Here is a 51,344-nt window from a genome sequence, read left to right on the forward strand (position 1 = left end):
AACCTTCACGGGGAGGCTAACAGCTGAGCCAAAGACCCTCAGCCGACAGCAGTCACTGCAGATTGCTCACATTCTGAAGGCTTAGTCCAGGTCCAACATGTCGGCGTCCATGCTACACAGCAGAAAGCCATACTTTGCATTATTTCCGGATGTGTGTCTATGAATGCACCCACTCCCAGTCGGAAGTCTTCTACTGTTGCCAAGTCCAGTGGAAATATAAGTCACCTGTTTGCAGTAGATAGGGTGACGTGGTGCAGTTGGCAGAACAGGAAAAAGTGTGAAACAAAAACTTTTGTATATTCATGCACGGTTTCCAGGACAGCGTGAAAGGTCTATTTTGAGAATGTTGTGTCTAGAAGGGGAAACAACTGGTGCCAGGATCTCAGTGCCCTCTTATTTGGGCTCCTTGGTCAGTAAAATGAGATCTGAATGGAGAGAAAACACAAAGGCAGTGGCACGACTTTGGTTGGAGAGTTTCTCGCTAAACAGCTCTGCAGTTATTGACAATAACAGCCCTGATGTTATCCATCCAGCTCCTCATTGTGAGGATCAGTGTTACTCCGGGTGACGGAGTCTGGTTTGATTGTCAGACTTAAACAACAGGCCGCAGTAGAAAGACCTCACTTACCTCTAGAAAATGACTGATTGTTTCCAAAAATGAGTCATAAGATTTATAGTTTATCCGAGATCTGAATGGACTTGAAGTCTCTGTAGTCAGTGTTTCAATTACAATATACAGGAACTTTATTTAGATAAACATAGAGACAAAAAGGGGAAGCCAGTTGAAAGTGGTGATGGAGCTTTCACATTCATTATTTCCTACGTTTTCCCGTCAGATGTGTGTGTATAAATACACTTTTTAAAACCTTGCACTATATTTCTACTATTTATGGCTGTACATTTTATAGCAGCTTTTGTTGAGTGAAAAATTTGAAGAATAAAAAGCTAAAGAGAAAGACAGAAAAACAACTGATAGTTAAAGGACAAGATGAAAGCAGAGAGAGTCAGCAAAAATGAACCAACATCGGTACAAATCCGATAAGAAATGGTTGCTTCTCTGCAGGTTTTGCATTAAAAATGTATCTGGAACAAAGATAAGGATTTGACAATGTTCTAAGTAACACTGTTATTATTTAGTATATATGGTTTATCAATGAAGAATTTGTTAGGTATTGATACTGTAACAAATGCATAAGTATGTTGAAAGAGACAGCTTTAGAAATGAGTTACATATTAAATACTGAATATTTAACAGACAGTCACAGCATATAGGCAACAAAATGATTGAAACTAGATCATCTACAAAAAGATATTACATTGCCAAACGCTTTTAATTACAAAGGACTTAGTAGTAATATTTTTGTAGTGTACACAGTAACTAAGCCTGGATAGAAAGATCTTTTTAGCTGTTTCTATGAGACTCAGGTGTATGTTTGAAAGATGATATAAAAGGCAGAGGAATAGCAAAGTAGTTGTGGTTTTCTATAGTCCAATGATCTAAACTGAGGTTTAAGAAGAACCTACAAGAGCTTTTCTGTTCTGTTATATCATCACAGAGGTGTTTCTGTCATTTGGACCATTTATATCCGTGATGATTCATTAAAAGGCACAAACGCCTCTGTCTGACGCAACACACTTCAGCATCACCATGATCTACATCCTCCGAAACGGTCATACAGGGAAATCAACACCTTTGAAAGGTTTTCAGAAAAAAAATACCATTGCCAGCTTCATGACATTAGGAGCATCATGAGCTTATTGTGCCTAATGAAATGACAAAGAGTGGGTAAGAGTTAAAATCTGCTCCACGCAGCTAACTTTAAAATCCTGATTATACATGTAAATGCACACATGATAAACACAAAGGCTCATTCTGCATAATAAGTATTTGTACTTTTAATTATTCAAGTTAGATTTTTCGGATACTTTTACTTCAATAAATTATGTCTCTGTGCAGCAACTCATCAGCTTCATTGAATGTGATCTGCCCAACTACAGTCATGCTCTGTGGTGGTCTCCTTGCTCGGCGAGGGACTGTTGGGGGTTTTCTTTTTTTCTTTTTGTCAGGCGCGATGAGCTGTCGGATTTCCCCCCTTCCAGGCTCAAGGTTCAACACATTCCTGGCTGCACTGGTCAGTATGATTTTAATCTGTTTTCACAGGCAGGGCAGCACACACAGACAAGACACAATCTCGTTTGGAATTCCAGTCCCTCTTTGCCACGAGAGACCTTCAACTACACCACGGAGGGGAATCGAGGGGAGGTGGCATCCATTTCTGTGTCCCACATGTGCTCACCGTCAAAACATCTGGGCCTCTATTTGTCAAACCCAATTTGTGTGAAATCTATTGAAATTATTAACAAGGGGGAAATAAAAACAGTTAATAATGTATAAACAGAGATTATATGTACGGAAATGCTTCTCTTTGTAGAAGAGAGGACAAATGTGATGACAATTTAGTATGTGTCAGATTTATTCTGGTTTGTTTGTTTACACTACATATGATTAATTCAAAAGAAACAAGATAAAGTGGCGTAAGTACTCTTAAATGTACAAACTGAAATAATGCAGAAACTATCTTACTCTTAACTACACTGCTTTTGTTAATGCATTATCATCAATACATAAACAAACTGTCGTCTTTATATTAAAATAACTTTGACAAATTACTTTTCAATGATTACATTTGTCAGTAAAAGTGAAGGGATCTTTCATTAAAGCACAAAATCTGACTTTCAGCTGTTTTATAGATACGAGCTGTGAGCATCCTGCCAGCTAGTCACATCTTTACACTGTCATATCTTTCCTCGGAGGCCCACACTTCTGTGTCACAGCTGAAAAAACAAAACGTGAGGGTCAGGGCGACGTCAGAGCCGCTGTTGATTCAGCAGAGGAGTGTGTTTGTCACTCTCTGCGAGGCTGACTTCACGGGCCAGTCTAAGTGCAGGATTAAGTGTGAAAAACACACCGAAACCACTTTGAAAAGTACGATGAGGAGACAAGTAGTGGCACCGCCAAGGTTGGCCACTCATAATGACGAGGGGTGGGGGGGGGGGTGCTGGAATAGAAGTTCACCGCAGGCCGGGTCTGTGAAATGCAGCAGTGGTCTGCAGCCGAGCTGAGAAACTCGCAGGCCTCGGTTTTAGGTGACTGGCGAGCGCTGGCAACATCTAATTATACGAACCATCCCATCAGCCTGAAATGCGGAGTTTTGATTGCAGAGTAAACTAACAGAATAAGCGAGTGACAAATTTATGGCCTCAGCATCGTAAGAAGTGCTTTCTCAGAAACAGAGAGTAATCGTGCGGTCTACTGGTAGTCGTCCATTACCGAAATCCCACTTTAAATTCAATATCACAGCTGCCGGTGTAGAAAATGGTCACATACACTTGTGAACATGGTTGTACTGTCATTTCCTGTTAAATCAGAGACCAACTTTTCTTAAAAATCAAGTGAATATATGAACAGTTTACCAACCAGGCCCAACAGTCTCCATGTGAACCCTTCCAATTCATTCAAATTCATTAAATCCAGATTCTTATTTGGATCCTCACCCAATTACATAGATGAGATAAAGGCCAATGCATTTCAATGTGCTCCTTCTTATTTGCTCTCCACGTGGACTGTTTACCTCCGGGCGACCAAAGCCTGCTCAAACCAGAAGACTTCCCTCACCCCCAGATTCTACATATTCTGATTAAACCTTAATTCTGCTAATGTTACACCCATCTGTGTGTGTGTGTGTGTGTGTGTGTGAGAGAGAGGAAGAGGAACAGTTAAGATGATGAAGCTTGTGTTTTCTCTCTATGTGAAGTTGAACTGGAGGCATATGATGCATAGAGGCCCAGACAGGGACTGCACCCCGCCTGTGGATTTCCCAAAGAGTGCAACCAGCCCTGCTGAGGTCACTCCTCCTCCACCTTCTCCTCCACCCATCCCTGCTGAGCCACAGTCAACAATCACTCCTCCTCCACCTTCTCCTCCACCCATCCCTGCTGAGCCACAGTCAACAATCACTCCTCCTCCACCTTCTCCTCCACCCATCCCTGCTGAGCCACAGTCAACAATCACTCCTCCTCCACCAGCTCCTCCATCCATCCCTGCTGAACCACAGTCAACAATTACTCCTCCTCCATCCATCCCTGCTGAACCACAGTCAATAATTACTCCTCCTCCATCCATCCCTGCTGAACCACAGTCAGCAGACACTCCTCCTCCAACATCTCCTCCATCCATCCCTGCTGAACCACAGTCAGCAGACACTCCTCCTCCACCTTCTCCTCCATCCATCCCTGCTGAACCACAGTCAGAAGACACTCCTCCTCCACCAGCTCCTCCATCCATCCCTGCTGAACCACAGTCAATAATTACTCCTCCTCCATCCATCCCTGCTGAACCACAGTTAGCAGACACTCCTCCTCCACCAGCTCCTCCATCCATCCCTGTTGAACCACAGTTAGCAGACACTCCTCCACCAGCTCCTCCATCCATCCCTGCTGAAGCTGCAGCTGCTGCTGCTCCAGCCCGTTTGACTCCACCTCCTGTCAGCAGGTGGACACGCACCTCAGCCAGGACGAAGCAAAAAAAAAAAAAGTCAAAAAGTCAAAAAGGCTAAAGCTGCGAATCATCGCCTGTCCCGCTGGTGCAGGACACTCCACTGCTCGTCTCATTTGAGGACAAGTGAGCATTTCCTGAGTTTCCACCATCACACACACCATTTCTATTTTTCATTTTTTTAAATAATAAATTTGTTGTTGCATCGCAATTGGTCTCTAACAGTCCTTTCCGGTTGTTGTGAGCGGCAAAAGTAAATTAACACATTAATTAAAATCTGATTTCTTTTTTTGCATTTAAATACATCCAGAAATAACATTGAATACAGGAGTCCAACTCATTTCATTAAATATTTTGCCCTGGTCGTCCTGTCCTGTCCAAACATAGGAGCAAGACCACAATGTAAAAAAGTAACAAGTCAAGTGCTCTAACTTTAACTGGAACAGAAGTAAAAGAATAATGAAAAAATACCTTAAGAACCAAAAATTGCATTTTCATATTGTGGGTTGTGGTGGAATTTTTCAAAATAAGGAGAGTTGATTTATTTATGTCTTCACTTTAATGTTGCAGCTGATGAAAGTGGATCTAACTTCAACTATTTTATATATCACTAACTTCATCTCTATGGACGCACAGTTGGACAACTTGAAAACATAAGGCCTGCGGCCAATGGCTGTTGCCAGAACTGAGGCATGAAATGAAGATAGGTTTTAAAAATTTAAATAAGTAGCTGGCATCACACAGTAGTGTTGGGTCGGCCATATGGGAGAACTGTTACTACATAAATAATTCAGTGACATACGACATAAAATCTTTACTCATTAATTTAGTAACAAAGTTGATTCTGGGTTTCAGAAATGACAGTTTTACAAGAAAATCCCAGCTAAAGATCAACTTACTGGCTTTTTCCAAGGTTTTCAATCACAGCAGTTAAGATTAATATGTTGAGAAGCGACGAGACCGCTGCAGCTGAAGTCGTAACAGCTCCTGAGCTCACAGGTTTGTTAAATCCTTCTCTGAGACGACTGAGCACAATGAGTCCAATGATGTGGGAAAAGGGATGTTGAGATTAGATTGCTGTGTCAAACTACTCCTTAGTACTTCCTCTATTTAGGAAGAAACAATTTTGGAAATAATGAGCTTTAGATGTGAGGACATATTCACTTTAATGTCCATCTCCAAAAATCTCCTGGCACCTAAAAAGCTCACCAGTTTACATGTTATATCAAATGTCATCACAAATTTTTTTTTAAGCATATAGAAATGATAAATTGTGGTTTTGCGTGCCAAATTATTTCTTGGCTACATGCAGCGACTGATTGTAAATGTTCTTAAGTCCTGTTAAAAACCACAAATAGACAATTTACCCATCAGCTTTTCCAATAATTTTTATAAACAACATAATGCAGCAATTACTGAACTTCAGAAGTGCTTAAAGGCTTTTGTTTTGTATTTTCACACAGTGCCTGGTTAGTTAGTCTGTAAAATTAAATTAACAAATTGCCTCTACAAACAATGCATAATATGCAACTTATTTCGTTTCTTTTTAAAACTAAACTAAGTATAAAATGTAATACAAATAGCAAGCATCAAATAGTAGGAAAGCTCCATCTATTTTCATTTAGGGATGAGAGTGATGTTCCGTCAAGCACAAATGTGAACTATTCCTTTAAGCATCCCTCTCTTTCTGCATGTCTGACATTTGGTTGTGAAAAGGAGCAGCCAGACTCATTACATCCAGCTCAGTTATTTTATCTTCTACTGTACAAAAAGCAAAGAGCAGCTCGGACTAAACCGCGACATTGAAATACAACCCCACCTCCCTGGCTGCAGCAGTGACAGGTCTGACGACTGGGCCAAAACAAAGAAGACACATCTATAAAAGAAACGAGCTTCACCGACACAACGAACCAGCTTATATGTCAAATGGCTTTCAGCTCCAATGTTTTCCCCAGTAACCGCCATTGTTGCTGCCTCGCTGGGCCGCCAATCAACTCCCAGCGGCGGGTTAAGGGTCACAGCCCGCATTAGGACGGGGCCGCCCAGTCTCTGCAGGGAGCATTTCCTGTGGTAGTCTGCACGCTGCTGCCAGTAGGAGGTCAAACACCAAGGGGCCAAAGGTCAAACTGGGAGTATGTATTACGGGGTTAGGGTTAGAAGTTTGTTTCTCCCGCTCTGACTCCAAATATGCTAATTACTCCTTTGGAAGGATTCGATTTTTAGCGTTTAGTTTGTTTATCCTTTGTAACCGTCTAACCTCAGCTGATCAAATGAAATGGAACAAAATCGGTTTCCACAGCAGCAGAGAAAAATCTCCGTCACGTCCATGAGAACAGAAGATTCATGAATGACTGGCATGTGGGAGCCCTCTCTGAAGCCATAACAGAGATACCTGAAGTCCTCATGAGATTCCTCACATTTTCAGTCTCTAAACAGAAACACACAGCGAACTCATTTAGCACCTACTCATTAGAAACTTGAAGGCAACAATGAGGGAAAGAAATGACCTCAAAATAAATCCACTTTATAAAAACAAATTATAAAAATGAATAAAAAAAAAAATCTATTTTAAAGAGTTTAACATTTTATTTAAAAATATGTATGGCACAAACCAATATTTAAAATAAAATTACCGGACATTTCTGAAAATAGCTTTTAATTGTTTGAACTGATGATTGAACTGGGAGAGTGTGATGCCGCTCAAAGCTGAAGAAGTGCTCCAACTGTGAGACATTCAATTTTACTTGTTGAACCAGGGGCACCCAAAATACTTTTAAAAAAAATTCTGCTGTGGACCTCCAATATATATATATATATATATATATATATATATATATGAGGTCCACAGCAGAATTAGGTCGCATTTGTTCCAGTAAAGAACAAGAGCAGAGCTTAATGAGTTTGCAGTAATATTTTAGAATTTTGGGCAAAGAGCAGACATCTATGATATCATGGAGATATCTTTTAAAGATACAACTAACAGTTGGAAAACAAGTGTAAGTTATATTTCCCCCCCCGTGGTTTGAATGGGGAACAATATGTGCTGAGGTCACAAATGCAGTTAAAAGCCTCCATCAACTCAAGGAAAAGTCTGACTTGTCAGCAGTTAGTTACCAACGTGTCGAACTTTAGCCGCTTTCAGACATGAACTCCAGAGGATGTTTGCATAATTGGGTCCAGACTTTCTCCGGAGTTTGTCTTTTGATTCTCCGGCCAGATCCGGTCACAACACAGAAATCTCCAGAACGTTCAGGTGAGGGTTGGTGCAGCAGGCAGAGACGCTGAGCGATAGGACTTCAAATCAATATCAAGATTATTTCAAACTTTTACCTCGAATGTTAATCACTCAGCGTCGATGAACAAGGGACTCTGCTCATTTCTAAAAATCACACTTTGAACTGATCTTTCTAAAAACCTGCTGAATTCATATTTATGTTCCTGGATAAACAGAGCGTCGCTTCTTCGGCAACAATGGAGTTAACATCGCTCTTTTCATTGAATCCTGCGCAAGTTCTCCTGCTGTTCTCACCCCCCCATTCGGTGTTCAGCGAGGGTCTGAAAGCAGCTTTTGTCTTTTTGCTTACTGGTGCTGAGGAGAGTACAGTGGATCCATCAGAGCTTTTCTGCTGATGCAGCTTCCTGCTGCATAGTCAAAAAGTATGCTGATGAGTGAGCCAATATTAAAGTCACATGGCCAGAGTGTTGTAGAGCAGAGGGATCGTGCAGGATGCAGTGACAGCTCTCTGTGGGTTCATCACGTCATCGATTTCGAGGACAAAAATTCTGGTTTAGTGCAGCTTTAAATTTCAAAATGTGGCCAAAATCAACATTATGTGCTCCTACTCACTGTGTGTGGGTTACTCTCCATACTATCATAAAAGATAAAGGTCAGAAAAATACCTTGGAGAGGCCCCACAGTTTGGATGGTGACATGTTTCTCTCAGGTTAAATACTGCCTGCCATTTCCGTGGGGGCTTTGTGTTTGACAAAAACAAGGAGCCTGCAGCTTCTCAACAGTAGATAAACGAAGTGCAAATACCTGAAACAGCAGGGAGAGGGTCTTTACAAATCAGCAACATGTGTCTCTAACACGGTTTACGCAATCGCTTTAATTTAACCTCTGACAGCATCTATCAGTCAATTAATTGATGGACGACATGTCACGTTGAGTTTCTGCAAAGCACAGGAATAACATATTTTCGCCTTTAAAAATCTGCGTTATCAAATTTTTATTGGTTGTCATTGTAAATAGTCAATCATAGATTAAAAAAAATATGTCTTTCTCCACAGAAGAAAACAAAGATATACGTCCTTCACAATGTTCATCATCTCCACCTAAACCCAGGGTCCCCAGGCTCCGTCGGGGCCTGGGTCACATTTGGGGTCATCGTCTGGGAAGTTTATCGGCAAGGCACTCTTCTGGTGTTGGTGGAGCCTAGAGATGAGATAATCCACCACTGCGGGGAAGTGAGCAGATACCTCGACCCTCTCCTCTGGATCCTTGTCAATGTTGAACAGCATGACGGGCTTCAGTGGATCCAGTTTGGAGGGGCTCGACTTGGAGCTGTTGTGGCCGGGCCGCGGGAACCACACGCTACAGCCTGGAGGAAGAAAGATGAAGGACATTAGCAGCAGTGGTGGAAAGTACATTTCCTCAAGTGCTGTAGTTTAAGGTGTAGCTTATACTTAAAATTTTGTAAAAAAATGACTTTAAAAAAAAGGAAGCAATTATTAAAGAGCGGTCAATAAATGTCTTTGTGTGATCAAATTAGTTGTTCCATTTATTGAGAAAACAAATACACAAGATTTGTTTTACTTGATTGGTATTATCATTGTAGCTTTACTTCCACTGGAAACTTCTAATGGTTCCATTAAAATAAAGAAATTAATGAGACAAAGACGTAAAACTCATCTACTTTGACCTAATATGGACAAAGATTCTCTAAAAACAAATACAGATTTAGATTCTTTCCTCTTCAATTAATCATCTCAACCCCTTAGACCTGAGTCATGATTAATGGAGGAGATGAGCTCTTTTAATACTTTAAGTACTTTCAATGGAACAGGACATTTCATGCATGACTTATTTTTACAACAATGTTCGAGTCTTCCACTGATTAGCAGAGATAAGAAGTGAATGTGTGCCTGTGCGTATTTACACAAGTTCTTGATTTGTTCACTCTCCACTTAGACTAAACATGTGATTATGGGCGACAGGAGATACTGACCTGGGTAGCCCGTCAGCAGCTTCCAGTTTGAGGATCGAATGGCGGCGTGAATGGACACATTGAAGCCGGACTTGGCCCACAAGTGTCCTCCGGCCATCTCGGCCAAAGTTAACTGATGCTCGCTGAAAGGACCTGCACAGAGCAGAGGACAGAGCTGATCATCGGGGTCATCGATCTTTTTAAAACAAAGATAGAAACTGCTGATTAAGATGATATTAGAGTACCACTGCATACAAGACGTGCTGTGTTGGTAGACTGGCACCGAACCTTGCATACCTGGAAATCAGTCTGTATTAAGTGAAGGTGTGAAAATAAACAGTCTGCGAGAAAGACTTCTTTTGTGCAGAAAAATCTGCAGTGAAACAGCAGAAATCTGAGTGGTGCAAAAACAAAACAAATTCAGCACTATCTTTTTCTTTAAGAGCAGAAATGATTTGACGTATTAATTTCTTTAAACACACGGTACTTTGGGGTTGGAAGAATGTGACAAATTTGGTGGTAGTGCGGTCGACTCAGCACCAGTCTTTCACGTCTGCCAAGCACAATGAATAATTTGACTGCTGCTGTCGGGGCAGATTGGAAATCGGTAAGAAAAGAATGAACAAGGGTCTTAGATACCCACTGGCTTCATTTTTAAAAGTTTCACAAGGCAAAAAGTAAATAATTGATCCTTATTTTGCTGTGTCCAGAATTATCTGTAGCCTCCTGCCATTTCTGTTCTTATGGAAAATGTCTCCCAGAAATAAGCACACATGTCGAGGTTATCTGGCCTTGGGAGTATTCTCAGGTTCATGCTGTGGTTGACCCCCACAATATGGTCCTGATTAGACAGATTTGCAAGTAATTTTTGCCTCCTCACGCTGTCAAAAGCAACTATTTCCCAACATTCTTTGCAGATGGACAGAGCCCCACCCACACAGAGCCCACGTTCCCATTGAAACGCGTTTTATAGAGCCGATGCGACCACAGCGACATGACGAGAGAATTAAAACATTTCTGATCTCAGCGTTTTTTTTGCAACCACATGTTAAAGCTGCGGCATTGAATTCTTCACTGCTCGCAAATGACATGCGGGTGTCTTAATTGCTCTCACATGAGACACGGAACCATACTTGCATATCCAGGTTGTGAAGCTCAAATCCTCTTGCCGTATATTCTGGTGTTGACGCTCTTATGCAAGACAAATGGTTCGGACTATGCAAACGTCTGAGTTGGAGGAAAGGGGCTTCGGTCCCCAACAGTAACTCAGCCACCTTTATTATGTTCATTCTTCCCACGGGACAAGAGAACGTCATAGCAGGCCCTGCTCATCTGGATCCACAGCAGGAGGATCCACAAAGAGGCTCAAGAAAAAGCAGGGAGGAGAGGGGGAGAAATGGTGGGAAGAGACCCTTAGAGAGCAAAGACATTGCTAGAAGGAGAGCGGGGGGGAAATTAGAGTCCAGGCTCTTTCTCTCTCTCTCTCCCTTGAGAAGTGAGAAGTTCAGGGTCCCCTCTGTGGCCCATTTCAATCGGGATCCCTCTTGTCACACAGTGCAAGAGCAAAGAAGAAGGTTTTTGAGCAGCGACTTGAAAGGAGAAAGGTATGCAAGAAAAAAGGGCCACGGCCTTTTTATCAGCTAAATAGACAAAACCCAAAGAAGCATGAAGAGGGAGCCGAGAAGAAATGTGGAGAGCGCGGTTCCAAACAGAGGCCGGGTTAATAGGAAAGAGAGGGGGTGAAAGAAAAAGAGGAATCTCAGGGTGGAATGCACCGAGGGAGGCTGGTTGTCACTGTGGAGGCTGACAATAAAGACTCAAACATAAAACATGGGGGCGAAAGCTTGTAAAGCGTCAGGGTTTTTCTCTGATCATCCGAGTGATTTAAATGGTAACAACCAGTAGTAAACTTGGAGGATAATTTGAAGATGGTTGGCTTAAGCTTTATAAACAGTCAGTTCTCAGAAACGGAACTTTCCATAGACATTATTCATCACACAGAGGCCACTCGTCTCTATTCCCAGTAGGTCTTTGCTACTTCTTAGCCATTAGAGGAAAGAGAAAGTAAATTTGCATTAATTTCCTTTCCTTTTTAATTTAAAGAGCCGCAGTTTTTCTATTTGCATATTGACAATTAATAAATATTAGTTTAATGTGAAATGTGACTTTGCAGATCCCCCTCAGATCTGTGGAATGTTTTAGTGTCACTCAGCTAATGGTTTTGGTTTTACGGCCTGAACCATTAACGATTTGGTCTCCACACTCCATCAACCTTGTTTATGGTTGCGACAGGAAGCCGCTTTCAGATAATGTCATGGTACACAACCTGCCCGGCACCACACAGCCCACAGAGAAAGTTAGCAACAAGCTGAACAACAGAGAGGAGTCAGATTTGTGCCCTGGGAGTTGAAAATTTGTCTCATAGGGCTTAACAAGGTGCGACATCCTCTGTCCTTAACCCTCAAGAGAAAAGAAAAACTACCTAAAAAAAAAAAAAACGTATTAACAGGGGGAGAACCTCTGTGGGCCACATGTGAGGGATCCATGTCCGAATAGGATATAAAAAAAAATAAAAAAAGCAGATCAACCAGAAACTCTGCAATACCTTCATGCTGGATCAAAAGCTACGCATCTGCTCTCTTGTGGAATCATTATGCGCCTATTATGGTCCATCTGTGAAACATTTCAGGACAAAAATGTACTCCTGCTATACCTCTTCCATTTCTGAATGTTCAACAAAAAAAAAAGAAAGTGCAGCGTCCTCCACAAAGTCAGAAATGGTGGCCTCTCACCGGGACCCCGCTTCCTCCTCAGAAATGGCAGTGGTTTGGTTCACCTAATAGTAAGTGGTTCAGGCAATAATGAGACCACTCCACTGTGTCTCAAAGCAAAAATAAAGGGCAGTCGCGAGACCCATTTCCTGGAAACCTCCCTACAATCACAGAGTTTAAACTGTACGCACCCTGCCCTCAAACGTCAACCCTCTTCGATGACTGATTACAGTTTCCACAGTGACTGATTACATTTTCAGACCTCTGTCCTCGGCACCCCGCACATGAAAACACAAGGCAACTGTGTGCGGTACAGTGATCGGTCCACTGTTAAAATATTTTCGTAAGAGAATTCAGATCACCTTCGCACACAAGTGGAGAAGGTTTCATTTTAATAAGTTGCAGCCAGAATTTATAAATAAGTGGCTAAATGGGAGACCCACTGATGATAATCCAGACAACACGTGAGATCAGCCACAAACAACATCCACCCAGAGACTCGGAATCCAAAAAAAACTTCGTAATGAGCATAATAGGCTAATAGGCTGAGTTTAGTCAAATGTTATGTAATACGCTTCCCCCGTCTGTTTTAACTTGCGTCAATTGGATTTTACAATGTCTGGTGTTTGGGAGTTTTGGTCCAAACAATCAGGCCTTGATACTTGTGGCCATGTTTGGGAAAAGAGTGGGAGAGAAAACAGCAGAATTACAACATTAGAAAAGAAATAACACGCTTCCCACACAAGCGTTAAAAAAAAAAAAAAAGGGATCACACGTTTTCCATCACCTCAACATCCTTTGTCAAATTGATACCTTCAGTGGCAAATGAGTTACGGCTCCGAGGGTTTCCACCAGCCGGGGCTGTGCACGTGTCTGCACGGGTTTCCTGCCACAGTCCAGAAACATGCAGCTTAGGTTAACGGGTGACTCTAAACTGCCTGCAGGGGTGAATAGTTGTGTGTCTGTTTGTCAACCCTGTGACAGACCGGTGACCTGCCCAGCGTGCACCCCTCCTCTCTCGCCCTGTGTGAGCGGGGAGACGCCAGCATCCATCCATGCATAGATAATGGTTGGATGGATGGGGTTTAAACTAGTGGTTCCCAACCTGGAGAGAGGTCAGCAGATAATTAAAGGGATATAGTTTACAGACAGTGGGATCACAAACGTCACTGAGCTCAATCTTCTGGGAACTATGAAAGTCTCTACACATTCTTGGCAATCTATTTTAAGCATCAAATAACATCCAGAAGTTTGAAATGAAGACTACAGGTCCAAAAAGAGATATTTAACTTTCCAATCTGCTGGGGCTGCTGAAGGACAAAATCAGGAGATCACCAAAATCATTAGGATGTATCCTCTCAGGAACATGAATGCATGTACAATATATGGTGGTAATCCCTCAGGTAAATTTTGAGATAATTCTCAGGATATGATAAAAAGTCTGAGGATCACCATCATTATTAGGATCCAGTCAACACAAATGTCTGCACAAAGCTCCAGGGCAATATCTCAGCCTGGATGAAAGTAGTGAATCAAGTGACAGTGACACTGCCATCCATAGAACTATATGCAAGGATTAGAAAATGAAAAAATCTTATCACACAAAATGAATATTACTTTTTCTGACTGTTTTTGTGTGCGAAAAAGGAAGAGCTCTATATAAATACAGATCATTTACTATTCATATCCATAGTAAAGCTTCAACCTGGAATGAAAGACCACAAGCAGACCGTCGTATTTTAAGACGTCTAAAGACTGAAATGTTGGAAACCAATGGGTTAAAATTCTTTCAATACGATTCTCTTCAAGGCTGAGAATACAATTTTATATGTATTAAATATAATGTTATGCTTAAGTATCATATGTACACTGAAAAATGCTCCGTTACCTCATTTCCAATGACGTTCAGTATAATAGGTGTTAAATCTGTTCAACAGGACAAGGTGCAGGAGATCAGCAAGAGTAAAGTCAGGTAAAGAAAAGTAGGTGCTAGTTAGGTGTTATGATATATAATGTAGATTGACAACCCTGCTCTGGTAGGATTTGGTAGTTCGTTCCACCATAGAAGTACTACAGACAAGAAGAGTATGGACGCGCAGTGATGCCGATGCCAGACGACGTTCCTTGGAGAAACGCGGCGGTCAAGAAGGATGATTTACATATAGAAGTCAAATGATATCAGCCTATTGGCAGGATTTGCTGGGATCTGTTTAGCTTATGTCAGTCAATGTTTCTATTTCACCACTGTGTGTTTCAACATTCATGTCAAAATTCTCTCTTCACCAACTGTGGAAAAGAGCATATTCAGTATATGGTACATACATTAAGCTGTGGCTCAGAGCACAGGGGAGGCAGAGCGGGAACGTCCAATAACTGCTAACCAGAAGGTCAGTGGTTCAATCCCCAGCTCCTCAGCTCCGCATGTTGAAATGTCCTTGGACAAGACTCTGAACCCCCAAATTTCCCCTTACGGCTCTGCCATCTGAGTGTTAAGGATGTGATAGAGAAGCGCTGAATATCGAGCCGCAGTATGAATGCGTGTGAGAATGTTTATATATAAAGTCCATTTACTGTGTAATATTATGTGCACAGCCAAGTCAACGATTCTCTCGCTGCAGCGTCTCCAATAGAAAAATGTACTACTTTTCATGGTTTTTATATGCGTGTAACCTGAGCTTTGTCATGATGGGCATTCTTCAGAATTGTTTGACATTTTATAGATTAAACCATTAACTGAATAATTGAGAAAACAATCTGAAAGTGACATGATCAAAATCATTAGTTGCATATGTATGTGTTCGGATATACAGTGAAAATGTGAACTTACATGGAGCAATATCATTATAGAGAGGGTCGATGTTGTGCAGCAGCTCCAGTCTGGGTGAGGCAAACCCATTGCTGTAACATAAAAGCAATGTTACTCCTAAAACATATGAATACACAACCAACATACACAAACTCAAAACACACACAGTCTAACTCAAGCACTGCAAAATTTACTGGGATGTGTAAATCTGAACCAGCTGGCCGATGTTCACCAGGCAGTCATATGCTCTGACCGCACTCCACCACAGAGAGAACGCACCGCTCTCACTGACCACAGTGTCTGATAACACAACTAAAATAACTCGCACTCTCTGCTGCCTGCCTACTGTTTTGGTTTCAGTCGTTTTTTATTTCAGGACCGGAGCCGTCAGGCTGCTGTTTTCTGTAACCAGCGAGCCAATTAAAAGACAAAATGAAACTGTAAAGCAGTGCAAACAAACAGCAGTTTGTTCCCCGTGTTGTTGTATGGCTCACACGGCAACGCCAGCGGTCAGCTGATGTGCGCCAGCCAATCGAGTCAAGTGGAAGCTGTGAGTAGTAGTTTGTGGTCATGGCTAAGCCTTGATTTTCTGCTGGGGCTCTGCAGTAGCCCTCAATTTCACCTCTTTCACTGCGTCCACATTTAGTTTACAAATATAATTTGTCAGTCAAACGGGACTCGGGGACAGCTTGTTCGATGACCTGAGCACAAACTAACATGGAAAATTGACTTAATCGGATTTATCAAATCACCAATTTCTTTGCAAAGTTCTCCAAACCATGGAACTTCAAGAACACATGATTTAATATATTAAGCATAAAATAATTACATCTCCAGTTTGTTCCACTTCCAACTTAAAAAGATTTGCAGAAAATACGAATTAGCTGACATAAAAGTAGGCTTTAATAGTTCTGAGAGGCAGAGGTGGGGATGGAGAGCATATAATGGCAAAAAAACAGAGGGATGGGGGGGACTACACATTGGTGTGAGAGTGACTGATGGAATTTCCTTCTCTCTGAGCTCCCATTGCCACAGTAACAAAGGGCTTATTGAAGGAGCAGGAGCTCCTACAAGAAAAAGATGCTGGGTCAGGGAGACAGACGGAGAGAGTTGGAGCGAGAGTGCACTGGGGGAAGGATCAGGAAGGGGCACAAAGAGAGGGCAGGCTGTCAGAAGTGAAGAGCTGCTAACTGCAGGCCACAGGCCGACCTGCCACCTTCACATTCTCAGCAGTGAATTCAAACCTTCATCCCTGCTCACCTGATTGCTTTCCACACGTTGAATCCATCTAGAGGCTTTGGGGTTTTGGGGATCCTTCCTGCTAGGCCTACAAGTGTAGGCAGCCAATCGGAGATGTGGATCAGTTCGTGGCTGACGGTTCCGGGTTGGTTCAGTAGCGGACTGGCGACAAATGCGACTCCTCGGATGCCACCTTCCCACAGTGACCACTTCCTGCCTCGCAGTGGCCAATTGCTGCCGCCGCACAAAGTCTGCCCTCCATTATCTGCCGGAGGGACAAAATGTAAAGACACAAGCAGGAAAATACACAATTTCAAGATCAGTGAATATAAAGATGGCCGAGAGGTCAATGTACAACAGCCACACTAACCCCACATAGAACTCAAACCTTAGGGTTAAAGGCAGAATTTCCATCAAATGTGAATTTCATCTGTGTTCCCATGAAAAACAATTCAAATTCACACACATCTCTTCACATCTGCTGTAATGATTTGGGGCTTTATGAACACAATTGAGTTAGCTTTTATAGCCCTTTTCAAGACAAAGTTACAAAGAGACAATAAAAAATTTTTTTTTTAGTACAGACGTTAAAATAATGACATTAAATAAATGATATGAAAATATACACATTACATGACGGATGCAAGAGATGCTACAGAATTTCTTAGATGAAGAAGAAGATGAGTAGTGTGGTGCAGTCTGTCAACATAATATTTTTCGAAGTTGGCAAACATTTTATCTTTCCAGACATAAAGTAGATATCTGTGAGATCATAAATCGATGCAAATACGTGTTTCTGTACCAAAGTTCAAGAAAATCCACAAGAGTCAATTCACTCAATAGTACAGATTTCAACCTCATGGTTGTGCTTCATGAAAAGTCACAGGCTAACCAATCAATCATTAGGATTTTTCCTCTGGGAACAAGGACTATCCGTAAGATTATGTGCTAATAATCAAAAATAATAAAAACCTGATAGAACCAGGAGAAAAGTCAGGGGCTCAACAAAGTCTTCATCTTCTGGGGACCATGAATGATCGCAAAAACATGTATAACACTCCCTTCCAATAGTCGGTGGGGTATTCTAACAAAAGCCAGATATCTGGTTTATGCGCAAGAGATCGACAAATTCAGAAAGTTTCATCTTCTGGGGACCAACAAATCCTGCAAAAAGATTTATGGCAATCCATCCAATAGCTACGTCTGGACCAAAGTGGCAGGGTGACTAACATAGTTAGTGTTGATAAAAACAAGTTATCTAAGACATTAAACAAACAGAAATATTCATCCCTTTGTCCGCCAGGGCTAAACAAATATTCCTGCACCCCGTCCAACCATTACACAAGTGCACACACAGGCAGCGAGGCCGACTGTCATCCTCCCAACAAGCCAGTCCAGTATAAACACACATGGCCAAATCGCATCCAGCCAGGGCTCCCCTTTCAGCGGCGCAATGTCGTGCAAGTCCAGGAAGTAGTCTGTGCCGATTCCCGAACTGTTCTGGAAAAGACCGTCTCGCTCCTTAATGCCTTTTCAAGCTGCCTTGGCTCTCTGCTGCTGGCCACCCCTCCCACCCCCCACTTTCACTGCGGCTTATTTGCTTACAGTCAAGTCCCAGAGAGGCGGTCAGTTTGCAGTCAATTTCATCACAAAGGAACAAGTTCAGGGCTCATTGGTTTCCGGCGAGGCCTGACACATGTGGGTCAATAATAACAGCTTGATCATGAGAGAAATTCAAATCATCAAGATGGAAATTTCATTAATGAAACCTTTGATCAGATAACTTTTCAGCAAAGGATGATTATTTGTTTAAAAACTATATTCTGGTCACATCAGAGATTACATAACCAGTGCATAACATTTACGGACACAGAAAACAGGGAGTTTTCTAAGGGTTTTTTCCCCCCCCCTCAGCCTCAAATCAGCAGAGTCAGTGTCTGCACAGCACATGGCTGACTGAATCCTCTGAGTCAGAGCCAACCAAATGTGTGGAAGAACAATGAAACAGGCCACCTACCGCAGCCCACCACACACATTAAAACCTCACACTTTACTTTCACAGCATTGTTCCTGTCTCCTAATTACCCCTTTAAACCCCTAAAAATAACCCTTCAAGGAGTTACCTACTTCAGATGCAATCCATTATAAGTTCCACATGTGGAAACCAGTGAGTAGGCACATGTTTAGATGATGGCTCTAGCCTCGTCTTGGCCTTATTATGTTCCTCAAAAAGGTTTATGGGATGGATATTTTTCAAGATTCAACAGAACTGAGACTCCAGTGGTCTATTTGAAGACATGAGCCAAGTGAAGTCTTCCTTCTGTCGGTCTAAATCTCTGTGTCCTGCTCGACCCTGATAAACAAGAATCCCCGTTACAACAATTAATAGAAAACACTGGTCTCTGGTGGACAAACTGGGTATTACAATGGCATTTTCCCACTGTAACCAGTCCTGTATTTGTGGAAAATGACTCAAAATCACTCAACTACTGCAAACATCCAACATGCAAAGCAGCGGTAGGGGCTCAGAATCAGGAACAGTTTTAAAGACGGGGAGTGGGGCATGTTTGTCAAATGTGTAAAAATAGTTTAAAGCTCTGGTTCTTGGTGTCTAATAAACTGTATTATTATTATTAAATAATACATGGATATCTTATAGGCAAGTTTAAATACTCTGATGTGAAATTTAAGGAAATGAAATGCATCAAAAGAGACACAAATGAATAAAGTCTTCTAGAATCACTTTGAAGTTGTTTTGCACTATGTTTTGTTGGTTTGGCATCATTTCATGTCTTTTCAATAATTTTCCGTTTCTATTGTCTTTTTGTGTTTGGGCTGTGTCACTTTGTTTTGCTTTTAATTTTGTTCCTCTTTGGTTGATTTGCGCTTTAAAAAAGTTGTTTTTAATCTTTTCCTTGTGTCTTTTCGTTCCTTTATTTGTGATTCATTTTCCAACCAGCGTCACTTACAGAGCTGACGGTGTCCAGTCAGCCTGTTCTGTAAACAACCTACTCCCTGTCACCCTCTGGTCACCATGAGCGCTCAATCCAATTTCTGACGCAAAGAGATCCACTTCAATCTTAATCAAGTTGTGTATTAAAATGTGCCATCGAACCGTCTGATGCATTAATTCAATAAACCTGGAACTAAGCCTTCACCTGAACTCCTCTTCAACCTGGAAAACTTTGACGCTCAAAGGAAATCAGATTTTCTGTCTGCAAACATAAAATGTGACTACTCTTTTACTTCATCAGCATCCACTGATCTGGTTTCCATTCTGGCACAATATAAAAAAAATCCACTAGATAAAAGCATTCCCAGTGCTGTTCATGTGATTATCCCATTTGTGGGTAAACTTTGTTTGTACTGTAGCCAGCCACCAGGGGGCAGTCAAGACACTTTGGCTTCCCTTTTTGGAGCTGTCCTGTTGTCCATCTTTATACACAGTCTATGATACTGACCAGTGGTTCAAATCACAACCATGACAGTGAGAGTGTGACTTATCCAGTGGCTCAGTACAGACACATACCTGTCGAGAACACGAGCACCGTGTTGTCCCAAAGTCCTGTCTTCTTCAGAGCCGCGGTGATGTTGCCCACTGCCTCGTCCATGGCCGACACCATGCCGGCGTAGAGCTTGCGGTTGCGGTCTTTGATAAAACTGTAAGGGGCCAGGTAGCGCTCTGGCACCTGCATGGGAGAGTGGACTGCCTGCAGCGCCACATAGAGGAAGAGCGGCTGAAAGATAGAGGACAACATGTGACGACTCGTCTCTGTGGGTGAGGCTAACTTTATAAATCCTGATCGGCATGCGTGTGTCACCTCGGTGGAGTTCTGTTTTTCAATGGTGCTGATGGCCCTCTGGCTGAATAGCTCAGTCGAATAAACTCCTTTGTATCCGGTGGCGACTTCTTCTCCGTCCCTCAGGTCCAACGCACAGCGAGTGATGTTCAGAGCAGCGATGCGATTACAGCGCTCATGTGTGAAGTAATCCTCGCTGCCCGTCAGGTAGCCTGCAATATAAAACAGTTAACTTCATGAATAATGCTGTAGAAACAATCCTATTTCAGTCCGACTCAATTTTAAAGATTCATTGACTAAAAGACCCATGAACATTTTCCTCTTCTTGTCCAAACACCCAACTCCAGAGGGAAGTTCTGAGTTCGTCAAAATGCTCATGATTCTCAGCGATTAAATTCTAACTTGTGATTGCTCCTAACCTGTAGCTTTTAGCTGCATTGGAAATCCCTTAGTTTTTTCCCCACAAACTGATGACCAACAAATAAAATACACTACAGATACAAAACATTTTTTACACTCAGCATATACGAATATAATTCCACCTGATTTCCACAACTCAGATAATGATCTTACTTATAATAATAATATTTAGGAGAAAGTATCAGGCCTCTAGAGGGTTTAATATGTGACTGGACTAATGAATTATAATGCAGAAATGTGCTTGTATTTTTAGATGTACTAATGTTATGACAGCATGAAAACCAATTTAATAAGGATTTAAATATTTGCCAAATGTATGTAAATGATTTTTTAAAAAACACATTAGTCACAGCATTAAGTCAAACTGTGCCCTCCGAGATGATTATACAACAACAGACAAACCAAAGTAGGAGTCAAAGCCGCGGCGGGTGGGCAGGCATCCCTTCTTGTACATGCCCAGGTGCCACTTGCCGACCATGTGTGTGGCGTAGCCCTCCTTCTTCAGCAGCTCGGGCAGCAGCTTCTCGTCCAGAGGCACACAGTATGGCTGACAGGGCCAGATGATCTGGTGCTGCATGCCGGTGTGGATCTGTGCAGGAGGACAAACGTGTTGATAATGGCTCCAAGCCAAGAGGGAACTAACCGACTCTGAGGTTACAATGGTGCAAAGAGAAGTTTCAAAACATACATCCTGAAGGGAGGACAATGTAGTTCGTCTTCATCATTAAAATGTTTTTACACGGCTTTTGAAATGATCTGTTTTAGTATCAGATGTGTTTAATAATATGTACATTGTGTAAAACCTTAGTTGTTAGAGTTTTAGCATCTGTAGTTGTTTTGTGTCTTTTTGCAGGGACAGCAAGCCAATATCCAGCCAATATCAAATCAGATGAAATTGCATAACTTCGTCTATTCATCACCTTCAGAATGATCTTGGTTCAGCTGACTAAATACCCAATGTATGGTTTATTCAACTCAAAGCATTGATAGCTAACTAACTTTTTGAATTTCATTACCTTGACATTTTGAGTTCAGTTTTTTTGTTGGTTTTACTTTTAATGGGGCATTAATACATGACTTTTATCTACAACTATCAGAGTCCACAGGAGCTGTTGTCTGGTACTCAGGTCAAATTCTAAAAGCAGCTTTAAGTCACTAAGCAGCGCAGCGCTGGAACCAACTGCCTGATGGGATCAGGAATGCTCCAGCTATTGCAGCTTTTGAATCCAAGTTGAAACTAATTAACTAAACTAATTTGCAATTTCTAAGGTCATACCATCATTGTATTGTATTCTGGTGTCATTCAATTATTTGACACATTTCTATCTACGTAGCATTCACCACAGCTGGTCCAGACTCTTTCACGCCTGTCACATGTGCTCAGTGTGAACCAGCTCTCATCTGTGAAGAGAACGAGGCGCCAATGGTGGACCTGCCAATTCTGGCGTTCTCTGGCAAATGCCAATCGAGCTGTGAGCACAGGTCCCACTAGAGGTCGTCGGGCCCTCATGGAGTCTGTTTCTGACATTTTGGTCAGAAACATGTACACCAGTAGCCTGCTGGAGGTCATTTTGTAGGGCTCTGGCAGTGCTCATCCTGTTCCTCCTCGCTCAAAGGAGCAGATACCGGTCCTGCTGCAGGGTTGATGCCCTTCTACGGCCCTGTCCAGCTCTCCTTGTGTAACAGCCGGTCTCCTGGTACCTCCTCCATGCTCTTGAGATTGTGCTGGGAGACACAGCAAACCTCACGTATGGAAGTGCCTTCCTGGAGGAGCTGGACTACCTGTGCAACCTGATCGGGCTGCAGGTACCGCCTCATGCTACCAGTAGTGACAAGGACACGAGCAGAACACAAAACTAAAGAGGAATTAGTCAGGAAAGATGAGGAGCACATGCAAAACTGTTCCCTTTTGTGAGTTGTCTTGCTTCTGCATTGCACCTGTTGTCACTTTCAGTTGCACCAAAGCAGGTGAAACTGATTCACAAATCACTTGTGCTTTCTAAATGGACAGATTGATCCCTGAAGTTTAACTGACTTGCTGCTACACTGACGATTAAGTGTTTTGAGCAGTGCATTTCATTTGTATAATTGTACTTGTTTTGATATGGATTTCATCCCTTTAATTTGGCTCATTTCTCTTGCTTAAGTTACGTTTTTTTATTTTGTTTGTGTTAACTTTGTTCTATTATTTCACACAATTCCATTAATTTTATTTGTATTATTTTACCCTTTAAATTATTACATTTTTATACAGATTTATCCTCTCATTTCTTGTACCTCTTTTTGTTGCTTGACAATAGTTTTAAGCTGTGCTCTTTGATATTAAATTGATTCTTTAATGTTGTCTCTGTTATGTTTGATGTCCCTGTGAAGAATCGACCTGTGTGGATGAACTTTAGAAATCAAGCTGCCTCTCCCGTGGACCGGCCCGCAGCCCAGCCGCTGTGGCCGGGCAGCGGGCTGCAGGCAGCGGGTCTCACCCCGTGGTCTCCCCCCGTGGTCTCACCTGGTACCTCCCGGTCATGAGCTGGTTGCGGGACGGGCTGCACAGAGGCTGCACGTAGTAGTTCTCCAGGCGGACTCCTCCGGCCGACAAGCGGTCCAGGTTGGGCGTCAGGACCTCCGAGCTGTGATACCCGACATCGTTCCAGCCGAAGTCATCGGCCAAGATGAACACGATGTGAGGCCGCTGGGCAGCAGCCAGAGCCCGGCAGCTGAGCAGCAACACCACGGTCAGGAATCGTTCCTCCATCGTTAGTGTGTTTGTCATGTGCGCAGCGGCTTCAGACTTAGTCACCCACCGCTCGGTTTAAAGGCAGAGGCACAAGGCGGAAGTGGAGCAACTGTAACCGGACGCATCAAACTGACGCTTTTATGTGTTTTTTAACGGAAACACAAGCAAGTGTTTTCGAATTTAAAACGCGTCTGCTCTTCACTTCCCTGTTCAGCAGGTCAAAAACCCTGCCTCAGCGGCAGCGACCAATAAGACTGGAAAAACAACCAATCAGCTGAAGGTACGGAAGCCCAGTGTCGTCAAGTGTGGAAACGGTTTCGGGTTTCGCCATCTCTGTTTGTACCGGATGAAGACGTAAAGACAGTTTGTTGTGAGGACAGCCGACACCGGTGTCGATGGGGTGTCAACAAAACCATGTGATCTCTGCAGCGGAGTTATTACGTGATGTACAGCCTCTGTATATTTTGATGCAGAATAATAAGCAGAAAAACTAAGTAAACATACCTTAGTTAAGTAGATACATAGTCTGTCAGTGTCTTTCAAAATAATATAATTAAATCTAATAAAAGGATAGTGCTGCGGGGAATGTGTGTTTTCCAGCTAAAATACAAAGGAATAAAATATAAATAGATATTTAGTTTTTTTTACATATAAATGTTTGGTTTTCATCATTTTGATTGTGGACCAAACATCAGCCACAGCGCTGGTTGTCTGTTTATTCAAAGTTTATTAAAAAATAAATCACAACAGTCACAAAAACTGCTCTTCAATCGGCCTTTGAATAAACATGTGTGTAGCTGATAAGAAGAACAGTTCTTGAGATGTACAAGTCACATACTGACAGAGCTTTCTAGAATCACTAGACAGAGGAAAGGTCACTGTTATTGATAGATTGTTCTTTTTCATTTTCTAACACATACAGGTAGATGGAGGGTGAGGAGGGGAGGGGAGGGAAGAGGGTAAGGAGGGTAGGGGGTTAAGGTGTAAGGTAGTGGGGGGAGCTGGGATGAGGGGATGATTGACAGGGCAGAGGGAGAGAAAGGATGGGAGAGGAGATTAGGAGGGTTTGAAGTTGAAGAGAAAACAGGGGAACCTCCTCCTCGTCGTCCCCTCATTCTCCTCCTTCTCTCTCTTCTTCCTTTCTTTCTTTTTCATCTTCTCCTCCTTCTTCCTTTCTTTCTTCTCCATCTTCTCCTCCTTCTCGCTCTTCTTCCTTTCTTTCTTCTCCACTTTCTCCTTCTTGACCCTCTCCTTGTAGCTGTCAGTCTTCAAGGCCTGTTCCTGAAAAGACAGAGACAACATAAGTTTCACTCTTTTCTTTTTCAAAGTCTGAATCGGAAACAAATCAACAATCCAATATTATTCAATCAGAATGAGTTGGTGTAACGTACCTGAAGCACAATGTTCTGCTGGATCGGGAGTTTTATGGTATCCTCCAGCTTGACTTCCTTTTCTAGGGACTCCTTGTGCTCGGTGGACCTCCTTTCATCTAAGTCTCTAATTTTGTTTTGCAGCTCCTCTATTTCCTCAGACCTGCCGTCATTTTTGAGGATGTAGTGCTGCAGCTTGTCCTGCTGGAGCTTCAGGTCTGCATTCAGGGAGACGACCTCTTCCTCTTTTACTTTAAAGAGGGAGACGACCTCTTCCTCTTTTACTTTAAAGCTCATGTTCATGTTTCTGAGCTCCTTCTCCAGCTCCTTCCTTTTGGCTTTTTCAGACTCCGCGAGCTGAATCAAGCTGGTCAGGTCGTCTTTGGACTTCAACAGAAGTGAGGCAGAAGACTCCAACTTCTCGACCATCTTCTTCCTCTCTTCTCCCCAGAAAATATTTTCCATGGTGATCTGCTTTTTGAGAGCAGCATTTTCAGCCCTCAGCTTCTCCAGCCGTTGGTTATCAGCCTCCAGGTCTTTCACCCGGGCATTTTCAGCCTTCAGCAAGGCATTTTCAGCCTCCAGTCGGCCGTTTAGTACCTCCAGCTCCTTCAGCCAGGCGCTTTCAGCCTCCAGCTCCTTCAGATGGGCGCTTTCAGCCTCCAGCTCCTTCAGCCAGGCGTTTTCAGCCTCTAGCTCCTCCAGACGGGCGTTTTCAGCCTTCAGCAAGGCATTTTCAGCCTCCAGTCGGCCGTTTAGTACCTCCAGCTCCTTCAGCCAGGCGCTTTCAGCCTCCAGCTCCTTCAGACGGGCGCTTTCAGCCTCCAGCTCCTTCAGACGGGCGTTTTCAGCCGCCAGCTCCTGGTTCTCCCTCTGCGAGTCCTGGAGGGCTCGGCGGAGCCTTTTCTTCATGCTGCACTTGTGTTGCTCATCTCCTGAGCTTTTGATCCTCTCCATGTCGATTAACAGGTGCTGCAGTGTAGCAAGAAGGTTTCTGTAGAGTACTTTCTTCTGTAGCTGTGTACAAAGGTTTTTGTAGAGTATTCTCTTGTCTTGTGATGGTTGAAAGTCACTGGAGAGAAGTTTCTCGTGTGTCTGACATTGGCTCACAGTCGTCGTGTCTGGTTCCACTGACAAATGTTTCTCTTAAATAGGTGAGCTAATTTGCTATGATCTGTTTCATTCTACAACACTAGTATGACTTTGAAGTTGATCAAAGGAGGATTCCTATCAATGGAGGATTCCTTTGATCAACTTCAAAGTCATACTTTAATCACCGATGAAGACCATAGACTGGTTTGTACCCGTGTGCGTGTGCGTGTGCGTGTGCGCGTGCGCGTGTGTGTTGCCTCTTTCGCACCTTTTCCTTGTTAGGAACAGTGTAAACCTCATGGGGTTAAAAGAATGGTCCTATTGAGGCTAAACTAGGTTAAAGTTAACGTTAGGCATGAACTGGTTATGGTTAATTTAAGGGATAAGGTTTTGGTTAGGTACATAAAGAAAATAAGTCAACGCAAAGTCCTAATAAGGATCGCTACGCAATATGCTTGTGTGTGTACAAAATAACTCAACAAGGCACAGACAGATATTTTCCAAACTTGATAGGATTATAACTCAGGCTCACCCTTCGCAAAATAATATAAATTACATCTGTTTTTCTTCATAGCTTTCTGCAAAAGTGTCCCATTTAAACATCCATAAACATTTTACTTTATGCGTGTTTAGGCAGAGTCTGTGCATGAATGTTCACAAGGCATTATCACAATATTACAAAGTTAGCACTGCCTGATTGTGGCATATACAACACACCCACTGGGATGGTTTTCATTTGGTTTTGTTAATTGGTTGTTTGTTCTTTTTTTGCTATTTGGTTTTTGAGTTGCTTTTGTTTGGGGTTTGAGTTTTCTTCATGTGGTTTTGCTTTTAATTGATTTTTGCTGTCGTTTCTGTTTTATTTGATTGCTTGGCGATTTCAAACAAGGAAAAACCTCATTACAAGACAGAGTAAATTGCTTTTTTAATTATCACGGTATTGATGTACACCAATTTAATTACATACAAGTAATAAAAAAAACAGATTTATAAAACAATCTTTGTACAAGTTTGCAAACATTCTGTTTCTTTTTGTTATTGGTGTTTAAAACAGCTTTTCTCTACATGTAGTTATTCTTTGTCAGAGTGTTCTCATGACCGTGAAAACTGCAGCGGCATCATTTGGAACTTTGAAATAAACAAAACAAGTTGATTTCATTTGACCCTTTCTGTTCGTTTTTCTTTGCAAAAATCAAGCGTTTTTCACAAAAAACATTAACAACTCATCATTCAATTACAAAAAGTAATTTACTCCTCCCACATTTTAAGACACGGTGGTGCTATTGCATTAGTCGACAGTTGTTCTCTCTCAGATACACACTCTGAAGATGACTAATCAGTCTCACTTGATCAACAGGAAAGAGCACAGGAAGAGGAACTGGTCAATGATGTGACTGTGCTTCCTGAAGCGACCGCTGAACATATCAGTACATGGATTGCACATGATTTCTCCCAATGAAAGCTTTACACATCATCATGTCAGACCCTCATATATAATTCACAGTAGGATCGTTCATCTGTAGCTGCTGACAAACTGTTTTTAGGACAGTCCGTGCTTATGCTTTGCCCTTTGCTTTCTTCTGCAGCCGGGTCCGTGTGGGCTCGGTGAGGACTAGCGGCTCCTGGATGACCATGGCGGGGTATTTCCTCCCCAGGAGTTCCACCTCCACCTTCTGACCCACAGAGCACAGCTCCGGAGGCAGGTAGGCAAACGCCAGGCTCTGCTGGCTGCTGTAGCTGTAGGCTCCGGACGTCGTGTTGCCGACCACCTGATGAGAAACACGAGGGACACGGTCAGCAACCTCAAACTAACCACGTGAAACAGGAAGTGTTCAGCAGCAGACTTCAAGAGGCTGGTCGCTGTTGCTTACCTTGCCATTGTGCCAGACGGTCTCGTTGCCCTCGGGGTCGATGTTATCCGTGTCCAGTGTGATGTAGGACAACTTCCTCTTCAGGCCTTTGGCTTTGATTTCCTGAAGAGCTGCTTTGCCGATGAAGTCGGCAGGCTGGACACACACAGAGACAAACAGTTCACATTAAATTGAAATAAGAATAATAATATATAAGTATAATAACTTTATTTATATAGCATCTTTCAAAACAGTCATTACAAAGTGCTCAACATGAAGAATTCTAAACATTAAAGACAACGAAATACAATAGCTTTTAAAATCACAGAAAGCTAATATATATATATATATATCCCTCCTATATATGCTAATAAACACATTCGTTCATAAAGACTAAATTATGTTTGTCCACTTGTGATCGGATCACTCAGGATGGATCTTAATACCAGGTGTGGACAGGGTCAAAGAGTCTACAGCCATGCTCAAACCCCAAAAAGTCGAATCTTGAAACATTTCTGATGCTCCAGTGAACCTTTGTGGAGCATGTCCCCCTTTTTGTCTCTCTGAAGAGAATAAATCTAGGACAACCCCCTCACATGGCAATTAGACAAATAATGAAGTAAATGATAAAGAAACAGGCCTAACTTTATCAATATATATAGTGAGCTTTTAATTTTTTTCCTATGATATTTGCTCATATTTGTTTCCCTTCCAAACGTGGCCTAATATTATGACAATCTATTATAGTTCTGTATTATCTATATCCCTGGCAGATTCTGGAGCAATTCCTCCACAAGTAGATGTACAGTATTTTAGTCTGGACCATAGGGTCGGGGAGGACAGAGCAACCGACATCTCTATCCCTGACGTCACACACAACTGAAACCAAGACAGATGGTTACCTTTTTCAGTTTGATGAAATAATCTAGCCCAGCCTCCAGAGGATTGGTATCACAGTTCATCTGAAAAGATCGACAAGTTAGCAAAAATGTGGTAAATGCTCTGTATTTATGTCGCACTTTTCTAGTCTTGATGATCACTTCAAGCGCTTTACAGTGCAGTTATGCCATTCACCCAGTCACACACACATTCATAGAGTGCATCTATGGGCAGCACTTTTCTTCTATGAGGGGCCATTCAGGGTTCAGTATCTTGCCCAAGGACACTTCAGCATGCATATGGGGAAGACTGGGATTGAGCCGCCGACCTTCTGGTTGGAGGATGACCGCTCTACCCCTCAGCCACAGCCACCCAAACCGAAGAACCAGCTCTGTGTGTGTGTGCGCGCGTGCGCGTGCGTGTGCGTGTGCGTGTGTGTGTGCCTGCCTCAGCTCCCCAGCCCCTGAAGCCTTTCTCCAGTCTGAGGGAGGCCATGGCGTAGGTGCCGAAGTTGTCGATGCCATCGTCTTTCCCTGCTTCCATCATGGCCTGGTACACAGCTGCCATGCTCTTCTGGTCAATGTACAGCTCCCAGCCGAGTTCACCTAAACACACACACAGGGACATACAGTATCACCATATGCAGTAGGTGATTTGTGGGGGGATGAGAGGGGACGACATCCTCAGTTAACCACAATGACAGAAAATGTGTCCCCCTTGAAAACCTGACAATACTGTCATCCTCTCTCAGCCACTCCCCATCACCTCTGAGAGAAAGGGCTGCGTGTGCACATAGATAATTTGTGTGTCCAAATGAGAATCCTAGAGATAGTGCTGCTAACTAAATCACAGGTTTTTTTTTAAAAGTTAAAACTGGCTGCGTCTGCAAAATTTGAATTAGTGGGACGCAGAGCAAAACAGGGGGATGTGAGAGTAGATACACACAGTAACAACCAGAATGACAAAAAAATTAAAACCAAGGAGACATGTTTTTTCTCCCAAACAAACACACGGACCATCTCCGACAGTCAGATTGACCTTCAGCAGCACCAACTGCAGTCATCCCTTCTGGTAAAAATGTATAAATCGCAAACAAATGAAACTCAAGCATCCTGGATGGTGAGTATTAGCGGCTGTTGGTCAAACTACTCCCTGACTAAATCTGTAGCTGAGTTTTTCGTGTGTTACAGCTCTCTTTTTTTACTTTACATTCGATTGTCACTCATTTCAACGTGAATTTGTAGAAACACATCACACCTAAAACCAAGTTTTTTGAGAGCCAAAAGAGCAAATTATACTTTTTGAATTCTCACAGCTTTTATTGTCTGCCCACATTTATGGCTATGTGGATACATCCGTGGAAGCGAATATCTGAAGGGGCTCGTACACTCTGTCAGAAGTGCTTGCTGGATGGTCGGAATATGAACCACTTCTTCTCTAGCATGAGAAAATAAGAAAAGAGGGGACTTGATCTGGAGCCAAAGCTCAGTCCTGTAAATGTTAAGTAGTGGCTGGTGAGCCGTCTAAAGTGTACAGGACACTGCTGTGCTGTTTGAGTCATTGAGTGTCATCTATATCCGCTATATTATGCTGGAGTACATTACCCCACTGTTTGTGTTTGTACAACATATTTTCTTTGTGTGTTTTCGTATGCTGCTGTTCTTGTGTTGCTTTTTTTTGGGACTCAACTAAACTGGTCTGAGGAGCTGATTAACTGAAATTTTTCAATTTTGTTTCGAACTGGGCTGACAAAAGAATGATTTAGAAGAAACAGGGAGTGCTCTGTACCGGTGTAGGAGATCCTGATGGCCCGGACAGGGATGCCAGCCAGCGTGATTAACTTGCATTGGAGAAATTTAAATCCTGCGTCGCTCATATCCTCATCCGTCAGTTTCTGAAGAACTTTGCGCGAGCTTGGTCCCGCAATGCCCAGCACGCCAATATCGTCTGTTACGTTGCTGATGTCCACGTTGAATCCACCATCTGTAGCTTCTGTCTCTATCCACCTTAAAAGCATAGCATAGCAAAGATATTATTAATATTAAGCATCTTTATAGCATACCGTTTTTGCAGATTACACACATTTTTCATGTGGTCAAAAATGTTTTGGTCTTGTTAGTCATGATAGACCCGCCCCCAGCCCCTGACGTAAGCGTCTCTTTCTTCTGGACCAGCAAAGTGTTGGTGTCAGAGTCAAACCGTTAAACTGCCTCTCGTGGAAAAGGAACTGTAGTGACTTCCCTGTACTCCTCATTTGTAGTCTTGTCGCATCACCACTAGAGGACGCTACACAGCATGAAACTGTCCTTGCCTCCCTCATGCTGGGGAGTGTTGGTTACAGAGAAGGAAAGGAGATGAATGATTTAATATGCTCCCTACCGATTGGAGCAAATGGAGAGGCGTTGTGTTAACAGCTGCTGAGTGGTCTAAAGTTTCCGCAGCGAAACACAGACTGTGAGAGAGTTTCATTCTGCACAGATTGAGGCTCAAATATGGTCTGTGTGTGTCTGTGTGTGTGTTGGTATGAGAGTCTGAGAACTGAGGAGCATTTGCTGCCAGCAGCATGTACTCTTTTTTTTTTGTGCAGGGACACTGACTACTGAAATGTTGTGTCTACTATTGTGCGTGTGCAGCTTTGCTAAGATGCATCAAAATGGAAGAAACAATGATTTTATGCACGAAGTAAGTTCATCCAATTTAAAAAATCTTTTACAAACTTCAACTTTTTTTCAAGGGGCTTAGCACAGGAGAATATGTGTAAGGGAATGTACGAAGGAAGTGGACACATTTCTGCAACAATTGTGTGTGTTGGGATTGAATCAGTCAATGCCAACAGGGTTTCTTAAAGCAGAGGTTAGGTCATAATAACGGGTTTCATTGTAGAAACTCTGCTTATTTTATATAACTGGAAGAGCCCACATAAACCAAAATGTACAGAGTGGCTTAAACTCCTGTGTTCCAGAGGGCACAGGGTAGTAGTTAACAGACTATCAGGGAATACTGGGAATGTTCTTTTAATTGCTTCCTTTGTTTACATTACTGTCTCTAACTTTCTATAGTATTATTACTTGAGAAAGAATCTTACTCAAGATTATTTCACTGTGTCAGATCTGTATTTTCATATATAAATCAAAAAATGTTTAAGAAATAAATAATTAAATTGACAAAAAAGAGCCATAACACATTAACTTACAGAGTTAATGTGTTATGGCTCATGCAAATTGAGAGGAAAAACTTTAATTACAGTTTAAAGGGAATTTTTCAGAAGATTGTTGTCCTTTGTTTAAACTGTACTGTATGTAACTGTACTCCTGTACACTGGTTGTGCCAAATGACGTGACTGTACACTGTGTACATGTTGAGCAGCAAGCTTTTTTTCATTGTATGAAAAACGAACCTGTGGCATTTTAATGCATAAGACGATAAATCAGGGGAGGGGAAAATGTCCGGCCTCCAGGCTGTGCATGACCCACAAGACAATTTGATCCAGCCCGCAAGACAATTCATAAATACAAAAAAAAAGCAACTACGAAGGACAAACTAATTCTCATGACAGATGTTAACTTTCTGAGAGTCATGGACAAACTTGAGCCTGTGTCCCTAGTTCATGGGAACACAGTCGCAGTGATGAAAAAGGTCAATTTGAAGTTTCATTACAGGTGGAAACATGCAGATATGCTGAATGAGTTGCTTGGATAAAGTTAATGTCCAACAAACAGCTATCAAAGGACATGACAGGGACAATGCTTCATTCAAAGTCAAATGAAAAAGGCTGTCTACATTAAAATCCATGATAATAACGATGATTCCCAAGGTGCATTTTGATAAAAAAAACATCCAATCAGAGGCCGGAAAAAACTAAAGACAACAATGTTGATTGGTTTCTCCTTGCTGTCATGCTGAACTAATGCAAAGCAAATTAAAACCGGTGGTCAAAACATATAACTATTGTATTGTTAAATTTGTATTTTACCTATCATGAACGTCTCACCAAACTGCAGCTTATTTCCACCTCTACCAGTTGCATCACCATTCACTTGGAGTCGTCCACTTGACAATTCTAAGCCCAGTATTATAGCTCAATTTTGGTCTCTACCGATTCCTGAGGGAAATATCTGGCTCTTAAGCTGCTAAATCCTATGCTACAGTTACCAGCTGGTTTCTGATTCGCTGACGTAAACCGCTTCTTGCTCTGGCCCCCGGAAAAAAGAAAACTTGAGCATTATTGTGCATGTGTCGTGATGCATTTCACCTGAGGTCGTGGAGCTCTGACCCCGAGCCAGTGATGAGCAAGAACTCTCCTGGTGCCAGCTGCGTGATGGTGACCTCAGCAAAGACCCGCCCAGTGGGTGTCAACATGTGGCTCACATTAGTCTGGCCCACCTGAAAACACACAGGTCAAAACACACAGAGTCAGAGAGAAGCAAGTCGAGAGTTTTTTAATAATGCATCCCCAAATCTGTCAACCTCTCACCCAACATTCACAGCTACAGCAAGTTAACAACTGCCACTTTTTAAACTGGCTCTACCTTGGGCATGGTGTTAGCAAAGAGGCGGTCCAGCAGCTTGTGCGAGTCCTTCCCCTTCACGATGAACTTGGCAAAAGGAGTCAGGTCGATCACTCCCACCTTCTCCATCACCAGCTTGCACTCTCGGCCAACTGGTCCGAACCAGTTGGTGCGACGGAAACTGGGCCTGAGCACAAGCACAATGTGAAGAGCTGCCTTACATCTGGAGCCATTATTTAATACACGAATAGCAACTCTTTGTTCCCACAACTGTAATTGGCAGATTTATATTAGACTGCACAATACAAAACTAGCATATGGGTGTAATAATGAATGAACATTGTTCTAACATTGTTCTTTGATCATCATGATGCAAAGTGTTGGACAAATTGAACTTTTTACCCGAGCTTTGCACTTGATGCTTTGTTAAGGGCTCAACAAAGTTATGATTCATTCTCTGTGGAGCCTGAATCTCTGACCCACATTTCATGGCAATCAGTTGTTTAGATGATTCAACTCAACCACACCATAAATACCACAAGTGTGCCTTATAATACAATATAGTCAAAACTGGGGAAAGTGCATTGCATGGCAGGATTATGACTGTTGCCTTCATGTCTGTACAAAGACACATCTCTGTGTCACAGATGAGCCAAGTATGCAGCCACCGAGAAGGCCGTCTGAATTCGACACCCGAGGTTTGGTAGACTAGATCTCACACGATCTTTGACCGTGTGTTTTTTCAAAGAATTTCATGGTTCATATTTACAGACTCAGATCTGACGATGTTGAATGTTGATCAGCTGCTCTGTTCTTTCAAAGTGGTATTTCTGTATATGAATGGTTCTCTTGTCTCGCAGTTTGGAGTCGGTGTAGTCTGTTGGATGATTTGTGTCCAACTGAAAGAGCTGGGAGGGAACTCTGTGCGAGAGCATGTGTTTTTGTTCTCCTGCATAACTCCTATCTTCACCGAGAACATTGTGTCCCCTAACGTTTATTCTGGCATGCCTTCCTTCACGCCACCATCATTTACACACAATTGTTGCTTCTTTATGCGTTGGTATGCAAGCGCCATCAGTATATCATCCTTCTTTCAAAACAGTTATGATAGGGTATTTTGAAATGCAGAGGTGGATGTGGTGTGGATCTAGAGCAGGGACTGGCGATGAGGACAGCCACAGCAGTCAGCAATTAAAATGAAATCAGTTATGCAACAAAAGCTAAAAAATCCTGTTCAAATGTTTACTTATGGAAATGTTGGTCAGGTCTGAGATACTGTAGATGCAGCAGGTCAATCAAAGAGAGATTTGACAAAGAAGCATTACTTGTATGCGGTGTCGTCTCCAGGTTTGTAGAACCAGTGAGGTTGTTCCCAGCCAGCGTGAAAGCCCATAGATCCATTGTCCTTCAGCAGATCGTAAACGCCGCTTTTTCGGCTGGTTGGCCGGCCAGCGAAGCGCTCCTCCTTGGGGTAACCAACTGGAGGCATCGACAGAGTGCAAGGAGTTCATTGGAAGTCAAAAGGAGAAGTGTTTCCCCAGAAACCTCTCCATTATATTCGACTTACCAACATTGTTGAAGCCATAGGACTCTCGGGCTTTGGCACACATGAAAGGCACATCTGCCCAATTGCCGTAGCGGTTAGGGTCGCATTCAATCAGGTCATAGGGAGGCTCTCCATTCCTGATCCAGTCGCTCAGGAACTTACCTATACCACCAGCATGGATGACTCCATACCTGAACACATGAATTGGTTATCTCTAGTGGTCTTCAACAAAAAACTATGTTGAAAAAGTTTTGGCCCACTTGGTTTTCTACAACTAAATAAAAGTTAACTTTTGACAACAAAAGCTATGACATATGTACAGGTGATCAAATAACACTTTCAATTTAAAGTCTTAGCATGCATCTGCAGAATCACACAATGTAGATTATAAAACTGTTTCCTCCTCTGACCAAATATCTCTATCTCAGATGGTAATTTAGCCTGTTGACCTGAAGCAATGCTGCTGTTAAGAAGCATGGTATGTTTAGGAACTTTCTGTTTCTGTCAGTTATCTGATATTGGAATAAACTGATTAACTAAATTAATTGACAATTGACCAAAGATCTGACAAGCGTCAACAAAACAGCAGATAAAGTGTACAAACATGCAGGTATTTATAAAACGGCGAGCTAGTATAACATTTATATACATTAATATCACTTTCAGTAAGGTGTCTTTCAGAAAGTACAGGACTTGAAGTTGACATCGCTGTAGGTGTTTGCTAAAGTGGACGAGTATGACAAAACACTGCACTCCACATAAATACTGGTGTTTACCAGCTGCTATCATCCACACATACCCAAAGCCAATGGCAGTCCAGTAGTTGGGAACTCCGTGGTGTGGTCCCACCATGGGCAGCAGGTCAGGAGTGTATGTGATTGGTCCCGACACGATGTTGATAATGTCAGCTTTCTGCAGCACTGGGACCATCTCCATGGCCATCTCCACGTGCTCCATTATCCTGTCAAGGTCCGACTCAAACAACTCCTTACCGAAGCCTGTGGCAGCCAGAGGGGACACATGGTGGAAAGAAACATTACATGTAATCTCCAAGAAATATTCTTGTAGTTCTTGAATGTACGGACAAAGCTTTGCGGAGGACAGACCTGGAGGCACACCATCTCTGACCCAGGAGTCCTGCAGCACCATCTTCTCCATCTTTTCATAGGGGCCAAACAGCAGGCCGTCTCTTTCCTGACGCAGGTAGTAAGAGCCCTCCAGGTCCCTGATGACAGGCAGCTCCTTCTTTAGAGCCTTCACCTCCGGTACTGTTGCTGTCACTATGTACTGGTGATGCACTGGGATGGTTGGGTGATCAAAACCAATCAACTGTCCCACTTCCCTGGCCCAGAAACCTGGTGACCAACAGAGATTAAACAATTTAACACGATGCATACATTACTTGATGTAGTTTTAACTGAACGTAGGTTTTCTTTCAATTTACCAAATTAGTTCACTCTTGGTGATGCGTAGGCTTATGTTCAAGAGTGTACACGAGTTGCTCAAATCTGAGCCTTTTCATTCGACTGTTGCATCAACACGTAGCTAATCAGCAACAAAAGCCTCATGTTTATTCTGTGGCAATTAAAGGAATAGTTAGAAATTTGGGAAAATACACTTGTTCTCCATCTTGGTAAGAGTTAGATAAGAAGATCAATATGTGCCCTTTGAGTGTGAAGCTGGAGCCAGATAACAGCTGAGCTTAGCAAAGAGACCAGATCTGGCCTGGTCATATACAAAGACCAAACCTGCCTGCAGCACATCTAAAGCTCACAAGTCTGTTTCATGCCTTGCTGGTTGGTCCGTACTGAAAACATAGTGTCATATTATAGCAATTCTTTGCTTCAAACAGAACCGTGCTAGCTTTTTTCTAGATCTGATACTTTTAGCTGTTCGCATTATCTTTTAAAATGGGGCCAGTATCAGACAATGTGAACTGGTCATGGCCCTGATGTGACCACGCAGCACGCCGTGTATGGAAGTAAACAAGGAGAAGAAGATGGTGATAAACATGGAGCGTTTACGTTATAATTTTTCTCTTGATATGCTTTCAAAACGTTTACGATACGACCCCTCAAGTTTTGCTTGTACAGACGTGTCACGAGAAGTACTTCAAATGTGAAAGTGGCATTGAATTCTGTTATTGGTCACATGGCTGTTCAGAGTGAGGTCGCATTAAAAAAACAAAACTGATCTGTATCTGATTCATAACCACATATGAAAGTGGCTCAAATCTGATTTGAAAAGATCAGATTCGTTTTTCGATTTGTTCTGTTCACACTGTAATTAAACAATCAGATCTGTGGTCACGTATGGGGTGAAACTTGGGCCTGCATATGTGACACCCCTCTTATACCATTTGGTATTAATGTGAATTCAGGCACTGTTCCTTGTGAACCCAGTGCACTTATTGTAGCATTTTCCTCCGACCCAGAGGACACGACAAAATACTATAGACTGCTTAATTTCAGCCATGTACACACAGTCGTCTGCTGAGACTTTCCATCAGGCCTTCATTGTCTTTTTAGATATCATGCGAACAGTTGAAAGTGCAGGTCATTTGCAAAAATCCCCAATAACCCTGCACTACAACAAATGCTGCAAAAATATGGTGTCAACATTTTGCATTGAAATTATTTGAGCAGCATTTCTGTCACTGGGACTTTGGTGGAGTATCCAGACTTCACAAAAATACCATTTCTGCTCCATTGATTCCCAATGAGACTGCAAACTCGCAACCTTAAACCAAAAACCATCTGCATGGCTTGATATGATCAGGGGTTGTTAAATGTCCAGGTTTTTAATAACCAGATAAAAAAAATTGTACAGGACAGAGCATGTTACCATCACGTTAAAATAAATATCAACACATTTCAGACACATTCCAGGAACAAAAATAGACACCGAGAGCAGAGACAGATGCGCAAACACTCACAGAAAAGTGTGGACACGTGTGAATGAGGGAAAAAAGCAATGATTTAGTGTCACCCCCAGGAGGATTCAAAGTATTTTAAGGGAAAAACTTTTTTATTTCTAATCACCACAGGAATCTGCTGTATTAACCTGCTTGTCCTTACAGGATGGGACACAGAAGGTAAAGAGGTACACATGGGCGGAAAAAGTCTAGATAAATTGCAACCAAATGTCCAGGTTCGTCACAGGAGCTCAAGCGGATCTGATAAACTGCCCAAAGCCACAGCATCAAGGAGAACTGCCAAGATTTTATTTACTTCCAGAGGGCTGTTTGTGAGCAAACAGGATATTGTTGAGTTACACAGCATTTAACCCCTGGGTTTTTACATTATGTAACAATAGCAAGTTTTCATTTCGCAGAGTTCCTCTTTAATATTGTTGCAGCATTTCAATATCAGGCTGAAATAAAAGTCAGCTGACTGAAATATGGACCAGAATATCAGAACAATACATTTACTTTTTGTTGTTATTATTTATTAATTTATACTTTACTTTTTAAACACAATTCATTGTCAAACAAAACATTTGGATCATGTTATTTACTACCATCTTTGCTCTGTTTTGGTCTCCACTATGTTCCTCTGTGTTCAGTTGCTGAGTTTGTCTTGTCTGCTGTTTGATACAGGGCAGGAAGCCTGTGTGGGTTTATTAGAGATGTTCTGTGTTTTTTTTTCCTGAAAAAACAGCTACATCAATCTAGAACAAAGCTACTGAGAAAAACAGTAAAAGTTTGGGACTTAAAACTTATGTTATTAATGAACCGTAGAATCTAATGTTTTGCCATTGGAAAAAGGTTTTATGCAACCTGGTTCATAGACTCAAACAGCCACAAAACAAATACCCTGTGTGTGTTTTGAAGCGGGAGTTGTGACCTCAACAAAAATCAATGTGGACCTTGTGCCAACTCAGCTTCTGTGACCAGGGACAGCTGGGGCATGTGGACCTGTCCGTCTCAGCTGCTATCTTCAGCTGTGTGTTGCAAGAGGGACACTTATCAACGGTGCTCCACAAATCCAGCTTCGTTTTTAAAGTTTACACTGCGACTTGTGTTAATCTTTGTAAGTGCATGCAAGTCTGCAAACAAAAACAATGCAGCTTCTATTTTAAATTCTGTACTGGCTCCATATGTGAACTTTATCTGGAGGTAAATGATGGGGCGGGGGTGCATAAACACAACATGCTGATAAATGCAGGCAGTTTAGGTAGGAGCGGGGCCTGTTTACCAGGCGCCTGCACACTGGGCCGATTCACTGCAGGTTCCACACACGGAGTCAACAAGCTCAACAACACACAACAAACTTTGAAGCTCTGCTGTGTCTACATCAGCCGTCCATGCTCTTAAACTCTATTTATGAATCTATATTTATGATAAACAATCAGAATTTGGTGACCAGTAGTTAGTAAGCAAGCAGAGAACTTGAAATAGTTTGCTTAACATAATGCAGACATGATCCAGATTGTTTAAAGTAATGAATAAACAGTTAAAACTATTCAAAAGGGATGAATATGTTTAACAAATTTGGATAAAAGGAACAAATATACAAATATAAAGAAGAAAAAGTTGCCAAAATTAATGCATATACTTAGAAATTATATAATTGGAAAAAGTGCAGGCTCCTGTTTATACAATGCTCAAAGCACTGCTCTCCTCTTGTTGGTCCCAAAGCTGATCTGAGGAAACTGATCTTATTGGAGTGGGGGGGTTCACATTCCAAGGAACATGACCTTTGAATTTGATTTAGGCTCACTGGTCAGGGGGAGAACAGCCCATAGTATGAGGTTGTGGTAATATTATATGGGGGAAGGAGATTCATTGACTGGAATAAAAAAATGGGTGAGTCTCTGGTTGAAACTGAGAGCATTTTGAATGAATAAAAAAGGAGAAGAAAAAGGAGGGGAGGAAAAGTTTAACGAAAGATGCTTGGTGTTATGCAAGCTCAGCAAAAAAGCTGCCTGTGGGTTTTCAACAGTATGTGAGCACAATACATTTAAATAAAGACTGAGGCCACAGTTGTTTCTCGGGAAATGTCTGCTTTGTTATGTGGGATGATTAAGGCTTAATTTTTTAACTAGCTGATTTACGGCTGCAGCTCACAATGCATCTGTTGTTGCATCGGAGTCGGCACTCCCAAACTCCACACGGCGACCCTGAGTTTGGAGCGCAACTTGCAAAAGCCATTTAACACACACAACTTAGCTTACAGTGAGACTAGAGCATGCCGACAAACTTAAAGAACTGAAATCTAACTGCAAACCCATGGCCATTAGTTTGACGTGTCCGTCGCTGCATATAAAGCCTCAGCGCAGCGGCAAAAGAGATAAACCCGGCCTTCGGGAGGAGTGCATGTGCTGCTGCCTAAAGATTGGATGAAATCTGAACTGCTGGTCTACTTGGATTGGCCGACGGTCACAACGAAGGCAAAGGGCCAGCTGGGCCCCACAACATAAACTGGCTCCAACCAGAGAACAGAATGTGCACATTCGGGAGAAAATACGGAGCGAGAAGATATGCATGAGATGTTTGATGCCATTTACAGTATAGTGCTTGTGAGTGTAGCAACATTTACTTCCACCAAGGAGATTCTGTTTTTCTCCCCTGTCCCTTTGGTTTTTCTATTTATATGTTTGTGTGTCAGCAGAATTATGCATAAACTATTGGATGGTTTCCCATTAAACTTGGTGGAAGGATGGGACATGGGCCAAGAAAGAACCCATCACATTTTTGGCACAAATCTGGACAAAGGTTTTTAACATTTTAAGGAGGCTGCTTTTTGACATTTTGTCAAATTTCCCAGGGACTAATTCATGGATCTTAATGAAACAAAATCAGGCAAACGAATCGTAGATAACATAAGTCTGGGACAGTGGTACTGGAGATTTGCCAAGCAAAAAGTCAACACCATACATAACAAAATAAAAAGACTTCAAGACCTACAGACACTGTGCATAGTTGACCCTTTACCTGTTTAAAGTCACTTATAGGTCTGGAACTCTTGCCGTTATCTCTTATCTTACTTATTTAACTGCTGTAAATCTTTCCAGATTCAAGATTTTCGATTGTCTCTGTACTGCTGCAAACAACAACAACACAAGGAAATTGCAATGGCATTAGCGAAAAACTTATATATATATAAAAAAGAGATGAGTGATGCAGTGGTAAGCACTGTCGCTCTATGGAAAGCATGTTTTTTGGTTGGTCTTTCCGTCTGGAGTTTACATGTTCTCCCCATGTCTGCCTGGGTTTTCTTCAGGGACTCAAGAATCATCCCACAGTCCAAAGACCTGAAGATTGAGGTTAGACTAATTTGAGACTTTAAATTGCCTGTGGGCATAAATTTTTGCATGAATGGTTGTTTGTCTCTATATAGTGAAGCGAACCCTACGATACAGTAGCAACCTGTCCAGGCTGTACCCCGTCACTCACACAGTCGGCTATGATTGGCTCCAGCTCCCTGTGACTCTTAAAGGATACGTTGGAGGGATGAAGGGATAAAAATCACACATTATTCAGTGGATTTCATATGAATACTAGCTTATGCTTTGAACTCTGTCTGGTTTTGTTTTGCACTTCAGACCCTCAAGATATACCTGCATTTACATGGTGTAAATTTATTTAAATATTATAGTCAATGCCGTTTAATATTCAAGGATATTTGTAATTTGTAAAGTTTTTAGCAATACTTGACTGGCACTACTTCACAGTGTATCACAGTAAATGAATCATAGTATTTAAAGTAATAAGTTGACTATAGCTTCGGTCTCTCGTCGCAGCTTTTTATTTTATTGTAATTTTGACATTATATTATCGATCTGTCTATCTATATTGTTTGTTGGTTCATATGTAAATGAATGCAGTGCCAAAAGAAAGGTGATGCAGGACACATACAGTACACTGAGATATGTTACACAATAACCTCTACAGACCAGGCCAAGAGACTAAAGTGATTTCCTGAACCTCACCAGATAAACAAGCGACAGCAGGAAAATCCCCCCCTGAACTGGTATGACCCAGTTCAAGCCGAGACTCTTCTCCCTGAACTGTGCCAGCAGTGGTCTGTGTGGGCAAAGGTCTCCTGCTGCAGAGTTTGTATAACAACAGGTCTAACAACAAGATAAGGTGCATAGAGCAGAACCTCCTTTTTTCTTCAAATAATGTACAGTTATGTACAGATAGCGGGGGTGTAATGATTCACCAAATCTACGATTCCGTTCAGATCTTGATTATTGAGCTACAGTTAAGATACCTGGGGGGTCTGCAGCCTCAGGGTTTTTATTTTTCTTGAACTAATTAATATACAGCTTTTCCCAACTTGAACTGGAATAATCATTTATTTATCATTCACACGTGTTATAGTGTTAATTATGAAAAAAAGAGTTTTGTTACATAAGTAAAGTAAAGAGAGTTCAACAGGCTGCACCTGCATCGGTGGGTCGGGGGTACTGAGGCTTTGTGGTTCTGAAAAACCTCAGTACTAACCAAAAGGAAAGCAGGGGTTCATTAGTATGACTGGAAAATCCTGTTTCAAGCTGAAACTGCACCAGAGATGAAGTATAAACATCAACAATATCCATATTTCTGAAAAAAAATATGACTTTTCCAATTTTCTCTGATTTGAGGGAAAAAAAACACACAAGATGCACATTTGGAAAAAAAACATGTTTGAACTCTAACCTGAAGCATTGACAATGCGGTTGGCGCGGATCGTTCCATGAGGAGTCTGGACGTCCCACTTGCCATCAGCGGTTGGAGTGAGGGCAGTTACCGGGGCTGGGTTGTAGATCTGGGCGCCGTACATACGAGCCCCAGCCGCCAGAGCCATAGTCAGAGAGTAAGGGTCAATGTGGCCGTCTCCTGGGGTGTACAAACCTGCCAATACCTGAAAATATACAGAACAGAATCTACATAAAACATCAAACACAAAAACGAGTTCAACGAGTTTTCTGCACTGGAATAAGTTTGCAATTCTTCACCCACCTGTAATCTTTGAGCACTGAGTATAGGTCTATATATCACTGAAGGAGGGCTGCACGATATAAGGAAAACATGCGATATGCGATAACGTTGTTTAATATCGCGATGACGATATGACTTGCGATAAATATATCGTGACTTCCTACACTGAAGTAACAAATGTGTATTAATCCGCTGCTGAAAATAGTCTGAAGGAAAAGTATTATTATTGAAAAAAAAAAAAAGAAAGAGTCAAAGTTAGCTTAAAGTTACAGACGTTGATCCGATCAACGACGAGCTGTGCTCTCATTATTGATCGAGGGCATTTCACTCCCAATCTATCATTAATTTATGGGGATGCATTAGTAATGTTGCTGTGGTCCATACAGACCTTGTCAATGTTGAGCAAAGGGAAAAGTTCGTGGACTTTCTCCGGTCCGATGAAGTACTGTTCCGTCACATGCCAGTGCGTGCGGGTCATCTGGTACCTCATCTCATCCACCCGGGCTGCTGTGGAAGCGATACGGACACTGCCGGGCTGGTGAAAGCCCACCGCCTGCACAGAGACACAATATGAATGACATGCACAAACACACATCTCATCACAGTTACGGAAGACGAGCACAGCAACTCACCTGTCCAGTTTCAGCCTCTAGAGTCTCGTATAACTTAATGCTGTCAGAGTGGACGTTCTTTAGGTTGATGCCAGGGTGGTAATATGTTGTCAAACCAGCCTGGAAAACAAAACCCACAATTATCCCTGATGGATGATACAGGTCTTTTACACATAAAGCAAATACAGGGCATCATTGTTATCACCTTGGAGTCATGTGTGTGTCCACCTGATGAGTGTAAGTCCAATATTCACTGTGCTTTTAGCTCCGTTTTTGATTTCTACCACTAAAGGAAACAATATCTGGCTCTTTAGCTGCTTAATGCTGCACAGTGAAAGTATTAAAAGCTTCCTAAGTAAAAGCAGCAGCACAGCTACAGCCGAGAACAGTAAGGTCGTGGACCAAAAACCAAAACATTGAGCTAAAAGGGGCTAAACATCTTCATAGTGAGAACTCTTACATGCACAAAGTCATTCAATGCAATAACAATAAAGAATAAATATTCATTATAGCAGCGTCCATTCTATGCAGCTATTTACTGACGAAATGCTGTGAATGAAATTATTTTTACTGGATCATCTTCATTGAGATTTTTAATGGAAAGTATCTTTAAATCTTATTCATGTTGTGTTATAGTGTTAATAGTGTTGTTATAGTTATAGTGTCTTATACTATAAAGAGCATGTTTGTGTGTGTTGACTCGTGGTGCGTCTCTCTCCAACAGCCCAAAAAAAAAACCTCGGAGTGAATATCAACCTGGCAACTTGCCTTTCAACCAGTCTATGCTGGGATAGATTTCGCAGAAGTAGAGGGTAACCAAATACTTCTGCGAAGTCAAACATGTTAATGCCGTTACAGTGAAGTGCATGTAAGTGAATGCGTGACAGCGTGGAGGGGTAAGTGTGCCAAGACCTCGAATGCCTTGAAAACCTATAACGTGACAGATGCTATGACTGAATGACACAAACAGAAGTGCTGGTAAACACCCTCACTAAACGAGGCTGCTGAGGAAGAACCATTTTCTAGTTTCTTTAAAAGCTCAGCCGTCACTCGAGATATTATTCTTACTAGTCACATGTCAGACTAACAGACTAATTTATAATTATCAAGAAAAGGCCTCAATACGAAAGAACTTTGTGTTGCCACTTGTGGCTGTGCCATCGTTCCAGCCTCTAACTTGTGAGAAGTTGCTTTTTGCCTGGAGAGCTGCAGCAATTGGTTGATTTATTGATCAGGAGGAAATTAATTATTAAACTGTTTTAATATTCTCTAGTTCCAGCTTTTCTTTGTAATAAATTGTAGTAAATCAAATCTCTTTTGGCTCTGGACATGATTGCATAAAACAAGCAATCTAATAAATGTTCTTCAAATAATTGTGAATAATAAATGAATCGAGGATTAATAGAAAATGAAAAAACTATTAGTTCCGGTCTTTGAATGCCATAAACTTGGGCTTTGGCAAACTGCAATTGCAAGCTGCATTTTTCTCTATTTTCTGATATTTTACGAATCAACATATGGATCAAGAAATCAATTAGGATAAATAATGATTGTAATCATGAGTTGCAGGCCTAACTAGAAATGTATTGGAAGCAGGGAGTGTAGCAACATATGCTGCTGTGAAGTCACTATGGGACAAAGACCTATCTGGGTCTTCCACATTAAAACGGATTATTTTGTCCTTTACAAAGTTTGTCCACCTCCACATTCATGCGTATGCCATAGGATAAAGACACGCAGACTGTGGTAGACCTACAGCGTGCCAGGTGGATCCAGCCGTCAGCTCAGACTTCTCCAGCAGCACCACGTCCTTCACGCCACCTTTGGCCAGGTGATAAGCCAAGCTGACCCCGACACATCCACCACCGATGATGACGGTGTCCGCTGTGTCCTTCCACCGCTTCCCCAACACCAAGGGCTCATCACTGGAGGAAGGAAAGAAAGAGAGGGGGGGGGCAGCGATTAGGAGATTAATGGCTGTTATTGACCCAAAAGTCAAAAACCAATAGATACTCACTCAAGTCTGGAAAAGAAAAGCGTAAAATCATATTTAGGAAACTAGAAACCTGTAAATATTTGGCATTTTTGCTCAAATAAAGTTTAGTTTACCAAATATTTGCCAATCAATTTTCTGTGAGGTGACTAATCAACTAATAGACTAATGGGTGCAGCTTTAAAGGAGATAGGTGAATACACACGAGTGCAAAACATTGTGCAATCCTGCAACCACAGACTGAAGTCACCATGAACATATGAGGTGACTTACATTGACTGTCAGTATCTATAATAACTATATAAACAATAATCTGTCACACAGCTCAGCTGCAGGACTCAACCAGCTGTGCAACTTTACGCATGAAACCACAACACTGGAGAGTTGTATTTCTACTTTAAACCAATATATGAGTTTAATAGTCTTCACTAGAACGTTTTAAATGTAAATTCTACACACGATGTGATTCACTTCCATGTATAAACTGTCTAAGAATCTCACCTTTCAGCGTGTTTTCTTGTCGTGCAGCTGATGGTCCTCAGAGGAACCCGAGCCGTCCCACGACACGCGGACACATCTCTCCGCAGCTGAACCCTCAGCAGGTTTAATATTCGAGACATGATTATAGAAAAAAAAATATTTAAAAAACGATATATGTGCAGCTCAACGCATAAACAACACGGCAGTGCCCTGCAGACACGACTATCCCTCCTCTGCGTCTGCACGCAGCCGCGGTGACACGCCCAGTCGCCCATACGTCGACAACCAAATCGGGACGAAACTTTACCCAGAACAACCCTCAACCAAATTAACACTTGCTGTGCCACCGCCAGCAAATGTAGTTCACACGCACACACACGCACACACACGCACATAGCCCCCTGACAGCTGTAGATGACAAGTTACAGGATCACCAATCTTTGCACCAACTTTCACAACAATCCATCCCAACAAACAGTTTCGGGCCATTGTTTTAATTTGGTTTATTTATTTGTATCAGAATCCATCAGCCCATCAAACCACACATTTCTACAAAGAAAAAACAACCAAAACAAAACAATGAGACCACCATAGACAGTAACATGTACATTTCAAGTCAGTCAATTTAATATTTGTTTATATATATATTCAGTCACATTGATACAAAATATAATAGATACCATCCAAAATACATGCAGTATGTTTCGAAGTGCTTGCACATTAATAAATGAATGCAATAGTGCAGATTGACAGATCTGTTCTGATGTTTGCATTTATTGGTTTGTGAATCGTGTTGTGTGGTCGAGACCTGGAAGCGTCTGTCTGATCCAGTCTGAACTATCCGCACAGAAACATTTATCTCCGATTGGTCCTTGAGCCTTTTATTGCAACACAGCCTCTAACCCTCCTGGATCAACGGCAGCAGGTTTGAACTGGACACTTATCCTGATAAGTGAAGTGCATTTCTAAATGCAAACTGAGAAAGTATAAACAAACAACAACAAGGCTGGCATGTTTGCCAACTGTTACAATGACATTTTACTTAAAAATACAAAAAAGGCCTGAAGAAATCAACACAGTACAAACCTGTAGCAGCGCTGAGATAAAGTGGCTTCAGGTTATTGCCACTTCTGAAAAGTCTGTTGATTCTTTTTACTTTTACACAATTTTATTGGCAAATGACGAATAATCTTGTCGTCACTTTATCATTTTAGATAAGACAAGATAATCCTTTATTAGTTCCAAATTTAGTGTGTTATAACAGCAAAGCTAATAGTTTTAAAAAAGTAATAAATACGTAAAGATCTTTGTTTGGAAACTTTATTCTCCCCGGTGCCCTATTATTTTTTTGTCGTGTTTTCCAAACTCAACAAGTGCAGACAACAACAACGATTGTTTTTCCACACCGCCGGAAAGCGGACTGATGTCTGACTGTGTCGCTCAAAACATCAATACAATTTGCATATATAAGCAACAGTAGAAATAAGAATATATGGGGGTCGAGACCAAGAGAAATCGTTAAATAATGCATGAATTAAATTTAAGTGCATCTTCTGCTTAACAGCCTGACTTTTCATTTTCTTTGCATAAGGTCAGTTCAAATATTACTAGTTGGCAACGCATGTAATATACACAGAAGGAAATGTGAAAATAGTAGTGAAATAAACACATGGTGATGGTGTAACACAGTGGGTGGGACAGGTTTTCCATCAAAGATGATATTTAAACCATGATTCTCCTCCATCCCAAGACCTCCACTGGGTATAATCTAAAATTATAACTCCTGGCTACGTTTTGCTCAGCTCATGAAGGACATCCCCCCCCCCCCCCCCCCCCTTCAATTTTACCCCAACTCTAACATATCCTGTGGTGTTAATCTTGGCTGGATTACCAAAGAGGGAGGGTCATCGCCATCGTAATCTGGGTTGAGAGCAGAAAACAGAAGGGTCTGCAATGCAAATTCTATTCCAGGACTTTTCTGAGTAGTCTTGTGATGATTCAATTTGCATCTTCTATGAACTGTGGGATGATTCTCCTGAACCAACGGCATGGCGATGCATTTAATGTTATTTATCTGGAAGACTCTACTACACAAACTAACTCCTTCTGTCCATCTTCTACCTAGTGCTCTCTTGAATAAAGGACAATGATCCGAGTTAGACTAAATAAATAATTAAAAAGCATCCAGAGGTGATTCATACCCTGCATGCATCCCCAATAAGACAATGCTTTTTCTTACTTCTCATCACTATTTCATATTGTGATGATGCTATTTCATAATGACGTCATCATGATATAAGGTGATTAAGTACTAAGGGAGGGGGATAAATGATGACACCTCAGAAACGTACTATTTTAACCCAAACAGATGATTTTGAATATCTTGTTTGATTACATTCCTTCTCAAACTGTGTGGGAGGGTACAGACTATCGCTGATTGACAGCTCAGGTTTTCACCGCAGGAGACATCCCATCATTATCATTCCACCTCCCTCATGTGATTGACAGCATATTCACTCACTTGGCAGTTTATTGGATTCATCAAGCTACAACAGTCAAATACAACAGGCCTGCAATAAATCTTGCATTTAGAAGTTGTAGTGTTCGGTTGTTGTTTGAACTGTTTGTGATTGTGTTGTAGGATGTAGTTTTTGCTGCGGTTGAACTGAGTGAACCATCATTGATATAACAAGGGTGAACCGAATACTCATACTGTCAGTGTAATGCAATACAGTTCTACAGTGTCGCAACCTGTTTTATCCAATATTGCACTCTAACACTATTTCAACACATAAAGCCGTGCAGTGGGGGTGTACCTAATAAACTGATAACTGCGTGTCTTTGTGTCTTTGTGTCCAGCCTGAGCAGAGGTGTAAGATTTCAATAACCTCTGTGGCTGTGCAGGGTCTTATAGTGGATCAATTCCCAACATGGTTTCACTCATCTTTTTTGATTCTGATCATCAGTTTTTTGACCATTTCTAGCCTCCTTTTGCGGGGGAACACAATATCTGGATGTTGTATTTAAAAAAGCACTTTGCACATTTGTTTAATTTACTGGATTATTACAAATCACGTGGTAAAAAATAAACAAACTGTTGCCCCCGGAGGGTTAAGAGACAGGTTGTGAACTGGTTCTGCTGTCACACACACACCAGCAATTTAAAGAGGGCTTGTCAGACAGGGACGTCTACAAACAACATAAAGTATAAGCAGGAGAGAAACTTTTCACCTGAGGAGGTTCATGTGTGCGACAATGAGGACAACTGGTGGACAGGTGTGGAATGACAAGGTCTTGAAAAGGTAAGGAGACGTTATGAATGATAAACAGATGAGACGTCATCGTGACATCTGTACATTCTGTTTGCAAAGGCAGATGGAATAAATAACTTCTATAACTGCTGACAGGCGTCACTCCTCCCATTAGTCATGTTGTTGGTGCAGGTTGCCCCATGGACGCATGATCCATCACAGTTAAAAAGCTCATCCAGCCTGTTCACAGCCGCCCCTGGGCAGTAAGACATACTCATCATTATTAAGTAACACTTCTACAGCTGAAGCCATTCATTAACAATCACTTTGAGGATTAACAGTGAATTTTTATTAAAAAATGCCAATCATTACTAAGATCCAGCTTCTAACCTATGACGATATATTTTCCTTTTCTCTGTACTTTTGTGACCTAACAGTATTTTTAACTTCATTTATAATGCACCTTTCAAAGCAAAGTTACAATGTGCAAGTAGTAAAATGTAACAAGATAAAACACTATAAGTCTACTTTAATTATAGCTCATCCAAGCAGCCAGACTCCTCACTTTATGCACTAGAAGAGAGTATATTTCTCTCTTTTAATCATTTTATAAGGTTTTCTGGAGGAGGATCCCATGCAGTGATCAGGCTCATCGGGGGTTAACACATCACAGGTGCCCAGTGAAGGGCTGCAAGGATTGGTGTAATGTGATCACTGCTCTTAGAACATTTTAAAAGCGTGGCAGCTTTTTGCATGTTTCACTTGCTGATACCAGTTTTCAAATTTAGAATTTTTCAATTGAAATTTTTCTTGAACTGTTGGTCAGAACAAAGAAAAAATATTTTCTGACCCTTCCAGACCAAAAATGAATATGTTTATTGAGAAAACAATGATTAAAAAAATGAGTTGCAGCCCTGGGCGGTTCCTTCTCATACATTATTGCAAATAGGCAAATCCAAAACTCAATCAATTTCCTCAAAATATTTATAAATTAGAACAATGAATTTGAAAAAAGAAAATCTCCATTCACAATCATCAGACAACTTTTAATTCAATGACAAGTGGCAGAAAAAGTAGACGGAGGAGAAGGCATTTCAAGCAGGTCTACTGAATACATGAACAATATTAAAGTTTCAGATTTCGAATTTCTCGAGTTCTCTTTAAATAGTATTAAACTGATTATTGTATATATTTGTGCAGCAGGCCAAATGTAACATGTTCAGGGTGACACCACAAAGGGTTAAAGATACTACTCCAGACATTTAAAAATACTTTCCTTTGAGTAATAACTTGTTTTTGGTATGTTTGGCTTGTTGCCTTGTTAGAATTCCAACAAAATCTCCTCCTCCCTCACTGAAAAAGTCTGTAAGTATGCAAATGTTGCTTTTTTCAAATGTTTGGAGGAGCCCTACATCACTGTAAAGCCCCTTTGCCCACTGGAGTCACGTTTTGCGCATGTTTTCCTTGTGTAAGATTGAACCAGACGTGGTTCCCACAAAAGCTGAGAGGTCACTAATATCATGCTCCACAGTATAAGCATGAAACTCAGATTTTAGTGGAGAATTGAGAAACTTTGTTCTTGCAGCAGATGGATGTGAAATCAGCCTTTAAGTGTCTGCACACACACGCGCACACACACAGTGTCTGCACACACACGCGCACACACACACACACACACACACACACACTCACTCACTCACTCACTCACTCACACACTCACACACTCTCACACACACACACACACACACACACACAGTTATAACTCCATGACTGAAGGACGACAAGTCCACATAATGACCCCATTTAAACAGATTTAGGTTCATTCAACATGATGCAGTGAAGCTGAAACATCCGAGCGGAGTAACAAAAAGCATTTTTGACTTTACATGACTATACATTATATTATTTTGTATTACATTATATTCATATATTTATATATTTTATGTTTGTAATCCATGTTTTTTGAATGTTGCACCTGTGTATCTAAAGGCTCACATATCTTATTTCTGTGACTTTAAGTTCTAATGTCATCAACTAAGCTCACCAATAAGCCACAATGTTGCAGTGGGTAATACATTGTTATTAACCGTCAACAACAACAACAACAACAACAAACACACACGTATCAGTCTGTGCAGTGAAGCTCAAACACCCAAGTAAAGTAACAAAAAGTAAAATAAATGCCAAACCAATCAGTCAGCACAGTATAGCTCTGAACTTCATCACATCACTGCTACAGTATCAGAGCTTGTACAATATGTTCTCTCACTCACCACATTACATGGGCTTTTGGGATCATTCCAGA

The 51,344-nt window shown here is 41.7% G+C and overlaps 2 protein-coding genes across 2 annotated transcripts; both read right to left on the bottom strand.

Annotated features, from left to right (window-relative positions):
* Positions 1-8,644: 8,644 nt before the first annotated feature.
* arsb (arylsulfatase B) lies at positions 8,645-23,842 on the bottom strand. The gene is made up of 8 exons (XM_034602364.1): positions 23,305-23,842; positions 21,201-21,387; positions 20,400-20,590; positions 20,108-20,315; positions 16,600-16,843; positions 15,361-15,431; positions 9,784-9,915; positions 8,645-9,156 (listed from the first exon to the last, which is right to left on the bottom strand). Exons 1-8 carry the CDS (start codon positions 23,566-23,568, stop codon positions 8,891-8,893), a joined length of 1,563 nt encoding a protein of 520 aa, XP_034458255.1. The 5' UTR covers positions 23,569-23,842; the 3' UTR covers positions 8,645-8,890.
* A 3,060-nt stretch (positions 23,843-26,902) lies between these two features.
* Positions 26,903-46,048, bottom strand: dmgdh (dimethylglycine dehydrogenase). Its single transcript, XM_034602363.1, has 16 exons — positions 45,810-46,048; positions 45,072-45,240; positions 43,337-43,435; positions 43,093-43,257; positions 42,423-42,627; positions 35,884-36,132; positions 35,577-35,775; positions 34,799-34,968; positions 34,557-34,710; positions 33,253-33,418; positions 32,976-33,106; positions 30,512-30,729; positions 29,171-29,328; positions 28,747-28,806; positions 27,866-28,000; positions 26,903-27,763 (listed from the first exon to the last, which is right to left on the bottom strand). Exons 1-16 carry the CDS (start codon positions 45,926-45,928, stop codon positions 27,551-27,553), a joined length of 2,610 nt encoding a protein of 869 aa, XP_034458254.1. The 5' UTR covers positions 45,929-46,048; the 3' UTR covers positions 26,903-27,550.
* Between the last annotated feature and the right edge of the window lie 5,296 nt (positions 46,049-51,344).

This window comes from Hippoglossus hippoglossus, chromosome 12, assembly GCF_009819705.1.
Source record: "Hippoglossus hippoglossus isolate fHipHip1 chromosome 12, fHipHip1.pri, whole genome shotgun sequence".
NCBI classification, from domain to species: domain Eukaryota; kingdom Metazoa; phylum Chordata; class Actinopteri; order Pleuronectiformes; family Pleuronectidae; genus Hippoglossus; species Hippoglossus hippoglossus.

Excerpts from the sequence above, each read along its gene's own strand:
- arsb (XM_034602364.1), bottom strand. The coding sequence starts at position 23,568 with ATGACAAACACACTAACGATGGAGGAACGATTCCTGACCGTGGTGTTG. Across the intron at positions 15,432-16,599 it reads AACGTGTGGAAAGCAATCAG|CAATGGGTTTGCCTCACCCA; the intron begins GTGAGCAGGGAT and ends TTTATGTTACAG. Across the intron at positions 9,157-9,783 it reads GCTGCTGACGGGCTACCCAG|GCTGTAGCGTGTGGTTCCCG; the intron begins GTCAGTATCTCC and ends TTCTTCCTCCAG.
- dmgdh (XM_034602363.1), bottom strand. The coding sequence starts at position 45,928 with ATGTCTCGAATATTAAACCTGCTGAGGGTTCAGCTGCGGAGAGATGTG. Across the intron at positions 43,258-43,336 it reads TAGAGGCTGAAACTGGACAG|GCGGTGGGCTTTCACCAGCC; the intron begins GTGAGTTGCTGT and ends GTCTCTGTGCAG. Across the intron at positions 28,807-29,170 it reads TCAGGGGCTGGGGAGCTGAG|ATGAACTGTGATACCAATCC; the intron begins GCAGGCACACAC and ends CGATCTTTTCAG.